Source organism: Numida meleagris, chromosome 1 (assembly GCF_002078875.1).
Source record: "Numida meleagris isolate 19003 breed g44 Domestic line chromosome 1, NumMel1.0, whole genome shotgun sequence".
Classification (NCBI taxonomy): Eukaryota; Metazoa; Chordata; class Aves; order Galliformes; family Numididae; genus Numida; species Numida meleagris.
The window spans coordinates 85,582,312-85,654,400 of record NC_034409.1 but is presented as its reverse complement, the minus strand read 5'-3'; the positions used below and the strand labels follow the sequence as shown (position 1 = coordinate 85,654,400).

The 72,089-nt window shown below is 38.4% G+C and overlaps 1 protein-coding gene and 2 long non-coding RNA genes across 3 annotated transcripts; 2 read left to right on the top strand and 1 right to left on the bottom strand.

The window, feature by feature from the left end:
* LOC110402096 lies at positions 16,434–20,588 on the top strand. The gene is made up of 3 exons (XR_002440895.1): positions 16,434–16,519; positions 20,320–20,409; positions 20,519–20,588. It is a non-coding gene; the product is annotated as an uncharacterized LOC110402096 (long non-coding RNA).
* GUCA1C (guanylate cyclase activator 1C) lies at positions 29,556–64,851 on the top strand. The gene is made up of 4 exons (XM_021400963.1): positions 29,556–29,836; positions 57,408–57,557; positions 60,197–60,284; positions 62,764–64,851. The coding sequence occupies exons 1-4, from the start codon at positions 29,633–29,635 to the stop codon at positions 62,892–62,894; spliced, it is 573 nt and encodes a 190-aa protein (XP_021256638.1). The 5' UTR covers positions 29,556–29,632; the 3' UTR covers positions 62,895–64,851.
* Positions 38,938–41,312, bottom strand: LOC110400781. The gene is made up of 3 exons (XR_002440066.1): positions 41,134–41,312; positions 40,631–40,739; positions 38,938–39,198 (listed from the first exon to the last, which is right to left on the bottom strand). It is a non-coding gene; the product is annotated as an uncharacterized LOC110400781 (long non-coding RNA).

Sequence of the window (72,089 nt, the reverse complement as noted above, 5' to 3'; positions counted from 1 at the left end):
CTGTCTTTTCAAATGAAGCACAGAATCATAGAATGGCTTATGTTGGTAGGGACCTTAAAGCCCATACAGCCCCAACCCCCAGCTGTGGTCAGGGCTGCCCCTCACCAGCTCAAGCTGCCCAGGACCCCATCCAGTCTGGCGCTGAACACCTCCAGGGATGGGGCATCCACAGCTTCTCTGGGCAGCCTGTGCCAGGGCCTCGCTGCCCTCTGAGTAAATAATTTCTTCTAAATATCCCCTAACCTAAATCTCCCCTCTTTTAGTTTAAAACCATTCTCCCTTGTCTTATCACTGTCACACCATGTAAAAAGTTGGTTTCCTTCCTTGCTTATGAGCTCCTTTAAGTTTTGCAAGGCCACAATGATGTCTTCCTGCAGGATTCTCTTCTGTAGGCTGATCAGTACTGTCACTGGAGTCACTTTTTTCAGAATTTTCTCTCGAACTCTGTAGAATCTTTCAGAGATCTTGGATAATTTTTGCCCATAAGTTGCCTAGCAAAAAATAATAAATGAATTCCTCAAATTTTGTGATAGCACAGCGCAGTAAAAGGATGCATAATATGTACTTTTCAAATTGAAGAACAACCCTTTTCTTCTTGAAAAAAAAAAAAAGAAAGAATAGCACATTGTTGAAGTGATACTAACTTTTTGCAGGTCAAGGAAGAATAAGTGTTTTCATATTTTTGAAAATTTGCATTTGTTTTCATGCATAAGCTTACCTATTTATGGAGCTTATGAAAATTTCACGTAGAAAAAAATCAGCTGAAAGTAGCTGAAAGCTCCTATGGAATTACTACATATGGCTTGTCCTATTCCTTTTCTCCCCTCAGCACTTTCTTACTTCTGAGCACAGAATACAAGTCAAGATGGGCTCTTGGGCTGAACTAGTTTGCCAGCTTAGCTGCAGTGATTCAGTCTCATTTATTAAATTGATACAGCTGTTTCTTCCATCAGGAAGGTCCCAACACAATTCTATGAATGACCACCTTTATAAAGGTCATAATTCCTTGTGCAAAGAATATTATGCATTATAATTTGTTCACAAAACATGCTTTATATGTGTTGGAAATGTATATGAAGTAGCTTTTAAAGAAATACAAGGTATGCTGTAATATGGATCATGAAATAGTGTTTTCTATAATAATTTATTAAGCAAACAGCTCATATTAAAATTGTCTGGATTGCTATTCTCATATTTTGAATACTTTTTAATTTTTTTTAAGAAATGTTAATTTGCATTCTGCTCATCATGCGATCTTCTGGAGAGTCTGGTTAACACCAAACCTCAAGATCTTAGAATATTAAAAAATTAAGGATCCATTCAGATTCACACTCCCTGAGTTTCTTAAAACCAGAAAATACAGTTTTTTCAGGTGTGAAGTAATGCTCGTTAGTGCTCTCCTGAATTATCAACAAACTGTAAAAATTAGGTGTATACAGCCTGTATAGTTGCCCTGTGTAGATGTTGGGGGGGCTCTTATGAGGTGACATGAATGTGCCCAGGATTCATCATCTTAGAAATAGAATGGTGAGGTGATCTTTTTCTCTACAGGCTCATAAGGGTAGTCAGAAGTGATTTAGAAAGGGGTTTTGCAGTTTATTTCTGTAGTGTCACTGCATCAGGGGGCATACTGAATCTGAACATTAACTTAAAATGTCAGCTGCTAGCCTTTTAGAACAGTCATCCAGTGAGCCTTTTCCATTTAATGACAAGCACGTATAATTAAGTGCCTAAATTTCATGCATCTTTTTCACAGAGGCCTTGTTTGTTAGGACCACGGGAGGTCCTTTGTTCTGGAGGCAGGAGAGCCCATGGAACAAATGTGAGTATTCTATTATTCACTTTCCTGCCTTCTGACAGACACATACAAGGCCATGATAGAGTAAAAAATAATCCGTGCACAGTCAATTTTTGGCTTTACATCATACAAAATAGAAGTTTGCCCTCCCAAAAAAGTCATGTTTCATCTTATGGAGAGAGTGTACTTGCTTGGAAGCCCATTTACAGTTAGTGAGAAACTAGGAAAGGTCAAACTTTACACTTCTTGAGTTACACTGTAAAGAATCAAGCGCAGGTGATTCTTAAATGAACTAACCAAAGCAGGAGAAGTGCTGGTTGCAGTTGTGTTGGAAGCTTTCTTTTCTTAAGGAAAAATAGAGTGAACGCAAAAGAGTGCAAGAAAACTGCTTTTGATTCATGAGTTCTGCCTTTTCTGTGCCTAGATATCTGTAGGAAAATAAAAAGGGCTGTATTTAAGAAGCAGGCTTTAAAAGGATGTATTTCAGCAGAGACCTCCATCCCGGAAGAAAACTAGATCACATAAACCACAAACAAGCTCTCTTGTCTTTTTGGACCCCATGGAACATTCCAATTTCCCTCCTTAAGTTAGCTCTGTGACTGTGTTTATTTCATACAGAAACACTTGCTCAAGAAAAGGTTTGTTACATAGCAGAGGCTGATGTGAGGGGATACTAAGTGCTGAATCTTAGGATCATTGAATCATTAAGGTTGGAAAAGGCCTCCAAGATCATCACCAACCAGTATTGCCCACATCTTGCTTCCTGTAGACATATCACAGAATAGGTTTCTCAAGGTGGGTATTGTTATCAGTATTTTTAAAAGTGTCCTTGTCCTAGAAAAGTTGGCCAAAATGCTGTTGAGGTGTACATATTATATTATTTTGTGTTTTCCTTTCTGACTGATAATTAATAGCATGAATAACGTGGGAAACTTTATTCCAGATTCTGAAACAGTCGTTAAATAAGGAATCAAAGACTTCTCACAAAGAGATCCGCATTTGTGTGCACACAGAAACACAAGCTTTCCTTTTGCCATTTGTCAGCCAGAGGCACAGAATGGGTAACATGGTGAAAAAATCTATTCTGTTAAATACTACACAGGGAAGGCTCAAACATGAGAAGGAGAGCAGCCTAAGGTGTGGCGATACAGATACAAAAACGCATGTGTATCGTAAAAAGCATTTGACTGTAGAGGAAGGAATCAACACATTTAATGTTAAGCTGATTTGGAAAGGTTATAATGAACAAACGGCAGTAATGTTTAGCATTACAATGGGTGCCAGCTTCCCTGGAACAATCTTCAAGTCTGTCAGCAGTAAGTATGTATGCTTTCCACTGTTGTTACACGCCTATCTTCATGTAACTCTCTGTTTGATTCACATTTACTAGATGCCAAAATGCAAATTTAAGTTTTGTGGTGTCTTGGGGAACCTCTAATATCTTTCCCTCAGGCATACAGAACTTAATGTGTCTATTAAAAGTCACACTCGTAAGACCTTTACCCTGCTTTTTTGCTTTTTTTTTTTAAATTGTAAATATTCTGAACAATTTTCACTGTATCTTGCTTAACAGTGAGATACAGTTCCTCGTGGATACGGATGTTAACTACGGGTTTTAGTATCTTGACTTTGAAAATGGTGCAGCAGTTCAGAGAAAGATGATGGTCTATTTTACTGCCTTTGATGCTGGCCGTTTGAAATACCAGGTTCAGAAGCATGTGTTTGGTACATACATTACAGTTAGCAAGCCCTTTGGAAAGAACATTTATATGATGAACCATGAGTATTTCCGTCGTCTTATAGGTTGTGAATGTTAATGAAGCTCACCCTCCCTGTTGGTAATTTCATTGCAGTGATCAGATCAACTCAGAATTGATGCTTCTTAGATTTGACAATGGCATCTTACACTGTGATACTGCAGGTCATTCCTTTGACAAGAGGACTAATCACATTGCTCCTGTGAAGGTTTGTTTATATCTATGTTTTTTTCATTAGAATAGCTCCTAAGCCATTCTTCAGGCAGTTAGCTCACAGTACTTTGCTACAGGTTTTTATTCTAAACAAAAAAGCAGCTTCTCTTGAATTACATTGTTCTCTCATTCCCTCAAGCATCAAAAAGACAGAACCATTTTTATTTCAGATGGTTGAAAATTCCACCCCCACATATATCTTCAAACATTAAAGAAAATATTGAACTAAATAAATGGTTTTGCTTTGGACAGAGATCAGGCCTCTAGCACTTCTGATTTTATTTCCAAAAGAAAGAGATCAGAATGATAATGTATGTACAATTGGGAAAATAACACTGTGGTGTTATAGCTCACATAATTCAACCTGACCAATGTTTCTGTGTTGTGGTAGAAGAAATAGAATGTCAGAAAGCAGTAAATAAAACTGCATGCTAATAGAAGTCTAAATTGTAAGAAATGGTGTGAGTAATACATGCAGTTAAACTGACTGGGATAAAAACTTATTGGTATGTCAGTCTTCGTGCTCCAGGATGTACATTGATCATTCGAAAAGGTCAGAAAAAAATCATCCCCTCGCAGCCCATTCTTCCTCCTTTCACTTCAGGTTTGTTGAATATGAGCGTATTGATTGTTTGCATCCTGGTTTATTTGCTTTTCCTCGTTGTTGAATCGTGCTGGAGATTAAATGAAATATTGGCTTAACTTGATAAAATAATTCCTGGTCATATTTGCACCAAACAGTAGTGAGTAATTCTGTGGCCACCTGTGACCTGATTAGCATTGTATTTGTTTTCTAAATTCCAGAAAAAGAGCTGTGTCAGATCTCAGTCTTTGGAAAACTAATCTGTCTTTAAGCTAAGTGCTATCATCATGATAAAGGGTTGTCAGCCAATAAACTCATAACTGAAAACCCTTTTTTTCCATGACAGTCAGTAAGCAAAAGATAAAAGCAGCCAGTTTCACCTCGAGTTTTTTTTAAAAAAACTGCAAGCAGGATGTTGCAAAAGCAAACGGTGCCTTAAAGATAGAGACCACTTTCTGAAAGTCAGAAACCAGGATGCTTGAACATTGAGCTTTTTTCCCCAGAAATGCCATCTAACAATGTATCTTGTAATTGCTCTATGAAAGCAGTAATTCATAGGAAAATTTAATGGCATCTTTGCTGTTGAATGGGCAGCATTCTCTGTATTAGGAATTTTTTAAATCACCAAAACTCATATGGGAACAAATCATATCAAAACCCTAAATCTTCTGCTACTTAAACACCACTTTTAAAGCTGGTAGTTTGCAATACTGTACTACCATTGAGGAGTGAAAGCAGTTGTGTATAAACAGCACAACAGGACAAGAGGGAATGTCTTTAAGTAGTGCCAGGGGAAGTTCAGGTTAGGTATTCAGAAAAAGAGTTGTCAGGCACTGGAACAGGATGCCCGAGGAGGTGGTGGAGTCACGGGAGGCGTTCAAGAAATGTGTAGATATGGCACTTAGGGACATGGTTTAGTGGGTAATATTGGTGGTGGCTGGACAGTTGGACTACATGATCTTAGAGGTCTTTTCCAACCTTTATGATTTTATGATTCTAAATATGAACTTAACAAGTTTCTTTAAAATTATGATACAAGACCTTGATGAAGCAGGATAAGTACTATGAATGGTCTTTAGCATGGATGGGCTTTAAATGCCTTGAAGACAGTAATACTCTTAACAGGGTGACTGAGCACTCCAAATCTCTGGCTTAGGATATCATTTGCCTTAATTACTTGTAGATCAGCTGTCTTAAAGTCCTGGCTTGTTCTTGAAAACCTTGTGCTGGTGTTGCAGTGAAAGTCAACCTATAAACCTGCTAGATAACTTCAATTAATACTTCCTTTCAATTAATTATACTAACACAATCAACTGACAATAATATTAAAATCTCTAAATAGCAGCTTTATCATTCCTTCTCTCTCTTTCTTTCCATCACTGGAAGGAAATTTTAAAAAAAAAGGAGAAAAAAGGAAAGAAAAATCCCACTCATATAATATATAGGAGGTGAAGACATCTATTATGTATTTGCTTTTAGAAATGGAAATTTGATAGCCAAAGACTAATTTTCAAGATTATAAAGAAATACAGGAGAAGTCATTTCCTGAAAATAGTGTGAACTGAACACTCTAGAATCAAGATTAAACCGTAAAAGGAAGAAAAAAAAGGCTTCAAATGTATTAGATTATTTAATATGAATTTGTTGCAGTGTATCACTGCAGCAAAGAATGAGCCTTTTACAATACAAAGAGTATATACACATATTAAAAAAATCTTTATACTGTACATAATAAAAGAAAAGAAATCTCCACCGATCTATGACATATCTGGTGGAGAAAAAGGAGTTTCAAATTAAGGAGCAGTTTCTGTAACTGCAGCATGGATAGATAGCAGGCTTGCATTAAGAATTAGCAGTCAATTTGAGAGAAGAATGTTTGTGAAGAATGGATTGAAAGTAAAATAATTTATTTCCATTAAACTAAGTGTCAGTAAAGTTTTGAGTGCTTATAGCTCACAACTGTTTCTCATAAGGGACAGAAGTCTGCCGCCAAGCAAGTCCCTAAAGTGTGTGTCATTAATCAGACCTTGAAACTAATCCATTTTGGGGTCTTCTTACAGGAAGCTGTTTAGGCAGCAGTTCTTATCAAGATGAATCATAACTGTGTTGCTTTTACTTATACTGTGTTCCATGTTTTCCTGCAAATAAATTCCTGGCTGTATGCAAATAATGTCATTTTGGGGAGGCAGAATGTGTGGCAGAACTGTTATGTAAGTTTGTGTCATCTGACCTGAGTTTACAGGTCTCACCAAGTCATACTGGAAATGAAATTGACTTACTGCTGTCCTTTCTCTCTAATAGAGGATCTGTGCTGATGAAGTGTCTGCAAAAGTTGAGTCCATACACAGCACTTCTTGCTGCTAAGCCACTTTCATTTTGTGAGAACATATTCTCGTGTTGCGCTGAAATATTTATTTTACTGACTAGGAATTAACCATAATACAAGTTCTCCCCTTCCATATCATTTGATCCTAATTTGTCTTTGATTACTGCCTAGATATCATTCTGACTGTCCTATAAATGATGGATAGCTATAAGCTCCCTACAAGTAATAGTGCTTTTTTTTTCTTAAGTTACTCTGATACTCATTTTGAAACATTACCTTTTCAAAATTACTGCATAATTATCTCCAGATATGCTACTCCCTATTATGGTTATTTTATTCTGATTCCATGTACATTTCTTTTGTACTTCACTAACAAAGTTTGAGTCCAACTACCTGATCATTTCAGGACTAACCAAATGTTAAAGAACATTATTGAGGGCATAGTCTAAATGCCTCTTGAACACTGGCATGCAAGGTGGAGACAGCAAGCATCTTGCTAGGAAGCCTGAAAGGTGACAGCCTCTTTTAATGCCACGGTCCTCAGTGCCACGTTTTGTTCTCTTGTAGGCACCGTGGCTGCGTCAGACATTCTTTCCTTGAACACTGGAGGAGAGGGCAATGTGGCATCTGAGGAGTCAAGAAGCTTTTCTGGAGCTGTGTCTCAATGCCTGCAAGAGTATAGAATCTTTTTACTGACTTCCTCCGTTCTAAAACAGCAGTGGTGCCATGTCCCAGCTGAAGACAGAATCAGGGACCATGCAGTTACCTCTGACTTAGCTCTGCCACAGTCAGTGACAAGAAGGCAGCACTCCGATAGAGCCAGATGCATTTTCAACCATCATATGCTCCCCTGCAGAAATGCCCATGGGGCTTCTCCAGGCAATGCTGAAGGGAGCAAATCCCTCCTCAGCAGTCTTGGCTGGGTGACAGCCTGGTCTTTGCAGTAATTCAAGGAACACTTTTGCTGGAAAGCATAGGTTTCAAAGATTCGTTTCTCTAAAGCAGCTGGAATCCAAGAAAATGTGTCAAATCTCTACTGAAGGGAGAAACTGCTGTGCCAACACTAAACTGTTCTTATTTTAAACAGCATAGTGATTGGCCACGGTGATGTCATTATTTCTTTTGTCCCTATAGTCACTGGTTTTCCTGGGATGTGCTGCAGCACAGTCTGTGAGCAGGCTGTCATGCCCTTTACTATACGATGGCAGCAGCCAGGGCATCCTGTAGGCTACTGCTGGGGTGCTGTGGGAACATATGAACTGAGCATGAGGTAGTGAGGGAACATCCCAGTGCTGAATCTTGCACTTTCAAACAGAGTGAGCACTTATGCTTCTTCCAGGATCTAGCTGTACCACTCTGTACCTGTACCTTGAGCATGGCATTTAATTGTTGGGCCTGTTTGGGCTTTTCTGTGCCAGAAATATTAACCTCACAGATATGAAGCAAACTCACTGTGGGTTCCCAGCCATCTCAGTAGTCAAATTCCAGTCCTTGAACTCCCTTCAGCCCTTATGGTGTTCAGTCCTGGGGCAGTGCTATTCACTAGCAGAATTAGTGCAAGGTTTGTTCTGTAATGCCCTGCTGTTACTGCAAGCATCCAGCTCCAGAGAGTCAGAGATGCCTGTGGGAGCTAGGTTGTGCACCCCAAGGAGGTCAACGTGAAGGGATGCGATGCTCCCAGCTGCACTCAGCCAGGGGGAGGTGAAAGCTAAGCAATGTGTGCACTGATGAGGAAGAAGAGTGTCTGCCCCATGGTGTGATGTCCTGCTTTGGATGTCTGGATCAAAGTTCTGGATTTTTAGCATTTGACTTTTTGTGGTATATATTGAAAAAAACTCTTATTGCAGAAAGGCTGTTCTGTGAAAACAGAGTTGGGAGGATGCGTCTGGAGAGACAGCAATCCCTTTTGTAGCAGGAAGAGGCTGCCAAGCTGCCACCGCCCAGCTTTTTCTCTAGAACAGCATGTGTTTTTCTTAGCCATAGCTGTAGAAACTCACTGTGCAGATTGATGTGGATACATGGATGCATGCGGAGGCACCAGGCACCTACAGATCTGATGAGGCGTATGTAGTTTAAATGCTAACTAGCTCTTTTTGGCAGAGCTAGGGGAGGGAGAGAGTTTTATAAGCTGCAAGAGACTGGGCAAGTACATATTCTCCTGAAGTCTCACATCCCAAGCACCACGTTCCTTCCCACATGAAGTTTGGAGCCAGTCAGGAGAGGAAAGCAATCGCAGTGCTGTGTGTGCTCCTTCCTCAGTAGCTGCAGTTGTTATGAGGCAGACTTTGAAAAGCTGCCTGCTGGTCTGCAGCAGAAAAAGCCCAAGTCCCTAAACTCTGAAATTCTTCATTAAACTACTTCTGCCAGAGAAAGAGTTGGGTTTGATCTGCTGTTTGACTTGGAGATCAAAGCAAGTTTGGAGAGGAATGGTAGAACTGACATTGCAATTAATCTGACTTTCTTCCAGCTCTCCATGTTTCCAACATGGATGTTGTAATCTAAGTTCTAAATACCTGTATATGCCCAATATTTGAGGTTTGTCTTTCAGTGTTTCTCAACGGATACTTCTGAAAAGTCTGTAGTTAGGCAGTTTGATATAAGGAGTGCCTGAGCCACAATCCTATTCTTCTAGGCATAGTTATATATGTTTAAAGGAAATAAGGGCCTGGTCTAAAGGCTGTTCTGATCAATACTGGTGTGCAGGAAATTAGGGTAAATGTTTTTCAGGTGGTTATCATGGTATAGTTAAGCTCAAGCAATAATACTTTTGCAAATCATTTAAAATATGCTTACAACTTCAATAAGGATGACCTAGTTTGTTGCCTGATTGCTCACTGCATTGAACAGCTCCTGTTTAAGGGCCCAGTCCAGACCCTACTGAAGTGCACAGGGATCCTGTGGTTGGATTTGCCTGGGTTTTGTAGAAACAAGCTTCTTTGGACCCTGCTGTAACATTTATCTATGGAACAGAATTTTTCAGTGGCTGAAGCTATGGGTGAGTTATCACATGGAGGAAGATGTCAGGGTACTCTCTCTTCCTTTCCATATGATGAGCTAGAGTGAGGCCATTTTCAGTGTGTCCAGGAGGATCTGGATCTTGAGGGAGTGGAGTGACCCACATCAGAAAAAGCGATCTCTAAGGTCAGAATAAATGCATACTGCAGCTCAGGTCCAAAGCTTACACTGTGCCTGTGCACAAGAGATAGCTTCTTCTGTCCTATGGCCCGTCTGTGGAAAATCAGTCCCACCTCAGCCAGCTGATATAATACTTACGGATTTCAGCAAAAATTTCAATGCTGTCTTTCACAGTACTCTTCTGGACAAAGTATCTGGCATTCATCTAGACAGAAACATAATGTGATGAGTGAACAACTGTCTGATGGGTTGGGCTTAAAGTGTTACAGTAAATAGTGTTACATCAGGCTGATAGCCAGTCACTGGTGGGATTCCCAAGGGCTCCATTTTAGGGCTGATTCTCTTTTGATATTTGCATAAATGACTTGGCTACAGGACTTGAAGATATACTAAGTAAATTAGCATATGACACTAAACTGGGCAGAGATGCTGACTCTCCCAAGGGCAAAGAGGCCTTGCAGAGAGATGTTGACAAATTTGAAGGCTGGGGATCGCCAACTGCATTAAGTTCAACAACAGCAAGTGCTGCATTCTGCATCAGGGATGAGTCAATCTTGGCTACATGTACAGACTGGGGGATGAGAGGTTGGAGAGCAGATCTGGAGTTCAAGGAGCATTTGCACACTGCTCTCACACACAGGGTTTGGGTTTGGGGTGGTTCTGTGTGGGGCCAGGAGTTGGACTCGATGATCCTTGTGGGGCCCTTCCAACTCGAGATGTTCTATGATTCTGTATGTTTTAAACATACATATTTCTTATTCTTATAACTTGCTCAAGGAAAGACTAGATGATTTAAGCTAACAATCTGCTTCCAGACTATTAGTGAAAAATTAGGTCAGCTGACCACTACTACCTCATGTATATTTAATTGCTTTTTAATTACACTATTCTGTGCTATAAAATGAATGTAAATTTAATTGCTTTGTGTTCCCTTAGCAGCTTCTGTTGCCCCAAAGCTGGAACACTGCAACCTGCTTTTGTTCATCTTAACCCCACCTCCTTAGCTTAACTGTCTGCACACAGTCTTTCTCTCACTTTCATGTTTCAAGACATGTAAACTCTGGCATTTTGACAGAGTAGAATAAAGCAGTAATTTTCATTACTACTATACTCAATCTCTTTGTTTATGAAAACTAGCCTGGGTCCTCTGAAGTTGCTGGGTATCTGGCAATTCTACATACACTGAAGATCAGCTATTTACTCTGTCGGATGGAATAATGTAGGATAGGCTTGATGGATGGTTCAAAGAATAGACATCATTCCTGTTTCAGGACTAGCTGAAATGTCTGATAACTGTGCTTTACACCATCCTCCCTTTTATGTGTTCAGACAGTTAGTTCATTATTTTTAACACTTCTCATCATGTCTGAATGGTGACAATAATTGCTACAGTATTGCTTTCTGTTTGTAGGAATGTGATGCTAAGAACTGGAGTAGGTTACATCTGTCTTGATCAATACTTTCCTTGGAATGCATGGTGTCACTTCCTTTTCTCATCTCTTCAATCACCCATTGAGTTTTGTTGTCATTAGCTCTGTCAACATACTTCAGGGAAAAAGCATAGCTAAGGATCATCTAAACAGTTGTGAGAACTTACTGTGGCCACAAGTCAAACAAGAGTACTTAATGCTTGTTGTTCCTTCTGCTGTTCCATTTTTTCCTCAAATGCCAAGGACACTAACATCAGTCTGGAACTTCAGGGACTCACTGTTTTGTTCTGTATTTTTGTTTGTTTGTTTTGGTGCCTCCTTTAACCTAGAAGCTTGTCTGTCTCCTTCTGTGTGCTAATCTTTCCTGACTTTCCATGCCTTACTTCTGTACTTCTAGACCTGAGATTAACTTTTTGTGGTTGGTCTGATTTGATCATAAGTGGCAATTAGCCTGCTTTTATTGCAAAGTACATTGCAGCAATGTGTATGGACCCATCATAAAAACATCTTTCCAAGGTATCTGTACTGATAAGTGACAGTGCACATGGATGGAAGAAAATCAATCCCAGTCAGTCTGTGACAAAGCCTCTACTATTTTCAGATGGCAATTCCTATCTCCTCGATACTAAAAAGACCTGTGACTGGCTCTGTTACAAATCCCACTTCTGAAATTTATGACAGTTCTCAAAGTATACTATGAGATTAAGCTTGGTATGATAAACCTAATGTCCAAAAGCAAGTGTGGAAATTACCCACTCACTTTTCAGTAGGCAATAAAACAGAGCAGTTGGAGCAGTTATTGACTATATATAAATGACAGGAAATTGTAGGATAGTGTGAACCTATATCTCTAGTCAAACAGTGGATTCAGTTTCTGTCTCCAATCTAGAGCCTGCATCTAGCTGTTTTATCTGCAAGACCGGTCTTGCTCCTGCTTCTTCCTGTTGGACTTTCCATGCAGAAGGGCAGAGGCTGACGTGCTGCTGCTGTGGGCTGTCAGAGGGGAGGTTTGGATCCTTTTGCTCTTTCAGCTGTACCAGACAATCTTAAGAGGATTCTTCTTCTAGGATCAGCTCAAGCACTTCTTTTAAGCACCTACATAGATGCTTACAAAGTTATTTAGTCATTATCATGAAATAAACATATTTAAGATAATTAAGATAACCACCTTGTAATAAGTTTACTTTTTCACCAATTCTGGTAAAATGCCTTATGTGTGCATGCATGTATCTGTTTTCTATATTGTGGTGGGTTAACCCTGATAAGTAACTGCATATCCACTAGCCAGTCACTCACACACCCTCACTCCCCATGAGATGGAGAAGAGAACTGGAAGAGCTAAAGAGAAGAATATGAGGGTGAAGATAAAGACTGTTTCATAATAATGATGAACTAGTGCCTGAAACTCTTTTGGACTGAAGTGGCAAACAACTAGCAAGGAAATATTTATAGCTTAGCTCTGCCCTTCTGGACCCATTAACATCTGTGGAATTATTTCTGATGAAAACAAAAGAAAAGTAGGACCCAAAATGAACTTGATGAACCAACATCATTTAACTCTTCTTAGTTATATCTGTGTTGATATGAGAAGTTCAGTAGTTTAATACATAGAAAACTTTATTGTAAGTGACATTTTATAAATTTCAGACTTGGGTGCTATAAGTTAAGACTGAGGACTTTGGTGTGAGGAAAGTTAAGAGAAGGCTTTTCTTGATAACAGGGAGAAAAGTGCTCTCCTGAGCTTTAATCTGCATTCATGAGATTTCATTGCTTTTTAGTGAGTTTTTTGACAAAACTATTTACATAGCAGGACTCAAACCTTATTTTGCTAGTATTTCACGTGGAACAGCAATGAACCAATCTGAATTTAATCTGCTCATTAGAAGTTTTTTTACCTGAAAGAAAAATCATGCTGAAGAACCTTTTGTTCTGCTTGCACTCTGTAGAGAGCAAAATTACACTCCTGTGTAGTTGCTAATATTTCTTTTTAAAGTTATGACTACTGTTACTGAAGGCAGGCATGTTTAGAAATTATTTATTCATAACAATTTCAAATAATTCAGTGGATGTTCTTGGTCAAGTCTTGCAGACTCATGATTATGATGCAGAAACATGTATTTGCTTGATGGGTATGATGCTGCAGATGAAACAGGAAGCATGTTGCAGGATGAGGGTGGCTGTGGGTCACTCGAGCGACTGTACAAGCAGGGAAGTAGTGCAGAGTATATTGCTATGGAATAATACTGGGTAAACAGTCAGCAAGGCCGGAGGGTCCTTGGAGAGAGAAGTAAACAAGTAAAGCAGGACCCAAGGACAAAAGAATCAGGGAGTTAGCCGTAGGGCGCGGGGGTGGGTTGCTGTGCGGCTATTCCTGTTCAACAAGTTGTAATCGCCAATCAGGGGTCAGGGCTGGGGGCAGCCCCACCAATGGTGGTTTGCCAAGTGTAACACTATTTCTATATATGCTATGAAGTACTGCAATAAATGGAAGCCTGCGTACTCATATTGAGATTGTCATGCTTCCCGCACTGTGTAGCGTTCGGCTCCAAAGCCCCTGGAAAGATCCGCGGCAGAAGCAACTTGCCAGACATGTTGCTACTTGGAATACCTGCAGCCATTGGCACAAAACATAACCTGTTTTGCATAGTGTGGACTGTGCTGTATAAAAGAGAGAGATAGAAATTGGGGATAATTATACCCTCAGGTTTCAGTGATGACATCATTGCTGGAGAATGATGTGTGATATATTTATGCTCTATCTTTGGTGACTTCATAACTACTAAATCTATTCAATTGATCTTATATACAGGCTAGATTGCAAAAAAATGTCCTAACTTCCAGAACTGTTTAGGACTAGAGACTTGTTTCTGTCACCATGCGCACTGGTAAATTGGGACCATCTTCAGTATGACATTTAATTTACAAAATATAAAATTAGAGTATTAGTATTATCTGAGGACTACATGATCAGAAATATCCTGCTGAGAAATAATTTCCCACCCCCTCATCACACAATCATCTATCTCATACACTTCTGTTCATAAGTCGATCAAGATCCATCTTTTAGTGCAGCAAATAATCAGCAGCCTCTCCTTTTACCAAGAGAAATAGAAATACTTGCTTGCTAGCAACCTTTTCCTCAATTTGAGTGTGAACTTAACCGAGGCTTATTTATAGAACTTTGCTTTCTGTACCCATTTCTTTTAAATATTTAAATCATAATTCTACTTGATTTTTGTTGTGGTTTAACCCAGCAGGTGGCTCAACACCACACAGTTGTTTGTCACTCCTCCCCTTCCCAGTGGGATGGGAGAGAGAACTGGAAAAAAAAATAGAATTCATGGGTTGAGATAAAACTATTTACTAAGATAGTGAAAAGGAAAAGGATGATAGTTATGACTATAAACATATATATGTAATATATACAAGTAATTGTATATATATGTAATATACACAAGTAATTTCTGACCAGCTGCCAACCAATGCCCAACCAGTGCCCCCCATGATACTTTTTCATGTATTTCTTTTTTCTGGAAATGGATGGCTTGTTCACATTTCTCTTTATTTCCTGTTATTTTATTCATACATATATGGATAATACAGTAAATCTGACATTCTTGTTGAAAACAGAGTTTCAATTATTTTGAGAAATAAAACTTTAAAGCTAATGATTAATTACTTATTCCCTGAACAGCTATGTTGTTTTTTTTTCAAGACCCTCTGCTGCAAACAGTTCTTCCAATATAATACAGGCAAGGACTTGCTCAAGGTTTCATATCCCTTTAACATGCTAACTTAGCTTCAATTGTACATTTTAGCGTGTAGTTAGACCAGTGTAATTCCTACTTTTTGTTGCTGTAGGGAAATTTACTAAGTACTGTGGCTGTTTAACTCCAACATGCAAAACACAACATGTAGTCTTGCAAGGCATGGAGCCACATCTGCTCTTATAAATTTGTTGTCGTAAGACTCTCTAGGCTGGAGCTGCTGGATGCCTAACCCTAGTCTTGTCAGGTTGGTTGCATGCAGTGTAATGTTCAGCCAACTGTCTTGGCTTTGCTGGATGAATGAGTTTAAAAACTTGTAGATATCTGCCACACAGAGGTAAGATAAATGGAAAAGACACATCAGTAAGATTAATGTATCAAAATATTGCTGAATCAGAGTAAGGTGGTATCTGGACAAATATATTTTCTGCAGTAGTTCAATCATTTATCTTTATATAGTATCTTGGACTGTTGATGAGTGCTGTATTAAATTCTGCACTTTACAGCATATGTTGAAACTGTGGGAATTGTTGCTTTTGTCATGTTCTCCTCATAAGAACACAGTGAAAGGAAGACCACTGAATAAACCTTTGTTTTTAGTAGAATTCTCAGAGTCATTTAATTTTTGTGGAGGAGATAAGAGTCAAAAATATTGGATTTTCAGTACCCAAATACTAGATATCTTATTGTAAAATATCCAAGATTTAAAAACATTAGAAAAAACATCACACAGGCTGGTTCTTAAATGATTTAATCAGTTTCTGTTCTTCCTTATTTCTTTGCAGGGGAACCTATTCATCTGTTACTTGTTTGATTTCGAGCTTATAAAGTTAATTAAGTTCTAGGGTTTCAATCCACCAAGCAATTCTTATTTGCTCCTAAATAAAATTTAGAACACTCATTCATTTGTCTTCCTAGTATAAAATTACCTGTCTCCTGTTGGATGCAGGAATGTTTTCTATTCAGCCCTGTCTGATATTATTGAATTCCAACTGACAAACAGCTAACTAAATCAATATTTTCCTGGCTTACACTATGCGTATCACCCTGTGACCTACACAGCCAACCTGCAAGGGTGACTGTGCTCTCCCAAGCAACCTACATTCTTGATCCCAAATCAGAAGACCGTGAACACCCAAGGTGCTTTCCCTTCAGTTCTTTCAACTTCTTCCAGTCCTTTTGGAGGACATGCAACACCTCTTCCCATGAGGCATTAGTACTGTCATAATTTGGTAGGGCCAAATTATAATTGGTATGCAAAAATAAGGACAGTGTGATCTCCCTGGTTTCAAGTTTTATTTGATGCTTACAGTGGCAGCTTTAAGATGTTAACTGTAAGAAGGCAATGAAAAGTTAAATCCAACTTTCTCTAAGTTTATTTTGTGCTCTGCTTATTTGTAGCACTTATTTGAGCACGGGCCACTTTTAGATGGGATGCAGTGACAGCATTCATGGGATCTTGCCTGTGTATGTGGAGGAGGATGCTGGAAATAACAACCTCTCATTTAAGGTAAGCTTTTCTACGGTGAACATCTGAGCAATCATGTTGTGTTCATCTTGTGTGCTAGTGGGTTTGGATCTTGAATTCCTTGAGACATGCCCTGATTTCAGTCACTAGTTCCAATCTTCCATAGTAATACAAACAAAGCTTAAGCACTGTGCAGAATATTAAGAACATAATGAACATCTGATGAAGTTTTCACCTGTGTAGGACATGCCCTACAGTTTCACTCTTAAGCAGAAATTCTCAGATGTGTGTAGTTAACCTAGAGTGTGCTCTTTAAGACAAGGCTTGAGAAGGAATTACAGCTTCGAGTACTTGGTTCCCTTCTGTTTGTTCTCGTTGTGGAAATGCTGTTTAGATGCATAAGCAGTCATTTTAATAAGGATGGGAATTGAGAGACTCCTTCCTTCACAAGTTCAGTACCCATTTTATGACATTATATAACTAATCCTGGTTTCAGCACTTCAGCAGGATGAAACTGGCAGGTATTTGGCTCCTTTCTTGTCACAGCACCGTAGTGTAATGCTGGATTTAGCAGGGTGAAGCAAGGATTTTCATCTCTTACTACCGCTTCCTTCTCTCTCTGAAGCCATTCATAGCTGCACCCTGTGGGTGTTCAGGACTGTTTTTCAGGGAGTAAAAGAGTGCTCCTTCTTCTGGACTGTGAATTGAATTAAGAGCAAAGCTGCAAGTACCTTGGATGAGGGAGGAAATCTTCGATTTAGCACTGAACTTGGTGGTCAGGAAATTGCATAAATTGAGTACCTAAAGTTTTTGGCAGATGCTGATTTGGAGGAGGAATGGGAGTTTGAAAGCATCCCTGCACCTTTACACTTTGAATTAAAACTAGATGCATTGTGGCCATAGTTCTACGTAAACTCTCCTGGCAAGTGCTTTTCCACCTTTTACTGCATTTTAAATTTGGCTCATCATGCACTGTGTTCCACACAGAGCATAAAACTGAGTCACTTGAAGACTGGCTCCTGAGGCTGTAGTAAAAGGCAAAGTCATGTGCCAAGTTCTGAAGAAAGAAGCAAGACTTGTAGATATTTTTCAGTCCAATTGCCTCCTGAAGCAAAAAAAAAAAAAAAAAAAAGTAATGTACTAAGAAATTGAGAGAATTAGAGGCATATTTCCATTCTCTTGTTACTTTGATTATTAAAAGTGAGAACCATTTGGTCAGACTTAAAGTGGACATAGTCCCATAGTAGGCTCTTCAGGAATGGCTACCATATAAAGCATAGGATTAGACAGGCAAAACTTAACCGGGCTTCTTATTAATAACAATCAAACTGTGAAGTGAAGAAGTGGAGACATGAAGAAGCTATTTGTTAGCAGAAAGGTGATATTTCTATTTCAGTAAATAGAGATGCTGTCAATTTCTGAGAAGAATAATTCCTAAATTAGAAGAAATTTTGAAATCACTTAAAAACCTTTTAATAACTTGAACAGACAAAAAACTGTTACAGTGTGCTTCTTTGTTATTATTTGGTTCAGCAGATACAGTTTGGAAAAGCTTATGAATGTGCTGCAACTGAACTGCCAGGTTTTAGTTCATGCATTAAACAGTTTCTTCAAACGTGTTATAAAAATGACACCACAGCTTTAACATTATCATGTTTCTAAAACTGGGTAACTGTCCAATAAAATTGCCAGCAGTACCAGTAGTTTCTTAAGGTGACTTTTCTGCCGTCATGGAGAAATACATTAAACTCAGCCTTTCAACACTGTTTATGCGGGAGAGCACATCTATCTTGATATCAGAAGTACAGGTATCTGAAATGCCATCAGTGTCAGCCTTTACAGTCAGAATTTTTGCAAATAAAATTAAGTTTGTAAGAAGCTAGCTTCCCTTATTCTGTGAGTTAAGTTGCACAATAACTGAATGTGTAAGCACACAAGCTTGTAATACAGTTGCCAGGTGTTCTAAGCATCTGTCTGTGATCTGGGTGCACTTCATTTATTGAACAGTATTCATAATTTGATTAGCATTTATCCTAGGGTATCCAATAATTTGAGGACAGTTATTAAGCAACGTAAGCTAGGCAGTATGGATATTCTCTCTGAAAGATCCTCTTCTTCCCTTCTTTACTGTTTCTTTCTTCAAATCTTTACTCTGTTGCTCCTCTCACTCTACTTAGCAAACTCCCAACCACCATGCATGCAGCTAGTTAAATGAGTATATACGCTGTACATTGCCTAGGGGAAGCTCTTTCTTCTATACCTCTTCCAAAGACAGAGTGAACAGACTGGGAGGGAACTGAGATGTTAAGTGACTAAATCAGGTATCAGTATGCACTGTTTCTGATCCCAGCACATTTTCACTGCAGCTCTGCTTCAGCTTCTTAATTGAAATACAAGGAAGCATTTTTGTAAAACATGGCCTTTTTCTACCAGGGATGTAAATTGAAAATTTAAAAAAAAAAGGTTTCTGTCTTATCAGAACTGTGTGGAAGACATGCTGATGGCACTGGATAGCACAGACACATAGTGAAGACACACTGAATAGCATTGGAAGAGTTGGCCTCTGGTCCAGTTCTTTAATTTTAAACACAGAAATTATACACGATTGCTGCCAGATGGTTTAGTGTCATCTTATACAGCTGGCTGAAAAACAGAAATAATTCTCATAAAATTGAGACATTTTCTGCTACTTAACATTGTACTAAATTGGAAACTGCCCGCTAAGTAAATTTTCTGCTAGCTCTTGGAATGGAATGGTGTGCACTGAAGTCTTTCAAGACAGTTTGCATGCAGGATTTCAGTCCTCCTCTGTAAGTTTTTTTCTTACAGACCTAAAAGAAGTTAAAGCTTTGCCCCACCACAGGGCATGGCTAGGCCATGCAGACCTCATGGACACCCTGAGAAGGGGAGGGCAAATACCACATGACAAAGAGGGGAGAAATGCGAGAAACCATCCTGTGAACACCAAGGTCAAAGAAGAGGGGGACGGAAAGAGGTGACAGAGCAGAAGTTCCACTGCAGCCTATGGAGGACAGCATGATATAGCAGGTGTTTCCCTGCAGCCCATGGAGAGATGCAGATATGCTCTCCTTTGTCACTGCATGGCTAATGCTCAAGAAGGTGGACATGCCCTAAAAGAGCAGTACCCCATGTAGAACCCACGCTGGTGCAGGTTTCTCTTGAAGGACTGCAGCCCATTGAGAGCAGTCACAATGGGACAGGAAGAAGTATGAGGCAGAATCAGCTGCACAGAGGAGCCATTGGGGGGTCGGCCTCTTCTCCCAGGTAACTAATGACAGGATGAGAGGGAATGGCCTGAAGTTGCACCAGGGGAGGTTCAGGTTGGATATCAGGAACAATTTCTTCTCAGAAAGAGTGGTGAGGCATTGGCACAGGCTGCCACCAGGGAGGTGGTGGAGTCACTGTCTCTGTAGGTGCTCAAGAATTGTGTGGATATAGCACTAAGGGACATGGTTAGTGGGCATGGTGGCAATGGGTTGGTGATTGGACTAGATGATCACAGAGGTCTTTTCCAACCTTAATGATTCTCTGATTCTATGCCTTCAACCTCCCTCCTGTGCTTTGTGGGGAAGGAGGTGGAGGAGTGGGGAATGAATGAAGGACTGAAGTTGAGCCTGGGAAAAAGAGTGATAGGGGAAGACATTTTCCGTTAGATCTGTCTTTGTTTCTCACCATCCTATTCCATTTAATCAGCAATAATTTATATTTTCTCCAAGTGAAGTTTGTTTTGCTCATGACAATAACTGGTAAGTGATCTCCTTGTCTTTGTCTGGACTCATGAGCTGTTTCATCTTATTTTCTCCCCCTCTTGTTGAGGACAGGCAGTGAGAGAGCAGCTGCCAGCCAAGATCACCCCAGCCACCAGTAAATATATGCCTTTGGAGTAGCTCTTGGTAATACTAGTTTGGTAGGTATGTACTCATCTTGATTAGTTTTACCAGTTCAGATTACGTATGCTTTGTGCCCAGTTGCTGTGTTTTTCTGTGGACTAATATTTACCCACTTTCTAAAATTTCACAGGTCTGTGATGAACTCAGAAGACACCACTGTAGGACCATTCAGGGAAGCTGCAGTTCAATCTGCCCATTTGTAAGCTGCTTTTCTCTGGTTTCTAAATATTGCTAATTCGATTTAGAGACGGAACAGCTTCCAAGTAGCCTTAAGGTGAAAGTTAATGATCAGATATCTTCATGCAAAGTTCGAATTGCTTGCCCATCAAGACACGGAGATTTGTTTTGAGGGATCTTTCTATGTTTTCTACTATACTGTCTTGCAGTATTAGGGAAGTTACTACTACTATCTGAGGGCAGGTTTATGAGTTGTCCTGGCATGTTTTTCTCCTGTACTACAGAACAATTATTTTTAAATACTCCAATATCCCCTTTAAGGCATAGGAGGATAACTCAGCTGTGAAAACATAGGTATTCTCCAGCTGATTGTAAAGAATTAGCTTGCTCTTCTAGGTTTCTATATCCTCCTGAATTAACTGGTGTTTGATAATACTGCTTTCTCCTATTTTGTCTTTCTTTTCTCTATTTCCTTTTGTTCAGCTGTTGTTTCTTTTACAAATTTCTCTTGATTCCTTTCATACATGTACAATACTTGTCTACTGAATGTAATCCTTTTTCCTTATTTATATGAATAACCATTATTTATTTATTATTCCTCCTGAGCCATTAAATAACTCAGAATTATGCTATATCCAGGTAAAATAAAAGTATTATACACAATTAAATTATAATCCAAGATGATGTGCTATTGTATAGGTGTAATTATTCTTTGTGGATGCTACCTGGGAAGGAATAGAGGAAGAAGGAATAGAAAATATTCTTTGATTTATATTCTTGAATTTAATAGCATAAGTACATATAATACTCCAGAGAGCCTTCTTAAATTATGTGGAGGAGACAAAAAGGTTATGCCTAATACAGAAAACCTGAGCTCAGCTTTAACTTTTGGTTATTGCCATAAAATATTGTGGCAGTCAAGCCTATCAAAAGCATTAATACAGAAAGAATTTAATTCACCCAGAGGGATTTTTAGTGAATATTCGTGTGTGTTTGAATATATTAATTTCTTTAAGACCGACTGGAAAATTTGGTCTTCAAATTATTAGCACACAGTGTGCAAAACCTGGGAGGCTATCTTTGAGTAAAACTTCAGGAGCTGTACCTTCTGTCTTAGATGAACTAGATCAGCATGGGAGAAGAAAGGTTATTCCATTAAAATTTGGTTTTCCAGGCTCATGCAAGCAGCACTTTCTGTCAAAAACAGTTTGCATGTTTCATTGTGATATGGTTTACAAAGATGAGACTTGGTTTAATAAGTAGATGAACTTAGAAGACATAGAAACTTTTCCCCTTTTGTATTTCGTATTTGTGTGGAAAAGCATTTGGTAACATTTTCATGCTTGCCATTACATCTTGAATATGTGACTCGTAATACAGGAGAATTTTTTACTGTCATCGTGTATCTTTCTGTAAGTTTGTAGCACTTCAGGGGATACTGGTATTCTCTAAAAACATGGAAGTTTGGAATTAGTAAGGGAATTTCTAAAAATGACAGCTCTTGGTTTGAAAATCATTTGAGGTCTTTATTTCCACCCTTATACCATGGCTCAGAGGAACCTACTTGATTTCACACACTGAAAATGTGACCTCCACTTAAGCATTTTTCTTTTCATGAAATTGAACCCATGTTTCCCTTCTTTCTTTTCAAATTTTTATTGCAAGCTTGAATCCAGTTTTTCTGAGATCAGAGTTCCAGGGGTTTTCTCTTAACACTGATATGCTGACCTATTACAAGACGATGAAAATAGTTTAAAAACGGAAAAAAAAGAAATCTGTAACGCATCAGTGATTTTGTCTGGAAACATTAATCTTTACTTTCTAAACTCTACCAGATTTCCCATGTCTTTATTTTAATTGCATGCATTGATTGTGCACTGACATTCCTTTTCTAAAAGCACTGAAGTTGTGCTTTCCCACTCATAGTGTGCAGCTTCTTAGTGAAAAGTAGATTCTCTGAGATGTATTTCCATCAGTTTTTCAGAGTGAAACACAGAGGAGTTCTTTTTGTCAATAGTCAGTGAAAAAAACACTTGAACAAATATTGCACTTACTGATACTTTTTCATATCTTAAAATTTGTTGAAAATTGCAACAGTTGGGAACTAAAAGATTGTGATGATGTGAAACAACTTTGCTGCGCATTTAGTGCTGCATAGCACAGTGGTGATGAAATTCCTCTAGAGAAATATAAAATATAAAACGCCAAAATATTTTCTCATGTCTTTCCTTTAAATTAAATTTCATGCTGTTTTTACTTTTCTGAATTGACTCTCAGGGTGTAATGCCAAATGCTGATCATAAGATAAAATTGTATCAATTTCTTCTTTATTTTCTTTGTCCTATCCTATTAGGAGATCTTACTTTCAACTATCTGGGGTCCTTCAGACAAAAAATCAGGGACAAGAAAACAAAACTTCCCAGTCTTTTCAGTCTGACCTCAATAATGAAAAAGCTGACATTTGACTGGCACAAATTCTGATAAAACTTTTTGCATAGGTTATAAAGTTAGGTCTTGTAATCACCTGAGTCCATTCTGCTGTTGACCATACATGAAACATGGATGTACCTTACTAGATGCCTTTTCCTTGTCGTTTGTTATGGGTTATTAGCCATGATGAGTTGCTAGTTAGCAATTCTATGCATTTTAATGTATATTTAAAGTACTTGTCAGTAGGAATTTAATTTACAATAGAACAGAGTAGTTGAAAGGAATCTACAAAGATCATTGAGCCCAACTGCCTGACCTCTTCAAGGATAACCAAAAGTTAAAGCACCTTAATGAGGTCATCATCTGAACGCCTCTTGAATGCTGACAAACACAGAACATCAATGACCTCTCTAGGAAACCTGTTCTAGGGTTTGACCACCCAGTGCTCATTTGACCCTCCCCTGGTGCAGCTCTTTGTCGTTCCCAGAGCAGTGAGGTCACCTCTCGGCCTCTTCTTCTCCAGACTGAGCAACCTGAGTGCCCTCAGCCCCTCCTCACAGGGCATGCCTTCCAGCCCTGTTACCAGCTTGGTTGCACTCTTCTGGATGAATTCGAGGATCTTGACACCTTTTTATTTTGTGGAGCCCAGAACTGAACATGATATTCAAGGTGAGTCTGTACCAACGCTAAGTGCAGTGGGAGAATCACCTCTTTTGACTGACTGGCTACACTGTGTTTAGTGCACCTTAAAAAGCAGTTTGCCCTCTTGACTGCCAGGGCACACTGGTGGATCTTGTTGATCATGCTGTCACCCCAGGTCCCTTTTTGCTAAGCTGCTCCCGAGCCACTCACCTCCCAGTCTGTGCCTGTGACCAGCATTGCCCCACCCCAGGTGCAGCAATTAGATTTACCCTTATTGAACTTCGCACTATTCATGATTGCTCAGTGCACCAAATCTATCTAGATCCCTCTGCAAGGCCTACCCCCCTGAACATCTGCTACTTTTGTATTGTCAAGGAACTTGTTAAGGTTGCACTGAACTCCTGCATCCAGGTAAGGTATACAGGATTGCCTTCGGCCAGGATATAAAATAAAACAGCACCTTTGAAATAATATTTCATTCAGTTAAAAAAAAGTGAAAATAATTTTGTCCTTTACTTGCCGCATCTACAAAGCAGAGTATGTTAGAAAACCGAAGCAAAGCTGTGAATTGCAAACACAGCTGTTCCAGAAATACTTAGTAGCCTGAGGGAAAAGATGGCAGAATTACTCAACTGCCTTGACAGAGTAAATGACATTTAATTTCAAATATTTCTAGTTATTAAGCAAAAGAAAAAAAAGATGTGGTGTGTCCTGGGCTTTCAGAGTTGGTTGAATATCTGTGTACAAGTAAACATGGACTATCTGTAGCCTGGGGGACCTTGCCCTGGTGCACTGGAGCTGTATTGCTCCGGTTTCCCACTGAGTCTCGCAGTGCCCAGGCGCTCAGAAGGAACACGATGTTTTGCGTGCTGTGAATCCCTGCACACAGAGCACTAATCTCGACATTTAGATAATCCCAGTCTCTGCCCCAGCAAAGAGTGACAGATTAAATGCAAATAGTGCTGTCAAATCAAGTTATGATTTATTTATTAAATGTAAGATTTCGTCTCAAGGTTAGTGGTACTGAGCATATTATGTATGTTCAGTTTTCATTTGTACAATCATTTTTTAAACATTAATTAAAGGCATTAATTAAACAACAGTATTTAGTGTGCTTTTAAAGGAGTAATAACTTTTATTATTTGTTCTGTCTCTTTTTTTTTCCCCATAAAGTTGATGGGAAGGGGTTGAGTTTAGCTGTTTTCTGCATTGTTGTGTTTTGTTTTTCTGAAAGATAAAGTGATGTCTGTGTTGTATAAGAGTTCCAGAAAGACGATGATGTCACCTCAGTTCTTTATGTAAAGGGCTTTAGTATAATTAGAATATTGGTTGAGTAATCTCACAAACAGTTTAGAGACAGTTTACAAAATTAATTTCAAGAAGTATTCATTAATGTTTACAAGAACAACTGATAACTAATAAAATAATTACATATAAGCAAACGAATTATAGATTAATTGCCATCTGGTCATCTCCTTGGTCTATACTGTCACAACTCTTTAGATTTTGTCCTCTTTCTAGCTGGTATCAGTGACACTCAGTTTTGTCTCTGTATGCATAATGACTTTGGTAGCAGTCAAATTCCTACATGTGTTTTGCTTTGGCCATTTAGAGAACAGACAGACATAGGACTTAACACAATAATAAGTCAGAAATTTACAAGCTTATTACTGTATATTCAGAATTGCATAATTTCATATAGGAGCACACTGAGAAGCTTATAGGCAAATTTAAATAGAAAGCATCCTAATAAGGAAGTGTTACACTTGTGTGAAAAAATGATGGGAAGATAAAAATGAAAACTGTAAGGAAAAAATAGCTGACATCAATGCTTTTATGATAAACATACAAATTAGAAATAAGCTGGGATTGCCTGTCTTGCAGCCAGACATCCATCTAAGATAGAACCTTCTTCAGAAACAGGTTCATTTTTTTTCAAAATGATTGGTCGTCATTCCTTCAGTCTGAACACCAGCTGGATAAAGATAAGGCAATTAAATGTTCTTTGGTTCATGTCTGGAATATATAAATAGCTGCACTCACTAGTCAGCTCAGAAGTACTTCTGGCAATAGCCAGGAGGATATTCCTGATGAACAGATTCTCCTCAGTCACCCTGTTTCTTGAAGCCCATAGCTATTCAGTCCTATAACAAAGTCGATAAATAGGTTTTGCGGACTTTTCTTTCATGTAGTTGTCTAACTGCCCTTTAAACCCGTAGCATTTTGTGGCACAGTGAAATTATGTTATACTTTATTCCACAGTATAATTATGCAAACATTTGGTTTTTTTAAGAGTAATCCTTTTCCAAATTTTTTTTTTCAATAATTTTTCAAGTAATTCCAGATAGGCTGCCTTAAGGTCAAAGGAAAATAAGATTTTTCAGATCAGTGACCTGCAGACTTTTTGGTTATAGGTATGTTTGTTGTCACTGTAGCAATGGGATCAGACAAAAATTCTAAATTATGCTGTTTTTCTACATCCTTGAAGTGCAAGTTTCTTGTTCCTGTGAATTGCAGAGACTGTTGTTGCTAATATACATCATTTAGAGAGATTTACTGAGAAATTTCTATGAGGAATATGATTGGGTTAGATTTTTGTCCCTTGAAGCTTCACCATAAAAGATCTCATGATGTCTGTCATGATGTCATGGGTTTCACTGTCTGCAGTTTTAGTTTTTAAATGCTTCATTATATTTTCCTCTGTATTTCATTGCGTCATGCATAGAAAACTCAATATTACCTATACACTTTATCAGAGACACAAGGGCATTTATTTTATAAACAGTATTAGTAATCTTGAATCTTTCCAATACATCATTAAAGTCAAAGTGCATGGTGTGCACTGGCAGAGTGCTGAGAGGTTACAGATGACCTGTTTTGGTTTTTTTTCTCCAGCTGTGTTCAGGGAAAGCTAAGCATATGAGACATATTTGATACAAACACTGCTCAGGCAGTAGCTTTCAGTGCACAACTGTTGATGCTGAGGTCTTTCAAATGAGACCTTTGGAATTAAATTCTGGTTTTCAACCTGATGTGCGTAAGCTCAGCTTTTTCTTTCCAGGCCATATACTTCTTTTATGGCATCCAATTCATTTTTTTCCATCTTTTCTTGTAGGGTTATACATTCTCAAAGTCCTGGCAGTGTCTTTGCTCTGTATTTCTTTTCTTCTTCTGATTGCTTTTCTCTCTATTACATTACATTCCCTGTAGATGTACAATGCAAATTTTTCACTACCTCAGAATTCTGCCTCATTCTACTTCGGGACTTCGCGTTTGTTTGTTCATATGCTTATTTTGTTAAATGTTGAAGTTTAATATTTGATTCTTTTTCTTATTCCTCAAATGCTTTATTTAGCAGAGCTTGATGATTATTTTGAAGAGTTACTTAAAATGTGAATTTCCTGTCATTTTAACTTTTATTCTGTAAGAGCAAACACAACAGGAGACTCTTCCATGCCATATGAAACAAATACATACATTTTCAAGGACTGAGTTGGTTTAGTTCGATACTTACATTTATGCTGTCAGTTTTTAGAGGTGTGTTTGAAAATGAAAATTTATAAGAATGATTGTAGAGTCTTTTATTCAAACCTTATGTTGGGGAAAAAAAAAATCATGTATCACTTCTGGAAGTTGAAACCTTTGGTTTTTTTACTCAGAATGCTCCTGTTATTTTTTGCAGAAATGGAAGTCTGAGTTATATTTGAGTTTTAAAATGCTTCTTCTTTTTGCTGAATAAGAAACTTAGTAGGTATGCTCTTGAAAAATTCTGTGTTGGTATTTTCAGTTTATGGAAATCTTAGATTTGATGAACAGAGATAAAAGATTGAAGGCTGCTACTTCAAGCTACCTTTTCTTTGCCTGCTCATATTACTAACTACAAATATAACATTCTAGATAGTCTGTAAGTCTTTCCTGTTAATGACGTTTAAAAGTGGAATATTTCCAAAGACTAATTCATACATTTAAGATTGATTCATTCATTTACTAAGAAGTATTTTAGGTAAGTAGTTCCTGCTGCTTCTCAGAATTGAAAACCTTGCTCCTCTAAGTAACAGGATGTTAGCAGACAGCTATTGTTACTCTGGGGAGGCCGTTAAAAAGGGTGCAAGGAAAGAGTGGAGATTAGAAAAATCACTATTTAATGATAGCTACAGTGTATGTTGCTATTGAAGTCCTCCAGGCATCCAGGAATGCTTTTTTCCCCTTCTCTCCATCCTGAGAAGCATTGCCCTGACTGGCTGCAGACTCTGGGTTATGCAATATAGTTATAAATTCTTGCTGAAAGCCTGTTCCAGTCACAGCCCAGCTTGTTCCAGCTCTTTACAGTAAAGACTTGTACATATTTGTGAGAAATATTTTGCCATTTTGATCTTACATTAGTGTATCTCAAACCTTTGTTTGCCTAAAGAATTAAACAGCTCAGTATACCAGATGACCAAGTGAATGTGTCTGACGGCATGCAGACTGCCCTAAACTTTCTGTCTTCCTCAAAACATACAGAGGCAGCTTGGCCCAGGTTTGATCATGCCTCCCTCCCTGTGCAGACCCAACCAGTATGCCAACGCTTGTCCTTTGTGTTGCCTGAAAACTGCGTTTGATGGCATGACCAACAGTAGCATTTAGTTTCATAGCAGTTTGGGGATCAAATTTGTAAAAGATTTGCCTCTAGCGGCTGTTGTGTTGACTATTCACAACCACACCAGCATGACTCTTTGCCCAATGAAAATTTAGCTCATACAGCCACACGCTGCTTCATGGGTAGCTGGACTGTGTTCTTCTGTAAGCATTCCATTTCCCTATGCAAATGAAGCAGCCTTGCACTTCCTCTACTGCAGGTCACCCTTTTCCATCTCCAGTCCATCAGTCTGTTTTCTTATACAACCCAGCATTTTGTGAGACCAAGCAATGCAAAATTTAATTAATGTCATCTACAGTTAACTGTATTTATTAGTATTTAATTGTATTGGAAGCTTTTATCTGAAGCAGTGGCAGTGGGAGAGATGTTTTTAGGACAGCAGTGGCTTAGGCAAGATTCAGAGCTTGTAGAACTGCTTTCTGAAGATGATGGTATGATTTTTGTGCTTGGTGTACAAGAACTTTCAGTTTTTTGCGGTTATCCAAGTCAAATTATCTTACCGTTTTCGCCTTTAAGGTAATAACTTATACCTGGACTGAGGTATATACAGAAGTATTAAAAATGAAAAGCCAGTTGCTAGAAGACAGCTGTCCAAAAAGTACCCAAAATATCATCCAAATATTATAATAAGAATAGAAGAAATATTTGGAGAAGCTTTACTTGAGAGTGGTATTTGAAAACCACTGAAGCGTAATTTATATGCTTTCTACTAAGACCTTTTAGCTCTTACAGATGCATCTTCAGGTGTCACAGCAGGACTTGGTCAACACTTTTATCCTCTAATATACTCAGTATATTGTCCTTCGTGCTCTTATCCCAGGAAAGAAAGGATGAGAAGAGAAATTGACTGCAATTCATACAACCTTCAGGTTACTAATATGCTGTAGTTTCTATCAAGACTCCACAAGTTACTGTAAAGAGTACTTTATCTTTGTAAATATAATCCCCACAACAGTGAAAGGACATTTGGGCTGAGTGTTTAGTTAAAACCTTATAAATTAATAAAACAAAGGTTTAGAAACTACTCTCAAAATCCCTCTGTGTTGTTTACTTGATATTATCCACTTCATATAGCTTAAGCTCTACAGTTTCCAACAGCATAATGTGTCCTCATGTCCTCCTGAGGCTGTGCAGACTGACTGTACACAAAGACTGTGATCAGCTAATAAAACCATGGTGCACTGAAACTGAGCACTGGTAATCTTGCTAGGGTGCTATATTTGCTTAGTCTAAATTGGTAGCAATCTGTAAGAAGTTTAAAGCAGCTCTCAGATTCAGAGCTGGTGTTTGAGTGATTGCTGCTGGGAAGCAAGAGTGAACGTTTGGATGAATAAATACTGAAAAAGGTTACTTGGTATGATTGACACTATGGGTGCTTCTGGATCAGCCGATGACATTAATGCCATGGAAATTCATCACTGGTATACAAAATTTATGAAGGAGTGCCCATCTGGGCAACTTTGTTTGCATGAATTTAAACACGTCTTGGATCTGCATGGACTTACTCCAGAAGCGAACAGCTATGTTGAACAAGTATTTCATACATTTGACATGAATAAGGTAAGAATTCATTTTTAACTTCATGATACTCTAATGGCTGTACTACTTGATGCATTCAGCAGCATGTCTCAGAGTGCTGGTAATGCTGGCTATTCAGAGGTAATGGAAATGAATCAAAAGTGATTCAACAGAAAACTACTGGCAAATAAATGGGAATGTCTGGCAAACAATTTTGAATGCTTTGCTCCAAGTACATTTTGGAAATAGCATACATTCATTAGAATGTGCTGAATAATTTCTCACCCTTGAAAGATGGATTTTTATTATTATTTTACATGTATGTTTGTAATTGGAAGTTTATTTACATTACTTGAAAAATATTTTTAGAGCACTAAGTTTTAGACTGGGTCACTCAGTGTTACTGCTTTAAGAATGTGCAACAGAGACACAACGGGATTTCTTCCATCACCAGATAAAATGTTTCTGTATTCTTTTTGAGCACCTTGTATGGGTTAGGCTGGTATCAGTCAATGTCCCTTTTCCAAAGACACATTTGTCTGGTTTTAATCTCTCTTCCCAATTTTAACATCCCAAGAGAACCCAAAGGCCTCCAGCAGTTGTTGGTTGTGTTGTCATAATTTCTTCCAGCTCAAAGTTCATCAGATTCCTTCTAGACATGACAACCATCCAGAAGATGGTGCCTTGTTATTCCTTTTTAAGCCAAAGTATCACTTTATTAAATACTAGAGAAGAAGTGGAGAGTCATCTGTAATCCCTACAGAAGTGTTTGTTCTTGACTTAAATTAGGTTTAGGCTGAATTGTCAATAGTAAAACAACAAAGTCAGCTTCCAGCTGAAAGAAAGGATGGGCCCATTATGGTGTAAAAACTTATTACTACATAAATAAATGAAAGCATTATTGCATAAGAAAATTGAGCCCTGAGCTTTAGTTACTTTTCAGAAAATCAGAATGTGGAAATAAACACTTCTTCAAATCAGGTTTCTGTGAAGGAGATAGCATCCCAATGCAAGACCAACTAGAGGTATCAGGAAACTGGACACTTGGTGTGGAATAACTGAGTGGGAGAGGGTGAGAAGAGGAAAGCACCCTTTAGAATAGTTTTACACCAATAGATATGCCCATGAGAACTTGTCACTACTGTTGACATTGGTCCTTATCTTTGAAAATACCCGTTCTACTCAGTAAATAGTGAAAACAGTACAGGTAGCAAGTAAGTTAGTTCACAAACCTTCAAGGTATGGTTGCTCCTTATCACCTCATCCCATTCAGTTTTCTCTAATATTTGTAGCCCTTATATGGGCTAATATATACTAAATATGATTGAAGGTGTACCAGTTTTCTTCACTTGTTTATAATACTCATAGTATTAAGAATGTAGTTATAGAGGATGATTGTTGTTTTTTACATACTTCAAGTATTAAAATCCAACAAGCTACAGTTGTGGAGAATAATTTTCCACATCTAGGTTATTCCCATAAGAAAAAAATTATTTGGGGAGACCTAATATCCATAATATATTTCAGTATCCAAAGAGGGGTATAAGAAAGAAGGGGATAGACTTCAATCTATAAAGGGGGACAGCTTTTTAAAAATAGGGATGTCTTTTAATTGGTTGGTTGTTTTTTACAGTGGTGGATCTTCCTTTCCCATCCAAATAGCTTAGCACCCAAGCAGCAGCTTGCTCAAGTTAACTGATGAATATTAAGTTCCTTAGACTTGCCAGGTTATACACACATCAGAGTTTTATTGTTACATGATCCCATCTAGCAGTCTCTAATCCCCTGTTCTTGTCAACCCATAACTTTTTAATCCCTTGGCATATTTCAATGAAATTTCAGGGAGCAGAAATTTCAACTAATTTCTTCCTAAAGTTGTTTCAAAATTGGCAGCTGGGTAGCCGGGACACACCCAGAATGATTCCCCCACTCATGCAGAATTCAGCTTTTATTCATTGTTCAAAGCAGCAGCTGGCAGGAAAAATAATCAGGCACTTATTTTCTTTTGCTTGGTGAAAATACGGAGTGGAGCTGGTGTACCAGGATGAGGAGATTTAGCAGGGAGTAGACAGAGTCTACGTAAGTATAGGCTTTTGTTTTGCTGTTCTCAGAAGAGCTTGTTTAATTAATGTTCCATGTTAGACAGAAAAAGATGTTTCAATATTTTATCCGTTTGGAAGTCTTCCCCCCATTTTGATGAAATTAAATAACGATTTGGCCTTTAGAGCTTCATAAAATTTACTATAAAACTGCATATACTAAGCTCATAACTTCATTATTTAATAATGAGCTCCAGCTAAAGATCTGATCTTCATTTCCAGTTCTGCAAGATGTTTTAACAGTTTGCCATTAACTACTGTAATCTGAGGCAGATTTTATTGTATATTTTCCTAATTGAGCTGTTGCAGCAGAAGGCCCAGGAAGAGTTTCTTAGAAGGCAGGGTTGCCAGCGCACATTTGGAATAGCCATACACCTGAGATTGTACCATCTGTATCTTCTTGTGACGGGTATTATTACTAAAAATGTGACATCTACTCCCAGATAAAAGGCTGTCAAGTTTTTCTCCTTAAGCAATCCATTTATGTAATTTAGTAGCTTAAGGAAATGCATTAACTGAACTCCAGTGTTTTACAATAGTATAGCTACAAAAGATTCAGATGCAGCATATAGTATCTAGATGAGCAATACCTTAGTCTTATTTTTCTCTTAGGTAGTCTTGTGAACATCTCAGTAGAAACCCTTTAGCAAAAACAATCCCCCTGTACCCTGGGGTGCATCAGGCCCAGCACTGCCAGCCAGGCAGAAGAAGGGGTTGTCCTGCTCTGTTCTGTGCTGCCTCACCTCCAGCACTGGGTGCAGCTTTGGGTGCCATGATGTGAGAAAGACATAAAACTTTGATAGAGAGTCCAAAGGAGGGCTGCAAAGGTGGGGAAGGATCTGGAGGGCAGGATGTGTGAGGAGGGACTGAGGTCCCCTGGTTAGTTCAGCCCAGAGCAGAGGAGCTGAGGGGAGGCCTCATGGCAGCCTACAGCCCCTCATGAGGGAACAAAGGAGCAGCGCTAAGCTCTGCTCTTTGGTGACAGTGACAGGGCCCGAGGGAACAGCATGGAGCTGCTTGGGGGGGGGCAGCTGGGTGTTAGGAACAGCTTCTGCGCCAGAGGTGGCTGGGCCCTGGAACAGGCTGCCTAGGGCAGTGGGCACGGCCCCAAGCTGCTGGAGTTCAAGGGACATTTAAACACTGCTCTCAGGGTTTGAATTTTGGGTGGTGCTGTGTGGAGCCAGCAGTTGAACTGAGTAATGTCGGTGGGGCCCTTCCAGTTTGGGAGATTCTACAATTCTATGAGGACCAAGACCTTTCAAGCCATGTGCCAGCATTTTATAACCTTCTCCTTTGGAATTCATATTGGATTTGTTTAGTTTGATGTGGTATCTGTTGTAATGAATGTTTCCTGTGAAGTCACTCTACAAGCTTCAGCCAGTTTATATAAAACAGTGACCTTTGGCATGCCAGCCATATGAGAGCAATTCATAGGGGATTTTTATGACTCGCAATGAGCTTTCTCAGGAATGGTATCCTCATACTATTTTTGACCATTCTGACCATATTGACACTTCCCTAACAAGAGTATGAATTATATGCTGTACAATCAAAATGCAGTTGTCTTCTGGATTCTGGTCTTAATGCAAAAATCCAGCTTAAGACTCCATTCCATGCTGAGCCAAAGGATCTTATGACAAAATGACTCAGCTCTTTGCACATTAGGAGAACCAAGTCTCTCTGCCCTCCACTTCAGTGGAAAATCACCCTACCTGATTTGGTCAGCAGGAACTGTTTACTTCTTAACAGAATAAAGAGGTACATTTTGTCAGTTTGTGAAAGAAATTACACATAAATCGAAGTTCTGATGTGTCATAGCATTTAGAAATGCCAAAAGTTACTATTGTTCAGACTACCTTGCCCACTGCAATTATACTTCAAAGCTGCAAACTGCAGGGATGGTTTGTTTATTTGTTTATTCTAAATTCTAGATGTTATTTTTCTTCTGCTAGAGGACCAGATTTTGTCTCCTCCATGATGTCAAAAATAACTTGCCAGATCTTTGACGTTACTTAATGTGGAAACAAATTTGGAATCCAATATCTCTGCAAGATACTGCATATGTGTTTGGCATTTAGGAATTGAAATTCCAAGCAAATAATGGACATCAGTGTACTGCAAACTTTTCTCTGAACATGAAATTGATGGAGGTAGTTTTATCAACTTCCAGTTTCTATGATACATGCTTTAAATACTGTAATTTATGTCACTGCATTATCTGAGATTGTGTGAACAGAACATGAGTCTTAAATGGATTATGCAAATGAAGCAATATGATTACACTTCCTTTTTTTCTGCTGTTTCAGGATTATATATATAAGGGCATATTCCTAGTTCTTTTTACCTCAAGATTATATGAGAAGTGTTTATCTCATTCTTGGGTTAGATAGGAAGTAAGTCAACTTCAAAGCATGTATTTTAATTGGAGAGTCATTAAGAGTCTGCTTTCAATTAAAATGTTCTCCTCCTAAATTTCAATAGCACTGATTTATGTACTTTCATTCTCATGTGTGAATTTCACCAGTTTTCTTATTTAAATAACCTGATGTTTCCTGTGAGAGATTTTCAGAACATTTGTTTTCGATACCAGTATTATCTTCTTGTGTGTTCTGTATGGTCTTTCAGCTGGATGTACATGTACTAGCACACATTAGAGTCCCAATATATATTATTAGTATTTTTTCAAGATTTGTTTTTCTCCTTGTTTTCCAGTGGGCTGAAAGTAAAGCCATCCAAACAAAGCACACAGCGGCACCATTTAGCTGCTTGTGAAGCATTCAAAGTCATCATAGCCAGAGCAATTTTAGTGCGAAGTATTGAAAGTTTTGCAAGAGAACCAAGGCTGCAAACCTGACGCGGGCTTGTACACAATACAAGCAAAAATCTCATGTTCTGTCTTCAAGATAGCTCCTGCAGATGCAAGTTGAGTCCTGGGAACTCACTGAGGTGTCAAGGTAGCTCTAGCCAGAGAGAAGTATATGCTTATTTACAAACCTGTCTGGCTCAGACGGATCACAGAGGATGATCCTATGGAGTTTCTATTTTTACCTAATCTAGATCTGCACAGATCTTTGAGAGGTTTATGGTAGTTTTACAGCTCCTGGATTGTGGTTCAGTTCTAGCTGGCAGCAAGCCAGGGCATGCAGGAGCACTGTGCAAATATTAACAGTGCGGTGTGGATGGAGAGGAAAAGTGGACAGTGTTATCGGTGCCAAAGAATCAGCTGATGATTTTGCAGCAACAGAAAACAGTCAGTGGTTCAAGAGCTTTATGGACCATTGCCCTTCTGCTCAATTTACTCTCCATGAATTTAAGATAATACGTAGTTTCTGTGATACGAAACTTCGGGCAAACAGATCTGTTGAGCAGGTGTTTCACATTTTTTACATGAATCAGGTAAGAAACTTTCTTGGACTATTTTCATCATGAAATGTATATGTTAGCATGCACAGTAGAAGATTTGGGCCTAGTGATATCAAATAAGAAGGGACAGATAATCGGGATTTTTTTTTCTCATTAATTTCCATTTCGCATTGCTTAAATTGAGAAAACTTGATTTGTTGGATTCTGTCTAATGTACTGAGGTTATTTAAGAGAAGAGCTCTTCAAAACTTTACCAAATAACTCCTTGCAGGTAAGATTGGCCAAGTCTTAAAATCCTCAGATTCCTCCCTTTCACTGTTGAAATTTGTGTGAATATTTTTGTCTTCGTTCTCCTTTTAAAAAATTATTTTTCCTGCTGTTTCCAAAGTGAAATCTCTTCAGGTTTACTGAGCTGCATACTTAGATCATTACAATGAATCTAATTTTTTTCTTTATCTTATTACCTGTTATTATCTGTTTTTATTCTCATTTGGAAAGTTTGCAGAACAGTAGTATAGCTCTTATTATTACTTCCCTCATCGCACCCTGGAAAAAATACAAAAACAAAACAAAACAAAAACAAAAAACAAAAAAAAACCAAAAACAACAAAAAAAAAACCAAACCAAGAAGGAACATGCAAGTCTGAGCAAGGGAGGAAGATAAACTTGAATAATTCCATAAATCAGAATTTCCAAGATGGTGTTATTTCTTCTAGAAGAGAAATTGAAAGAATCAAGAAGTGTAGTGAAAAAAAAAAAAGTAGAATAAAAAATAGGATTAGACAAGAAGAAGATAAGTAGATACCAGACTTCCAGGAGGGAAAATAAGAAAACAGTTAAAAATATATATATACATATTTAATATATATAACAAAGGAACAAAAACAAGGCACACATGTAAAGAGAGATAAATAACTGTTCAAAGAGTGGAAAGAAGAAATAATGTCTAATCTCTTCTTGGTATATTAATTCAAACCCTTGTGGAACAGAAATTCAGGTTGCAGAGAAGGAGTATTGAAAAGATAGTTAAAATCTTGGTGACAGACTCATTCTCCGTCAGAAACAGAGCTGACACTAGGACAAAAAAACACATGGTAATAAATGTGGTAGTTTCCTGAGCTGCAGTAAGAGGTGAAAGAAGAGACCAGGAATGGCGCGTTGAAGTGTCACGCCACAGAGCCCACTTTTCCCACCGGCTGAAGAGAGGACTTGGGCAGGAAGTGCTCAGTACCAATTTGCAATTGCTGTTTAGCAATCACAACAAACCACTGCACTGCTAACTGAAGCCACTAGGAGATGCAAGCTGCTCAGTGTCTAGGCTTAAGACACCAAGGACAACATCTCCAATCAGAGCAACAGTACCTAATTACAGAAGACAGCCTCTCCTTTTAATTAAATGTTTACTGATGTCTCTCTCTATTGGCTCTATTTTCCCTCTTCTGAAATGCTTAACTCGGTGGATTTTTTTTTGCTGGTGGGGCAAAAAAATTAAGGATGCTTTAATAGATGAAGTTCTTCCAAATATCTCTGCTGTGTAGGCAGATAAAAAGAAGCAGCAAGGATTTAGAGTTGTTTAAAGAGCTGTATGTAACATTATTAACCAGAAAAAATCGATTTGTCTAAGCCAAAATCCTTTATGAAAACAGCCTATGGCATCAAAATATAATTGGGGTTGGAGTTAATTCAGAGATATAACCCTTAATACAAAGATTTTTGGAACTCTTGAAGGAAGAATTTATTAACTTAAATTGAAAATGATTTTTTTAATAAACTTAAACTAATGGCAGTTACAGGCAATTGAAAATTGAGGGTTTTTTTTTTTTTTTTTTTTTCAAAATTAAGTATTTGCTTGGTTTTCCTCTTCCTCCTCAGGTATATCAGCATATGAATGTTGGGGGATTTGTGGGGTTTTTTGTTTCTTCCATTTGGAATCAGGACACTTCACTGAAATCTCAGATTTTTACTGGCTGAGAGGACTGCTTCCTTTCTTTCAGTTCTACTAAGATCACTTGAAAGTAATCATTTAACAATCATGACACTGCTTTTCTGTCCTCAGTCAGAAGTTGCCAGTCTTACTAGTAGTTCCCTGATGCCCTCTCAACAAGGCACAGCCCAAACTCTTGTCAGTTCAGGATAATCAGTGAATTTGCAGTAGACTCGAAAAGAAACTATTCCTGAACCTGTATGGAGATCTGTGTAAGGAGGATACATCTATAGGCAACTAGAAACTTTGATGAAAATAAACAGCTTCAGAAGGGGCCTCTTACTGTGTTAAGGGAAGACTACATAAAGTGTCAGAGTAGAATCACAGAATATCCCGAGTTGGAAGGGGCCCACAAGGACTGTCAAGTCCAACTGCCGGCCCCACACAGGACCACCCAAAATCCTGTGTGCAAGTCACTGATGAAAACTTTAAAGACAACTGGCCTGAAAAATGGAGCCCTTGGGAGCCCTGCTAGTGACTGGCCGCCAGCCTGATGTAACCTCTTATCTTTAAAATGAAAACGACTGCACTACAAATGGTTATGCACTAAGTATAAGACGTTATTTCATTATGCATGGTCTGCTGATTATTTATAGACAATGGTGTGCTGTAGTGTGTGGCTAACCAGATCAGCAGAATTGTATCTCTAAGTGCTTAATTTAATGGCAAAAAAAGCCTAGGCTAGACTACACACCAGGTAAGCACAATTGCTTATCTCATCAGCAGTACATGTATCGTGCTATTCTTATTAGTCTCCATGTCAGAAATAACAGTAGTTATTGTAATAGTAGTACAAAAAGGAATCATTCATAACAGGCTTCCGTAGATGTACTTTTAAATGGTCACTGTCTTCTGTTTCTGTTTTAAATTTATGCACAATCCCAAGGAATTAACTGCACATAGACATATAATAGAAGGCATAGAATGAACTTTGTTAACTGACAAAGTTGTGCCACTGTTTGATCAATATTTTCAATGAAACAACAATCAAGCATCTACACTTATCCCTACATGCTTTGATGCATATACCATGGTGTGAAGCCATAGGAAACAGTGAAAACCCTTCTTTTCCTGTTCCCGATGCCAGAGTTAGCAGGAATTTAGTGAATCCTCTCCTCCCTGGCTGAGAGACTGTATGTTATGCTAGAAAGTTAAACTTGCCTCACCAGCAGAAAAGCCTTCTTGTTTACGAAGGAGGTGAGCAAGAGATGAGGAGTAGCTATATGCTAGTGCAGATTTGGCAGTGGTGGAGGAGGGTGACAGTGTAGAGAAAGGGAAATGCGCTCCTAACTCAGATGGTTAGACTGTGATATGAGAATTTTTGCAGTGTGGCCTTCTCTGGTGCTTCGTAGGTAGCTCCCCTCTGCAACTGAAACAAGCAGTCACAGATGCCTTGTGATGGTAAACAGCAGCTGCAGATGTCTGTAGGCACTCAGCAGCAGTAGGACATCATCTGATAGCAGTGAAGGACAAGGAGGAAAAGGAATGCAAGAAGAAAAAGAGGGGCAAAGTCCAGGGGCAAAGCCAAATCACACAGGAGAGAGAAATGGCACTTTTCAAAACAAATGGCAGGTAGGAATTGCTGAGGAAGGAAAAGCATTGGGGTTGGTGAGAGCTTGAATAGATTCAAAAATCAAGAAAAAAAAGACAGAAAGTGAATAGGCAAAGGTGACACAACTTTTAGTTAGGAATCGGATTTTTATTCAAGTGCATTTAATGCTTGGTATGTGCTACTTCAAGCATTAGCAGTTGTCATTGTTTGTCTTCCACTTCATATAGGTAGTATTCAGCTGAATATATCACAGTTTAAAGACGTGTGACCTTATTTCACAACACAGGGATTTAGTGTCTGCTCCTTACATTTGAGTCACCACAACTGTCATAATATCCAAGAGAAAAAGAATGTCTTCTTTATTATTTTTCTCCCATTTTTCTTATCAGTGTAGGTTGTGATCACCCTGTTGTGAAGAGAAAAAGAAAAAAGAGGAGCAACCACTATTTTTAACCTATGTCAAAGGAACTACTTTTTCTTTAATTTGTAAAGAAATTCAAATAGCATCATCCCTTCCAAAACTGATGACTTAATAACATTTTCAGAGCAGGATTAATGAATCTATTTTTGTTTTCATAGAATCATAGAATCATAGAATGGCCTGGGTTGAAAAGGACCTCAAGGATCATCGAGTCTCAACCCCCCCCTGCTAAGTGCAGGGTTTTGTTTTATCATGTTTGCCTACACAGACAATTTTCCTTTATCTACAGAGTGCATTTGCTGTGTGCTTCATGTTCTTCCAGTTTTGCAGCAGTCTGTTCTGGAACCAATAATCTTTATTATAGGACTTTTATTCTCAGTGCAAATACATGATCTCCCTGTTACTGGTATGTACTTCTTTCTTAATTCCCAAAATATTGTACAAGCTCCAGAAAGCTTCTTGCCATCTCCAATGTAGATTTTAATAGATACTGAAATTTTATCTTTGGCATTTAGCATCAGTTCATTTTGACACACATTGCTTTTTTGGAATTGCTTCACTGGGCTTCCTATATATATATATATACATGATGGTCTCCATACCCATTGTTTCAGTGCTTTTTAGATGGCTTTGCTATATTAGTTTCCTCAGTTTGGTTCCACAATGTTATGACATTTTTCTTTTTTTTTTTGTTTATAAAAGTAGAAGTGTTCCATTGCCATTGGCTTCAGGAATAGGCAATTTCCGTAGAATTTCTACTATCTCAGCACACACTTTGTCTGTGAGTTTATTAACTGCTGTCAAACTATGCAGCAGGCTATAAATTTAAGCCTTTTTGTGCTCCATAAAACTCACTTCCCTTTTTTTTTTTTGTCAGGTGTAATATTAGCTATTATATACTGCTCCAGTCCCACACTAGAGGTGAAGGATGCTGTGAGGGTGAACTATAAATCAGATTTCTTTTTCTTCAGGCATTTTTGCTGTCTTTTACAAATATTTTAGTTATTGTTATTAAATGAAAACAGGTAATCCTGAAAACAAGTATTAAAGTAAACTTGGAATGATTTTAAAGTAACATTTCCTTACATGCTTTTTATGAGAAAGTGCAAAATCTGACAAAAGTATGACTTCTAAGGCCCCATCTTTAAGTCAGTGCAGAACTCTTTCTCATGTGCCTCAGACACCACGGATACACTTTCCTGAGACCTGCTATTTGAAATAAACTAGCAGAGGAAGTGTTTGGGTTTTGGTGTGAAAGGGTGAGAAATATAGGAGGGAGTGGAGAGGGATCAACTGATGTGGGCAGCTGCCAAGTTCTGTTTGCCTAAGTGGGGTCCAGGTTTTGCAGAAGGTGATGTGATGCAAGAAAGTTGCCACTGAACAAGAGAAGAGGTATGAGAGGAAGGAGAATCCTTACCTAATCTCATCTCGTGAAGTTAGCAGCCTAAGTCAGATCCCTGGTGCTCTGTCTTTCTCAGATGTTTGACACAATGGTTGTCCACTGCTTTAAGTGCAGGTTATGATGACTGAGGAAGAAAAAATGAAATTTTTGTCACTGTGCATAAGCAAGAGGTTTGTCTGCTTATTTCTCTTCACCTCCCTTGTCCTTGCTTCCTTCTTCCTCCACACCACTCCACACTCAGCTTACACTCACCTGCAGGCAGGCAGTGGATGTAAGCTATGATGTAAGCTAGAATGTTCTTCCTTCTTCAGAGAAGAGCTTTTTGTGGCATGGATGAGATACTATTGTGACCCTTCCCTTCTTGCCTCAGCTCAGAGACTCCCTCAGCTCCAATAAATGGTCTAAGGCCTGTATGGGCTCTCCTGCTCTCCCTTAGAACTGTTATTCAGTCTGGGGGTCTTCCCTGCACCCACTGGCCGTACAAACTCAGAAGACCCAAGGTATGCTTCCCTGCTTACCGCACCAGATGTGTCCCCACTCTCCCTCCATCGTTGGCATCATGAAGAAGCTCTAGGGATCGGAGATGGTCTCTGGTGAAAGGACTGCAATACCACTACCCAGTTTGGTGTGTATGCTCTGCCTACAGAACCATCTTTGGCTGAACAATGTTTGTGCTTCCTGCTCAATCTTTGAAAGTTCATGGGCACTTTTGAGGAGTGTGCAGCTTTCTTACCCACATACGTCACAATATAGTATATGATATTGAACTTCACAGTGTTCTTGTGGAGAGAGCTCTAGCAAAACCCACTAAGATCATATGGAGTCTCTTTAAAAACAGGCCCAGTCCCATGAAATATTGATTGTTCTCTGGCCTGTGTGGGTTGGAGGGGGCTGCTGTTTTTCACACGGCACTCAACATCTCACAGGACTATGCTCTTTAACTTCACCATGTGATTGTAAATGAAAAGGATAAGTGGGAGTGCTTTGTTCCTACATCTCTAGCATCCTATAGTTTTACACTAGTATTTATAGCTCTAGTAATTCCCCTGAGCCGCTCATCTCCCTGTATAGAAGGTAATCAGCAGCGAAGTATTACTGATACCCAGCCCCTTCCCTGATCTTACAGAGGAAGAAATAATTCAGTTCCTGAAAGCTGTAAAACAAAAAGCAGGACTACAGCACTGACCAACAACAAGGGAACTTCTATTTAATCAACAGATCTAGCTGATTCTTTTTAAAGAAGTTTGTGTAAAATATTCCTCTTTTGCTCAAGATCTATCACTGTGCTGATGATCAGAAAGTTGTATTTTACTTGGGGACCGTGCTTTGCTGGAGCAAACACGGTGCAATTGCGCACAGGTGCAAGAGATCACTAGCGTATCCATGATAAGAAGTGCTTCAAGGAGGAGTCCAAAAGGCTGTGTTTAGAAAGGCTTAGCCCTCCTACAGTGGAGATGTAACGGTGAGCTGTCCACTAGTGGTCTCAACTTTTTCATCCTTATTTATGGGATAAAGTATAATTATTTCCTAGCCAGTCCAGGATTAGACTTTTATGTGTTGCTAATTGTTCATAGTCAACCACTTTGAGGATCTCCCAGTTTTTCTAGTATGTTTGTAGTTAGTGGGAGTTTGGATTTTCACGAACCATTATTTGAGTCTGGGCATCTATACTTCTACTTTAACCACATTATGAAATCCCATCTTGTTTAGAACCAGGCATTAAAGGTAATCTCACATGGGCTCAAAGAGTCACTAAATAAAAAGAGAAGCTTAGCCGTAAGAGGTTTACTGTGGCCCTTTAAATGCAGTACTTGCCTGAATTCTGGTCATGTGCAAGACTCTGAACCTGGAAGACATAATTGTGAATAGAATAAAAGAGACATCTGCGTAATAATATGGGTGCCAGTGAATCTTTACCAGGTGATGGCCCTATCCCAGAGATGCACCATTATTACAGCAAATTTATGAGAGAGTGCCCATCTGGGCAACTTAGCCTGCACGAATTCAAGAAACTCCTTGGTCTGCAAGGGCTGGATCCACAGGGAGATCTATACATTAAACGAGTGTTTGATATCTTTGATCTGAACCAGGTAAATCTTCTTTTCTTCTTTAATCGTATGCTAGTGCTTGTGAGTTGTAGCCTTCAGGCTTTTCTTTGTGCACTGTTCACCAAACTGCTGTTGCGGACTGGGTTGCTGCTGTGGTACACTAGAGATCAAGAGGTGGGACTGGCCTTTGAGGGCTTTGAGTAGGACTCTTGCTAGTACTTTTCCAGGGACACTTTAAAAATGTCAAGAAGCAATTCTAAAAATGAGATGTAATTTGCAGTTCACTGGTTATTCTTTCTACTTTGCTTATTATTATTTTTTTCTTTATACTTTGCTTATCCAATGCTTGTATGTGAGTATATAAAAATAATCATATGATCAAATACAAAGTTAATGAACTCCTTTTTCACAACAATATTAGACAAAGGGGAAAATATGATCTCCACTTAACCAGTGAAGCTCATCACAAAAAAAACCCAAATCTCCCCAAACTACTGTATTGAGTATATGGCAGGGAGGAAAATGTAATTAAGATAAGGAGATAATACACAGTGTGCAAATTACAAGACTAGACAGACTGAATGAAGAGGTAAAGCAAATTCTCTTGGCTATAATTCCAGTTTACCATCCCAGCTACCGCAATAAGTGCTTGTGATTGCAGTTTGCTCTCCTTAATGTAGCTACCTGTTAGGGAACAGGCAATGTCAAAACTCTGGCCATCTAGTATTTGTGTGTAGCACCTTTAATTAGGTGTAGATGACCTTAGACTATGTGGTTGTGAAGGAAGAAGGTAAAAGATATCTTACAACTGCCAGACTGGCAGACAAGTGTGGTGTGTTTTCTAGGTCTGTCTTGAGGACTGCCTTATGCTGGTGGGTCCTCACTGCAGTGCTGCAGTGTATCTACCAGCACATGCTCTGCAGATTTTTGAGACCTTAAGATTCTGGATCGATGTGAAAGTGTGGAGAGTGAAATAAATGTGGATTTCAGAGAGAGGATTTGCTCACGTTTAGTTACCTGGGCAGTGGCCAGATACAAACAAAATGGCAGTGCCCCGCTAATGGTCACTTCTCTGTATGGTGTTACAGTTTTTTCACTTTGCTCTGCAGACACTCATCGCTCATATATGAAGCAGTAAGGCTGCTAGAGAGTGAAGTAACTTTTCCCATAAGAATTAGTGAGCAAACAGGCACTTAATAAATGTGTTTTAAACATAAAGGGACAGTACATATCGCATGGAGGACAGAGGCAGGAGGAGCCATGCTGGGACTGTTAGCTACAGGACATGCTGTCTTTTTAGCACGGCTTTCTGGATCTCTGTCCTGAAAGATCTCAGCTGCTTCATCTGTGTGACTGAACTTGCCTCTTTTACTGGGAACATTCTTGTTATTTCTTTCTGAACTTTCCCTGTCTTTGTCTTTATCCTCATCTTCCTCAGCTGAAACAAGATCAGTCATGGGGAAAGGATGGAAAAATAGAAAAATGGCCAGGAATTCAGTATCTCAGACAAACTGCTTTGCTACCCATTGTATTTCTAACCTTTGCACTTTTCAGGAATATATCCTTCTGAGACAGCAGAGTATGGCTGTATAGCCAATACAAGAGAAAGTATTTTCTACTGCTTTTTTTTCCCATGTGTCTCTGTTCTGTAATGCTAGGAGTCAGAGATGTAAGAATTATAACCTGAGCCCAAGCCAACTTTTTATAGAGCTTTACAAATTTGTTGTATTTTTATCTTTATGCAGTATAACAATTGCCTTTCTGTGATGGCCTGATTTTCTTTTTTTTCTAATATTGTTAACAGTACTCTGTTTCTTTATTACCAAGACTGATAGCCACTATTTTTAAGGCATAGTTTTAGACATAACAAATATCAATCAAATACTTTTCAAGTACATGCCTATGATGCTTTTTATGTGTGAAGCTGGAAATAAAGCAGCCTCTCAGGGCAGGAGAAAGGAATGCTGTTACTGATGAAGTAAAATAAAAGGATCTCCTCATTCCACATATTCACTTTTTGTCCTATACGTTTATACAGTTTTTTTCATCCACAGGGGATTCTGGTGGAAATGTAAGCTTTCATCCTGAAAAGTGCTTTTAGTTAAGTACAGGCATGTGAAGAGCAGTCAATGGAAAGCTTACTGGGAATATCACACTGGGGTCTCTTGAATGGCAACTACAATTCCACAAATAAGGGATCATTATCTTCCTACAACATTATGTAGAACATTTAGACACTGCACAATATTAAACAGATGATATTTTTTCATCTGCAAACCACCAAAGTTAATGCATGTGAGCAGTTGCATGCACAATACACATGACTTCAGAAATAATTTGGTCATTTGGGCTTTTGCCCACATTCAGTTTCTCTCAGAACTACAGAAACTTCTCAAGTTTGTAGGTCAAAATTTGATTTCCTGTGCTTTTCACTCTTGTCTGGCTGTTGCTTCCTAATAAAGGGGCTGTTATCACAGTGAGCACTGGAGTATATAAAATGTCTTGATATCAATGTTTTCCTTCTTCTTAGTAGTACCTTTTATATAGCAGTGCTGTTTATCTAGATAGCTAGCAAACTTAAACTTTCTCTCAAATTTCGCCTAGCTGACTTTTATAGATACATGATCTGATTTTTCCTTTGTCTAACTTTTTATGGCCAGACAATATCATGGTTTAAAAGTGGAGCTTTTACAATTTAAAACAGTCGTGACTTCTATTGCTGAAGCTATTATGTAAAAACATATAGTCTGTGGACTGGTTTAAAGTTTATCCAAATTTAAAGAAACTCATTTTGATAAAATTAAGGCATTCAATCAAGTCCTATGTTGTCAGAATAAAATATTAATTTCTCACATAGGCTTCTGTTTTCTCACAAGTAGGAATCTCCTCAGAAAGCTGTGTTAAAGTGTTAGGCCTGAGGTTAATCTGCAGTTCCTATTATAGCAGCCTAATTCTTCTTGAGACAAGTTGGGGTCATCCATGCTTAGCGGTATTCCATTGTGAATATGATGGTCAAATGCTCTTAAAAAGTCCATAGGCTTTCTCTTCTGTGTTTCCTGTATGCCCAGTTTAAAACCTGTAGCAAGTAAAGTGTGAAATATTAGTCTCATAGGAAGCCAGTGAGGTTTGTGTGGAAAAAAAAATAATAAAGTTTGCATTTTTGTGTTGCATTTCACCTCCTTGCTAACCTTGGTCCTTCCAGCTTTGGTCTGTTACAAACATCTTTCTCCTTTTTAGGATTTTCATTTAAACAAAAAACTTACCAGTAAGCAAGGAACAAAATATTGTGGTAGTACAGTAATTGTTTTCTTCATGACTCATACATTAACACTTGTAAGCATTATTTATATAATGGCATTGGCAGTATAATAGATGGTGAGTTTATCTTTTGTCACAGCTTAGCAATGAAAGTCTTCAAAAGTAATGTTTTCTTTAAAATGCTAGTGCAACAAAGTTCATTTTTTAAATGACATATTTAATTATGCCATTCAAGGGAAAAATGATCACAGTCTTCATTCTTAAGCTATTTGTAATAAAAATTGAAAAATCTCCAACCAAAAACAAATAGCAAATAAAAGTAAGCTAAACTCCTGCTTATTTTATTCTCTCTGCATCTCAGCTTGGGCATAACTGTCATGCAGCCCTGGTTTATGCAGCCTAGTGATGAATTTTAGAGAGTAAACAGTTACGCTTATTTAAAGTATTTAAGTAGTTGCCAAATATATTGATGTATACTTGGTTTTCTGTGAGAATATATAACAGATTTTAGAGATTTTTATATAATTCAAAATGATGTTATACCAAAGTTAAAGAAGAAATATTCCTAGAAAAGAATTGTCTGCTATATTGATATTTCAGTGGAAGTGTTATTTTCTCTTAAATAGAATAAGGGAGTAAAATCTGTAGTCATCACTGGTACTGCTTAACACTTATTCTGACAAGCCTTCTCACTTTAAACAAAAAACCCAAAGTACTGTCATCCACTTCCAAGAGCTTGCGGATAGGTTTGCAACTACAAAATGTAGTGATTGAATATTGCAAGAATTGATTGCTTGAGTTCTTGTGACCTGTGAAGGACAAAATTTATAAAGCTATTTAATATGTGAAACAATATACAGAAAATGGGATGCAGCTACATTAGTTCTCTTATTGCTTATTTTGGCATAAATTGTCTTGTTGCTTTGCAAAAAAAAACCAGAATCATTGAATATCCTGAGTGGAAAGGGACCCATAAGGATCATTGAGTCCAGCTCCTGGCTCCACACAGGACCACCCAAAATTCAAACCCTCTGTCTGAGAGCACTGTCCAAGCACTTTTTGAATTCTGGCAGTCTTGGTGCCTACATACAGTATGAAAAGAAGTTTAATAAGGTTTTGATTTGTAGCACCAGAGAAAAAGTACGCAAGTTCAAGGACTTTCTGTTAACATTTTTGAAAGCGTTGGATGGTTCTCAACTGAGAATAGTATTTTTCCTAAACTTCTTGTGCAGACATAAGTTGGTAAATGCAGAAAAATGGACACTCCACATTAAAGAGTGGAAAAAATCTTTAGTTAGGCAAGCAACAAATGATATCAATCTAGTTTGTGCTTTTTCATTTAAGATTTAAAGTAGTCCTGTGATAAACTAGACCTCATCTGACATCATTACGCAAATTGGAACCAACAAAAATTTAAAAGGAATCAATTTAAAATTCTAAAGAAGAAAGTGAAAGCAGATTATTTGATGTGGAACACATAATAAGAAATGCAGAAATGTGTTACTTCAGTAGAATTTAGTTATGTGTCAAATTATGCATGTAGCAATGTAAAGTAAATATAAAACCTTCTTTTCCCCTGCAAAGAATAAGCTCTTTTCTCACTCCTCCTACTTTGCACAATGCTGACAAGTGCGGGGAGACAGATCACTATTTCTCATTTTCTCATCCTAGCTCCTTCCCTACTGTACTTCAGTGCCTTTATTGTTTTGATCTTCAGTGATTTTCAGGTAGACTTTTCATCATCTGATTCTGTGGTCTAACTATAAATAGATGTTATCTTCTCTGGCCATGTTGGCATTAATGGGATTAGGCAAGTATCTATTCTCAGATATTGTAGCAGAAGGAAACACACATAATTTGAACATGAAATTCTGTGTGAAAGACGAAGTTGCAGCTCATATTCTAAGAAAAAACATACAAAGAAATATTTAAAATTTTTCATATATGTTTTGGTGATTAATGTAACTAATTGACTTTGGGCTGCCTGCATAATTTTAGGGATCTCTTCAGGTTGAAAAAACTCGAGGCAAGTACATTTTTCCTAGTTTACTCTAACCAAACAGCTTAACCAAGCTGTAAGGCTGCAGCAACAACCTATGCATTACACACTATAGTAAGGGGTCAAGAGCCATATAAGCTGGTATTGTGCTTGGCAAGACACACTACATTTCATGCTTTTTATTTTCTGTACTTCTTGTGATTCTTGTGTTGCCCTTGCACACGTGGATAGTGCTATCGCTTTGCCCAGAGTAATATAATTCTTGCTTTTTCCAATTCTGAACCCTTCTTCATTCTCACAATTGCCTCAGAAGTAACAGAAGTCTACAGCTCTTACTTCTTGAAATATTTTGGCTTTTTGGAGTTGACATGTACATGTAGAAATTGTTTTCACATTAGTTTTGGACATAATGCAACAAAACCAACAAAAACAAAGTCAGACAGTTTGCTTTGCCTTAATCTGGAGTAACATTGCATAAGTTTATCTTAAACGTAAAGTAACTAGTCTGATTACTGTAAATAAGGATGAGATTAAATTATAGTTTCCTGAGTTCAAAGTAGTGCAGTTACATTATTTTTGTCGCTATGCTTAAGTGCCATTTAAAGGTACTATACCCTTATAAAAATATTCACAGAATAAAAATAATGTTCTATAACTATTAAATCTGGTTCCATTAAACACTACTCGTTTATAGACTGTCTTAAAGAATGTCATTGTTCTGCTTCTTAACTACCTCTAGAATTTTTTTTGAAATCCAGTTTTATATTGATTCCAAAAAGGTTGTGGTATTCTTTAACTTTGTAAGAACTTCCAGTCAATCACTGGTGCAATTTCACAATCCTAATTTTATTTTCTAGTGGTTTGTTGCAGGATTTATTGCTGTAATAGTACTAACTTATTCTCTAATAGCGTGACATTACCAGCTAAAAGACTATTTTATCTCTATTAGTAAAATCATCTCTTGCTTAATGTCGTTATCTTTGAATTCTTAAATAAAGATTTGTTGGTATGAGTTCTAATCTAAAAGTTTTAGGTCAGAGTAGTTCCCTAGCAATGGCACTGCACCATCAAGCATGGGAAAAGCTGATTCTTTAAGTGGAGTCTTAAAATGAGGTCTGTGTCCAATTCCTATTAGAGCACCTGAGATTCATGGGTTAAGACAGCCCAGCCTGTAGGTCCTTTACAAGAGGAAATTAAAAGGAAAGGTTTAGAGCTGTCTTCTCTGCAGCTACTCAGTGACTGATTATGCCTAAAACTGAAGCAGTTGTGCTTCTGTAACAATGTACGTAGGGCTTCTTCGAAATTTTCATTTAAGTGTAAACAAATTAGAATGTAATCTACAGCCATTACTGAACATATTACTACCATTACCAGCTAACGCAGAAATATTGTCATGCTATATAAGCAGGCAATGAAGATTAACTCTGTACAGTTAATCATAATTACTTTTAAACACTGTTCGTTAAATTATTATATAGATAAAGTGAACAGTAATTTTCATGGGAAAGAGTTCATTAATCTGTATGTATTTTAAAAGAAATTTTAAGTATTTTTCAAAAGGGTAGCCATCATTGATTTCTATTTATTGCCCTATTATTTATTAATAGAGAAAATGAAAGCTACTCCTAGTTTACATTTTGACCTTTTTCCCCTTTATCACTTAAGCATTGCTTAAGCCCAAAAGTGTGTGCAGTTGTGATTAACATATTTGTTGGTGAGAACAATGTTGGTGAGCTGAGCTTTGCAGAAAAAGTGCAACAGAAATCAGATTATCTGTTTTAACCAACCTGGTTACAAATTCGTTTAGTGACACTAAATTTACAGCTTTCTTGTGACAAATATGATATATAATCTCTCATTTTTAACAGAAATTTTAAAAAAGCCTATGAGGTAAAGAAAGTAGAGTATTAACTTTTTCCTTCCTTGAGGTCCTCATGTGATAATACAGAGTAGTTTAGAGAATAATAGAAAGCATGTTTAACTTTTGGGAGCCTTCTTGTGTACAACCTTTGAGACATTAATTCCTAAAATATGATGCAGGAACATCTGTGATTATCTGCCAAAGAGCACATCCTTGCCCCTAGAAGGCATCTTTGTTCTCAAAGTTTTTTTTTCTATAGGTTTGTCTTGCGAGGGTTTGTAAAACAAGAAAAGTTTGCCTGAACTGTCAGCAAGAAATTTGCTGAAAAATAAAGGCTTTGTGGTTATCAGTGTGTTTTTTAGTTTACTCTATCTTGCCTACTGCTTTGTTATATATCGAGGAAGATGCTCCTAAAAGCATGAGCAAAGGCTCAACATTAGGGGTGGAGAAAGCTGAATCGTGCAAGAGGTGATGGCAAAGGGCTACAACATTTGAGCACAAGCTTTTCTTCTGCACAGCCTCCCTGAACACTGCTCTGTCATTCTGCGAGCCTCAGCCCAGTGCCTTGGTAACCTCCCTGTTTCCCTCCTTGACCAATAACCTTGAAAGAAAATGGTGAGTGATGACAAAGGGTTGGGGAGAAGGAAGGAGAAGGGGAGATTTAAAAAATATATATAATTGTTGGTCATCTTAGCATTTTGGATTTCCACAGGTTTTGCCAGCAAACCTGAAAGCCTGGTATCTTTTAAGACACCAAGCAAAACAGGTCTTCTTCAGCTGAACAAGGCAGAACTTTGCATAACAGTTTGGTCAATATAGCCTGGGCTCTTTATGTAACAGAGGGTATGCACCTATCACAAAACCACATAATGATTTGCCACTCCTAATTTCCTGCTTCTTTCTTCATCCTTACCTAACAGCCTTTGCATGTCAAGAGTTTCCCCTCTGTCACTGTGACAAATGTCAGCTTTGTTTACCTAGCAAACTGGTAATTCTATCCACAGCCTGATGGAGGTCTGGAGTCCTCTCCAAGCCCCAGACTCCAACATCAGACATCAGGGACATGCTGAAACTGGGGAAGATGAAATGGAGCAAAACTAATCCACCTTTAGTCTTCTGAGAATGGAGAAATCAGTACTATGAAATGGAGGGGGTAGACAGAAAGAGAGGAGCACACAGGATTAACTATAAATTTCACACAAGTTATTCTGAGCTGTTGTAATCTGCTCTTTGACCTGTGCCAATATATACATAAATGCTTCTCTCTGCATTATCAGGCTTAAGTAATAGTCTAAGAGATGGAGTGGGAAGGGTGGGTGGCTTAACATTCTAAGCCCTGGGCTTGAAATACCTGAAGAGTCTATATTTGCCCACTTGCTAATCCAGATGAAGTCTGTTGAGCTATTCTCCTGCACAGGTTGAGTTCTGTGCAGTCTAGAGATTTTTCAGGGGCAAAATTGAAAACAAGACACCATTTATTTTGTATGTTATTATTATTATGTGAGTCCTCAGTACTCTTAAATAAGACGATGAGTTCACAATTAGTAGGGTTTTACAGGAACAGAAACCATCCTTTTCCATATGCGTAACTATTGTGTGCCAAAGGAGATGGCTGGCTAACACAGAAGTTATCTCAGTAGGGCTGCATCAATACCAGAAATCCACATTCAAGAGCTACACAGCCAAAATGCCCAGGTTTGGTTGTTCTGGCCCATCCTCGAGTGACTGCACTGTTTTGGATTGGCTGTGTCTTCCTTCACAGCTTCCAAGTCAATTATTTTTAATCTGCATTCAAACAATTTGAAGCTGTGAGAGTTTTTTTAAGGACCTGTGAAGATTAGCAACACTATTCTAGGAATCAAAGCATAATGCCCTTTTCAGGCTTCCAGGGTTTGACTACTAATTCTTGTTGCATAAGGCTGCCATTCCTTTACTGTCCTGCTTTTCCTTTGCAGACCGCCCTGACTGAATAGAAGTCAGCAGCCTCAATTGTACATAAGCCAACATTCTGAAGAAAAAGCATTTCATAAAGGCTAATATTAAATTACTCTGTTTTCAGGAGACCCCATAACTAATGAACAGCCCTGTTTTATACACCATTTTGCCCTTGTCCAGCTGCAGGTAAAGCTCAATGTTTTTGGTACAAAGGAAGATGTCACCTGTCATTTGCTACTTTCTAGCTAGGTTTTCAAAACAGTTATTCTCAAACACGTAGAGATGCTTCAGATAATTCAGTTTTTGGATGGTAAATCCTCAGACATTGCTACCATTCTCTTGTAGTATTCTTTGAGTATGTGGGCTGTATCATAGTGGTTTGTCTGACCTAGACTAAAGCAAACTACAAACTTCTGCTTAAAACCAATTCAGTTGCAAGTTCTTCACCAGAATATTTTTCTCCAAAACAGACTTTCTCAGCTCCAGCTCACATCTCCTCTAAACTCTCCAATGTTGGGAAACTGAGCTCAGACTCTCAAGCCTTTACTTGGTTGTTTTTTTTTCTTCTTTCTCCAATCCTAACATCTCTGAGCTGCTTTTGGTTGATCAGGAGTTGGGCAGAGACAGAAGCTTCTGCTAGCAGAATCAAGGCACTCTGACTGTCATTTTTGCCCTGCATGGAAGGTTGCTCTGAAATCAATCTGATGCCTACATGTCAGAGGTGTTCTAAAATGAAAGGGACAAATTCTGCTGGGTATAATCACAGAAACATGGTGGGATGATTCACATAACTGGCACACCATCATTGAGGGCTATAAGCTTTTAGAAGGGATAGGCGAGGCTGGAGAGGTATTTATGCTAAGGAGTGGATAGACTGTGAGGAGCTCCCTTGGAGAAATCGTCAGGAACAGCTAGACAGTCTGTGGGTTAAAATTAGGGATGGGACCAATAAAGGACATCTGGTGTTTGGGCTCTACTACAGGCCACCTGATCAAGATGAGCTTGTTGATGAGGCCTTCCTGCATCAGTTACAAGAAATTTCATGCTCACAGGCTGTCATCCTGATGGGGGATTTCAACCACCTAGATATCTGGTGGCAAGACAACATGGTGAGCTGTAAGCAATCTGGGAGATTCCTGGAGTTCGCTGATGATAACTTTCTAGTTCAAGTATTGGGCAGCTTGACCAGAGGAGAACTGTTGCTGGACTTACTGCTCACCAATGCAGAGAAGATCATCAAAGATGTTAAGATTCGAGGCAGCCTGGGCTGCAGCAACCATGCCCTGGTTGAGTTCATGATCTGGAGGAATGTGGGCCTGGCAAAGACTGGAGTCAGGACCCTGAATTTCAACAGAGCAAACTTCAGGTTGTTCAAGGAATTGTTGGATAAGATCTCCTGGGAAGCTGTCCTTAGAGACAAAGGAGTGGAACAAAGCTGGCTACTCTTTAAGGATGCCTTTCTGAGAGTGCAAGATCTCTCCATGCCTCAGAAAAAAGCAGGCAGAGGAGGCAGGAAACTGGCATGGATTGGCAAGGACCTGCTGATCAGCCTGAGGGAAAAGAAGGGCAAGTACAGCTAATGGAAGCAAAGGCACATCACCTTGGAAGAATACAGGAATGTTGTCCGGACATGCAGAGATAGGATTAGGAATGCCAAGACACACATCAAACTAAACTTGGTGAGGGATGTTAAAAATCACAAGAAGGGGTTCTATAGGTACCTAGCTTTTGGAGAGGGTCCAGAGGAGGGCCATGGAGATGATCCAAGGGCTGGAGTACCTCTTCTATGAAAACAGTCTGAAGGAACAGGGCCTGTTCAGCCTCGAAAAGAGAAGGCTGCAAGGACACCTCACGGAAGCCTTCCAAAATTTAAAGGTAGTTTATAAACAGGAGGGAAATCAACTTTTTACATGGGTAGATAGCAATAGGTCAAAGAGTAATGGTTTTAAACTAAAGAAGGGGAGATTTGGATTAGATGTCAGGGGGAAGTTTTTTACTGAGAGAGTGGTGAGGTGCTGGAACAGGTTGCCCAGAGAGGTTGTGGATGTCCCATCCCTGGAGGCATTTAAGGCCAGCTTGGATGGGGCCCTGGGCAGTCTGATCTACCAGCTGGCAACCCAGCTGTGTGGCAGGGGGGTCAGAACTTGATGATCCTTGAGTTCCCTTCCAACCCAAGCCATTCTATGATTCATTCTGTGACTCTGTGATAATTAGTGAGATCTCCACCATACTGAAGAAGTTGTTTCATAAATGCTTGCTTGACACAGACTGATGGCTGTAATTAACTCAGCAAATCCAAAGCATTGGTGTCCAAGGCGTATCCTTCAGATGTGAGGCTCATCTTGGAGGCAAGGGCTTTTACAGCGAGTACGGAGCATTGTCCAGATCTTGGAAAGGGTTCGAGAAGGGAGAGAGAACTCATACCTGTACGGGCTGAGGGTGAACGTGCCAGAGTCCTGATGGGGAGTAGCAGGCCCAGATTGCTCTCCAGGACAGGGCAAGCCCAGGATGGCCATTTTGCATGCAGGGCCTGCACTGCTCCATGGGGCCCGGGGGCAGTGGGCTGGGCAGGCAGGGAGGGCAGGTGGTGCCTTCAGACCCCTGAGGATTTGTGTCACATAATCAGAAAATAATCCTTCCAGTTTAGGAGTCTGCTTTTGGGCTTGTTTTGTGAATCAAACCTTGTTACAAGGGACTTCAGAAATACCTGTCAATGAAATCTAAATAACTTACAAGCACAGCATCCAAAGGAACTACTGTGCACAACAGTCACATGGTCTGATCTGACCTTAACCTTCTAGTTCACCTGATCAAGCTGTTAAAGACTAAAAATTCAGTGAGTTAGTTATTTTTATTAAGTCTACTAAGCTAAAGAGTAGGACTGGAGGTCTTAACTCAGGGGCACACAGAACTTTAGTGGACATTTTTGGTGGCTCTCCATCCTGCTCCTCAGAACTGCTTTTGGGAGGTTTTCTCCTATTTTGGAAAGGAGGTATTCCTCCTTTACCACTGTATCCAGAGAGCATATCTTGTGGAAGATATGTGAGCCCAGACAAGATACAGAGCCCAGAGACACACAAGGACATACCTCATGTGTATTGTGAATCGTTACAGAGCAGCAGATGGGTAAATCACCACTGCAGTATTCTTTTAATAACATCATAATACATTTATTGTACTATTTATTGTACTCATAGAGCTACAGGATGATCTTCATAGGTTACTGTTATGATTTTTCCATTATTTAATGCACTAGTCTGAGGCTCCTGTATGCTACTATAAAAAGCACAATATTTCTTTTTATCTGAGAAAACTCTGGATGTCTAACAAGATTTCTACAGCTTTCACATCACGTAAGTGTTTTCTTTTCTACCTACAACGTATGTTTTTTGTGGATAAAAGAAAAATAGCACATTTCTTATCAATGCCTCTGTACAGTGCTTCTGGTTCCATACTGTGTGGATAAACACGTCAGGCTTCTTAGTATTTCTATTCCTGGTGTTTTTGAGGGTAACATGCTGTTTTCATGGTCTTTGTGTCTCCACAACTCCATGCAACTGGGGCTTCTCTAAAAACCACATTGTCTCAGATGTATTTCAGAAGTATTTTGGTTTGTTTATTTGTTTGTGTTGGGTTTTTTTTTTGTGGAGCTACTGATTATGTATCCTGACTGGAAAGTTTTTGGGATGAGTTAATTTCCATGAGTTCTCTTGATTTGTTTTTGTTGTTGTTGTTGTGTTGTTGGTTTTTTTTAACCTTGGTTTTGAGTCCCTTCCTGCTTGGGACAGGCCAAATGACCCACTAGGCAAGAGTTCATAGCCCAACATACTAAGCTTATTGTTACATTTCCCAAACTTCTGACTGACAGAATTGAAAGACATAGGAAGAAGACAAATAAAATAACTGTTCTGCAAAACCCAGAATTAAATGTAAGGGCAAAAAAAAAAGAAAATGAACCTGGGCATGAATATCCAGCAAGCCTGAAATTAATCTGTAGTTTAACTAAATAGTAAGAAATTCTATAAAGGGACATAAATGTGGAATACATCTAACCACATTCTTAGTAGATCTTAGTAGATCTTAGATCTTTTATCTTAGTAGATAAAATCCAGGTTTGGAAATGTAATCAGTAAAGTAAAAGGAGCCCTTAGTAAAATACCCGATGAAGTATTTCTTGAAATAATATTTCCAAAATTGAAATCCAAATTGGTGTTCCAGAAAGAAGCATAAAGTTTGTGGTACATAATGCGTCATTTTCTGGTGAAGCATCTCTTTTTAACATTGGGCCTAATCTTGGTTGAAAACTACATGCAGTTATTGTTAAATTTCATTTCATCTCAAACTGCGGTTGAGAAGTAAATTTGGCTTTGCTGAATTTGCTGTAATTAAAATTAAAGTAAATCCAGCAGTGATGGCAGAACCTGCACAGAGAGTCTGTGAAGCAATGATCAGCCCGCAAAAGTTATGCACATGCAATAGCTATCTACATATACACTGAATCTAGTGTGTTTGAAACTTAGGTACTACAGTGCCAAACCACTTTGCACAGAAATCAAAACAATAACTACATGTATGGCAATGGGTCACAGCACACCTTTACAAGACTTCTTTTCTTTTACTTTAGTACAGTCTGGAGGACAGACTAATGCCTGCTGATTGCAAAACCTCAGAAGGCAAAATGTGTGTTGATATAAGGCAATAAAAATAAGTAACATGTTAAACCTACTGGATATTCATCCAATCTTCTCAGCCACAAGCCATCTAAAGCTGATGACAGTCTTTCCAAGATTTTCCAAGTGGTTGGATTCTGACCAATGTAAAGATCACAGGATTAAATTTACCAGCTGCTAATTCCTTTTATATGCACATGGGAAACAGTTGGAGCAAGTAGTCTCCAAATTCAGCAACTGTTTTCTTCCACCCTCACTACATTTTTCCAGAAACAGAGGAATTGTCACAGTAGCTTAGATCAATTGACCATGGAGTCCTGTCCTTGACAAGTTTCCTTCGGTAACATCAGAAAAGGAAGCAAAACATACGGAATTAAATCAATCTGAAATGCTTCTTCCCTATGCATATCCCTCAGTTCTCACTATTCAGAAATTAGTTTATGACTTGAAGACTTTATATCCCATGCAAAATTTATTAGTCAGAGAGACCTGATGCTTGCATAAATAAACTACAGTATCTATCACTCATGCTGGGTTATTGTTTACCATCTACAATATTTATTACATGATCTCTCAGATTAGTAACACCTGGAGCAGCTCTGTTGCACTGGAAAACATCCACATTTCTGCAGTACCCTGTAAATATAAGCAGTTCCACAGTAGATATCTCAACAGTATGAAGTTGGATATCCAAGACTCCCCTTTTTCTAGTGTGGAAGTCTACCACAAACCTGTTCTTTGTTCTCCTAGAACAATGTCAATAACAATTGCTGTAAACAGATTTGCTTCCCCCATAGCTTTTCAGGGAGAACAAAACTGCCTGTGCTAACATTCCTTCCTATAGTGCTTCCAGTTGAGCTCATCCTTCCTAAATGCCAGGGGAAATTTCTATGCTAAGGTGCTTTATAAATCAGCTTGTATTATAGTGAATTTGATGACTTGTTTCTGTGAAATTGCCAGAATGAGCAAAAAGCCAACATTTTTAAACAGGTTGTTTTTTTTTTTCCTTTCTCTCTCCTAGGATGGATTTATAGACTTCTTGGAGTTCATAGCTGCAATAAATTTGGTTATACGAGGGAAAATTGACCAAAAATTGAAATGGTATTTTAAGCTATATGATGCTGATGGAAACGGATGTATTGATAAAAAAGAACTATTGAGCATATTCGCGGTAAGCAAATTATGACCAGTAGCAATTGTATCTGGTATAGTGCGGTGTCTCTGAAACAGTGTTGTATTTTGCCTAAAATTTTATAGTTGTAAAGCCCAAATTGTTCTGGCTAATGCCACTCTTGTCATTAGCTTCTTGCTTACTGAAGTATATATATCTAAGTAGTGTTTTACTTTAAACCATAGTTCTACAGCAATATGCTGCTTTAACGAAAGTGAAAAACTGTAGAAACAGTAGAAATATTGTTCTGATAAACTGTATTATAAGGCAGGGTAGAGATGAAGTAGCGTAATGAATAAAACATGGTTACAAGGGTTTGTGCCAGTTTATTGTGGAAAAATGGCTTCTCCAACTGAACTTCGTGCAGGAAACAACATAGGTGTCATCAAAACATTCCACTATTTTAATTCTTTTTGAAAAGCTTTTATATTTTTTTACTACAAATGTCATTAGTCTTTTTTTTAATTAAATTGGAAAAAAAAAATTTATCATTAAATCATGAACTGATATTTTGATACAAATATTGTAGAAATTTTTGCAGAAAAATGGGCCAATTTCAAACCCGTGAAAACAAAGCAGGATAATTTTTTCTGTAAAATGATTTCCATATTTTTCAGCTTGCTCTGGTGAACGAATCTTTTGCACCTCACTAGCTGCTTTCATCCAAAAAGTACTATAGGGTTTCTTGCAAATAGAAAGATCAAGGTTTTGCTGCAGGGAACATATCACTTTAAATAACTATTTAGATGTTAATTAACAGGGAACTTACTTTTCCTGGATTCTGTCTTACTGCTTTCAAGAGCTACTGACCCAAATAAAAGGAACCAGAGCCAGATTAGCCATGTGATCAAACAAATGAACTTGATGCATCCCTTTATAAAGATCAGTTTTCTAAAGGCAGAAGGAGAGTCTGCACAGCCCAGATTTCTCCTCTTTTAAGACTAATGTCATCTTTCTATTGTAGATATTCTCAATCATTTTTTTAATTGAAGGCACTGATGCAACTGCCATTGCCTTGCGCTTTATCTGAAGAGAATTAAAATCCTATTAATGTAAAGATTTCTTTTTTTTGCTTAACTTGTTTTAAAACTGTTTCAAACTTCCATGTGTTTGCCTCTCTTTTGGAGTAAAAGAACTTTAACTCACCTTTGTGACTCATTTTACTTAGGCTAGATTAAAATAGGTGGGCTCTAAACAAAAATAAAAATATAGGCTCACAGCCATTAAGAGCTCTGCTTATACTGGGCATGAGTAAACAAAGGCTTATCCAAAAAGATATATCAGATCTGAGACACTAATTTAGACCAAAGAAGTCCAATTAAAACTTCATCAGTCCCTAGAGCTATACAAACTTTGGATCAGCAGATCATTATAAGCCATCAAAATTCCTTGCACCCTGTCACCACCCTTTCAACAGCTTCGTTAATTTATTTTATTATTTAGAGGGATTCTGTGGTAGTCAGTGATTCAAGTACATCAGGAACAACTGCTTTCCTCTTAGTGCTACAACAAAATTAACCATGACAGAGGTACAGCCTTACGAAGGCTGCACTGGAGTCAGACATATAAAATACCAAAAAGTATCTGAAGTATGAATGAGTAATGCAAACAAGATTATGTACCTATTTTTTTGTAAAATTCTTGCCACTTTTTGGAACTCTGTGCAAAATATGGTAGACAGTGATGGTCAGGAATTCCACATAAGTGCTGAATTCATTTAACATACATTTTAATTAAACACATAATGATTTCTAAAGTAATGTCAGGAATACCAAAAGAAATGACTGGTGTATTTGTTCTATACAATACAATTCATCTCAAGATAATTCAATCTAAAAAAAATATCTATAGTATGTCCATTATAGAACATATATGCCTGTGTTTACATATATATTTTTATCTGTTTTCCCAGTCACTTAATAATTATGATATTCATTTTGAGTCCAGCTCTGTAAGTATGTGCTTCTTGCATCTGGGCTGCTGTTTATTAACATATGGGCTCCCATTTTATTGACCAGAATGATCAACATAATCCAAAAATTACTGTCTCAGCAAACGGGACAGAATTTTGCAGAAGTATTCATTTATGCCTTTACTCTTGGATACCTTTGCCATAGAAAAAGTAGAGGGGAGACTTCTTTTTTAAATTTTTTTGGAGGACAACTAAATTCTGCCAACTTTCTGGACTGCCACTCTTCCTTTATTAGTGATTAGTAAGTTAAACATATTTTAATAAAAGATTAACTTAGGCTTTCACATCATGTGCTTTCAGCTGTGAAAAATAATACTATATTTAAATCACACAGATCGTAGGGCACCCCCTGAATGCACAGAACTCTCTAGGGTGAAAAAAAAATGCTGGTGTGATTTGAACAAGTGTATTGAACAACAGAGGTGCCACGTGGTTTCAGAAGACCTTCAGAGATATGTAAATGCAGTCTCTAATCTTCAGGCTGTGTGATGTTAATTAAATTTCCAATCCTCATTACTGAAGATTTACTTGAAATAGCAATTTATTTAGTGTTTTTGAAAGGCTGTTGAACTAAAGAGCTGCATCCGAATTACTGCAGTTGCCAGTGTATTGTTTTCATAACTTGAAGGTAAAAGGCTGAAGGAACTTTCTGCATTTCTGTTTTCAGGCTATCCAGGCTATTAATGGACAGACCAACATGACGGCCGAAGAATTCACTAACATGATATTTCAGAAGATAGATGTGAACAATGATGGTAATAATCCAGGTTTTCTTGGTATTGGCAGTATTTAACCCCCATGAGGGAGCGTGGGATCAGAAAGGGAGTTAACATACAACTGAAGAACTGATGGTTTTAGATGAACTGAAAACCTGAATCTATATTCTCTCAAATTTACAGTGAAATGTAAATCAACTGCCTCTATTAACTTAGCACAGGAACTGTATGTAGTAGTGGCTAAAACGTGAAGGTCTTGCACTTTTCATCCAAAGTGCCAGTCTTCTGGCTGCTCAGCAAAAAACACGTGATCAAAAATCTGCCTAAGCATGTCTCTTAACCTGCCTAAACTGAGTAAGAAAACCAAGATGCATGTTCAAAAAGATTGGACAGCACACTCAGTGTCTCTTCAGAGTCTGAATGTTAACATATGCTAAGACACATGCTATTGTTTCTTCTCAAGAGACTAGATTAAGCCAGCTGGACTTGCAGTTAGAAACTAAAGCTTTAATTCACTGCTTTGGAGTTGTTTTTAATATGTGTCACATGTGAATATCTTCCCTCCTATTTCTAACGATGAAAATCCTCCTTCCACTGGCAACTACTGAAATCATTGACAAATTAGGCACATTAGGAAAGCTTTGCTGAGCAAGATCAGATCCAGGCAGGATTTTAGGCTTTTTTGTTGTTGTTCATTATGTGGGGGGTTTTACTTTGTGTATTAAAGTTACTTTTAAGAAAGCTGTTTACAATATATAATCAGAACATAAATAATGCTTTTGTGGTGCATATGAATAATTGGTAGAGCATTTTTGCCTACCTATGGGAACCATTGTTTGGGTGAAAGCAAATAACAGACTTCAAACAACGTAGTCATATTCTAGAATCGAACCTCAATACTATGATTATTTTTACTTTGGCCCCCGTGTTGATACATGTTCACTGCAAGTAATAGTTGTATCTGAGCTAGACAATTAGCTGAAAAAGTAATTTGTATGTCTTACATTTTAGCAATGAGATGCCAGAACATGAATTATTCAGAATCCTCTTCATAATACCCCTATTTCAAGCTGCTTTCCATAGCAAGTTATTTTTAAATAGCTGCAAAGCAGCAGGATTTAACCAACCTGAGGAGTAAGACAAAAATTTCCAAGTTTATCTTAAACTATGCTATCATCTTGTAGCTGCTTATTAAATATACATATATATAAAGTAAAAATAAAATGTAAATAGACAAATAAGTTGTGATCTCCTTCATCACATTAAAATACAAGAAATAATCTCATGGCTGTGAGGAGCAATTCCGAAAACAAATCCCCTCATGGCCTTCCAATTTATTTGCATTATGTGAAGGAAATCTGAAGCTTGTGACAGTCCCAGTGAGCCTGGACATGCCAGGGTAACTTCTCACTGGTAACTGCATTGTTCTTTGTACAATTGCATTCTGGTGTTGTTACTTTGAAATACCAGATACTCCTCTCACTGCAAGCTGAGTGCCAAGACCTGCGTCAGAAGGGGTCCTTTCGCTTTAATAGTGTGCATATGAACTTGCTTACAGTGCAGAGAGTACCACATAACTGAAGAGGCACTAAGTCATCCAGCTATTTTCTCTTCTCCCGGCCTCTTGTAATTTATTATTTCAGTAAGAAATCATTCATTTTTATGATTTTAATAAAAACTTTAAACCATTCCCAGAGGAAGAAATCACTGTTCCTTTTAAACCAAGCTCTGTTTCCTCTCTCAGAGAAAAACAGCATCACTGGAATAACTTCTAAACAGAGAACTGTGTACACTCCAGTGTACCTTGCCAGCAGACACATGCCTTGGACTGGCCTTTGCCTTTGCTGCTAGGCAAGGGAGCAGGAAGAGAAAAAATGCTAAAATGTTCCTGCTCCTCAAAAAAAAAAAAAAGCAGTTTTGTAGTTGTCTTGAAAATTCCAAAGTATTACTTGATTATGGCATGAACCCCAAAAAATCACACTCTAAAAGAAATATAAAAAACCAAGACCATTTCAGTTGCTTGGAATAATTTCTCTAAGCAAAAAACGTAATAGATTTTTTACTACATCTTATTCTGGCTCTAGATAATCCTAACACAGGGGCCATGCCTCATAATCCTCAGCAAATCATGCCCTAGTCTCTGTTAAAGCCACCTATAAGATAAACTCCAGTTACCTTGGTACGAATAGGTTTGTGCAGCTAAATTCAGCCTGGATGTATTCTTCATTAGTGCCTTTTATCACACACATCCAACACCAAAGATGCTAAGCACTATTGTTGGCTTAGACTTCTGTGATAGCAGTGTTTGATCTGTTTTAGCAGAGAAAAATGAGTCTGAATTCTAGAATCCGGTGCAAAATAGGAATACATTAGAAAATATTCTTCCTATATTTGCATATCAGCAGAGAAGAATGTAGAATCTTCTTGAGGGATGCATCTTGGCTTGAGTGGCTTTGTATTGCATTGAAGGTGATTGCTACATTACTTGGTTCCTAAGGAGTATCTGATTTCCTTTTAGGGGAACTGACTTTAGAAGAGTTTATCACTGGTGTGGAAAGAGACGAGGATCTAATGGAATTGATTACAAAAAGTTTTGACCTTTCCAACGTTATCAAAGTCATACAGAACGGCAGGCGGCACAGCATCTGAAGGACTCAGTGACGGATATTGCATCTGTATCATCGACTCAGGGAAGATAATATTTCCTACATTCAGAGAACTTGATGTTGTCAAAACCAGCCCAGACAGTACTGACCCACCAGCTCCAGGAAAAATTCTCCCTCAGAATTTCCACTCTTGACTCCACATCTGTCCATTTCTTTATTCTGTCTCTCATCAATGAACTTGGCAGCTACAGAACACAACCTTTTGCCCATGTGTAACAGAAAAGATATTTGATGCAGAATAAATAATTTGTTTGGTTTCTATGAACACCTCAGAGTAATCAATAAAACAGTGACAATATTGCAAAATGCAACCTTTCTAGAAGACATGGAGTTAATACATTTATTATTTCAAGTGTAGGTGCATTAACCTACTATTTTAATGTGGTGATAGGTAGGATTGGCTTCTATCTGGGTCCATTAAAAATAAAGCCTGGTTTGCATTAATTTAAATTTGCTCTAATCAGTGCTCAAAATAAGAGCAGATTCTTGGGGAAACACCTCAGTCAGCTCAATACTCCAGAGACGTGTATCCTCTTTGACAAGCCATCTACCACTCTTGATTTTATTATACCTGTAAATTAAAATAATGTGATGCTTTAATGTTTTTGGCAGGGTTCAGCTACTGTTCTTTCAAATTAACCTTTAGAGAAGCACTGGAATGAAATTTTGTTTAGAATTAGAATTTCAAAGAATGGTTAAAACAAATGATTTTGTAATCACTGGAACAAACATCATCTGGTTTCCCAGAGATCTGTGTCCTTTCACTTATATATCCTCCTTTGCAGAACCATTTTCACTAGGCTCTTTGCCATGGCTGCATGAGACAAAAGGTAAGAACTATCATGACTAGTTCATACTGGTGGGAGTGCTGGTTTCTGCCAAACAGACTGTTTAATAGCCGCATTCTTCCTGCCTTTCCTTGACAGGGAGTACAAATTATGGTATGTCTGTCCTGCCCAGATACTTGGGCGAAAGCTTTTAGCAGTTTAGTCTCTTTGAGACTTCTACCTTCTTTCAAACTGGGTTGCAATCATCTCTGAATGTGGTAGCTGTTAGGAGTGTAGAGAAGAGGTTTGTAGATGGCATGATCACAGATGCCTCATTTTCTTAGTAAACCAAGGTAAAAACAACTCAAGCTTTCTTTTTAATAGACGAGTAATTCTGTGTTCTGAAATGTAATCGTATGGGTTGACTAAAAAGTGAAAATTTCTAGTTCTGTCTGGTTCTGTTGGGATAGATTCTTTCTCAAGTTTGCAACAAGATGTATCGATTCACTACAATTATATCATAAGTACTCCTTGGCTGGCAGTGCCATGAAGGCATCACACTAATACTAAATGCTCTCAGAAGCATCAACTTAATACAAAACAATTAGTGCATGGATTGATGTAGCTTGAAATAAACAGTTACTAAGACTTCCATATGAAAAAGTTTTTGATCTAAATTCACTACAAATCCACGTCCCTTTGCACAAGAAATATGCTTCATCATCTGCAATTATCTCAGGTTCTAGTTTGATCGATAAAATGTACTAAAAGTATGCAACAAGCATCACTTGACATTATAAACAGTTCTGACATTATAATTCTGACATTTGAATCTTGTATATCTTTTTCAAAAAAAAAAAAAAGAGAATGATCTATGAGATTTCTGGTGGGTTTGAACTTTAAGATCTTGTATTTATTCATTGTTGACATGTTAATATCTCACTGTCATTATCAGTTTTCTCACACCTAGACTTCAAAAAATCACTTTTCTTAATATCCTTTCTTTGCATTTAGATTCCATGAGGATGGTGTTCTTTGGAACAGGCTCTAAAATATTTTGAATAGAGTTGTCCAATCTAAGCAATTTGAGTGTATGGTTAACAGCTGTGTTTTGGATTCTTGCTTTTAAACTAATGAGGTTACTGACTTTGAAATTGACTACTGTCTGTGTATGCTGGGTCTTTTTTTTCTTTTTTAATAAATTGATTTTTAAAAGAGTATTAGAATCTACCCATTTTTATCTCTTTTGAATATATTTAGATGAAGTGAATTACCAATTCAAGAAGAGTGTTGTTTTGTATTAAACATATTGTTTGTAAGGAAATTCTTATTTTTGTTGTTAAACTAAATTTTAAATGAGCATGTGACATGCTCACTTTCCATACTTCAATATAAAATAATTTAGCAGAAACCAGTATAATCAAGAAAAAGTATATTTTGTTTAGTATGGCACATCATATTTCCAAAAATATTCACATACAGCAACTCCGCATGTATTTGAGGGTCCTTGTAAGATTCCATCTAAATTCTTATAAGTTAATTAACATGAAGTTCAACTAGCTGCTTCAGTATTATTTGATATACAGCTGCTGAAGGTAAATCACAGAATCACAGAATCATAGGGGTTGGAAGGAACCTCTAGAGGTCACCTAGTCCAACACCTCCTGCCAAAGCAGTTTCCCATAGCAGGTCACACAGGAAAGTATCCAGGTTGGTTTTGAATATCTCCAGAGAAGGTGGTTCCACAGCCTCTCTGGGCAGCCTGTGCCAGTGCTCCATCACTCTCTCAGTAAATAATTATTTCCTCATGTATACATGGAACTTCTGAACTTCTGTTCCAGTTTGTGCCCATTGACTCTTGTTCTGTCACTGGGCACTGTTCAAAAGAGCCCAGACCCATCCACTTGACTGTTATCTTTCAGATATTTATAAGCATTGATAAGATACCCCTCAGTCTTCTCCAGGCTGAACAGTCCCAGGTCTCTCAGCCTTTTCTCATCAGGGAAATGCTCCAAGCCCCTCATCATCTTTGTCACCTTCTACTGAACTCTCTCCAGTAGTTCCCTGTCTTTTTTGATCTGGGGAGCCCAGAACTGGACACAGTACTCCAGGTGTGGTCTCACCAGAGCAGAGTAGAGGGGGAGGATCACCTCCCTCGACCTGCTGGCCACACTTTTTAATGCACCCCAGGATACCATTGGCCTTCTTGGCCACAGGGGCACGCTGCTGGCTCAAGGCCAATCCCTTGTCCACCAGGACACCCAGACCCTTCTCTGTAGAGCTCCTCTGAATCATCTTGAAGCTGCAGCTCATCAAGGTGGAGGTGCTTTGAGTAGTGAAAGGATATTGTAAGCTGATCAGACTATTGGTACGCTTATAGCTGGCTTAATAGACAGCAAAAAAGGAAAAAGCAAGCCAAATTTTAGCTCACATTATATCTATCCCATAGCAAATATGTAAGTGGCTCAGGGGCATTGCTGAGCCACTGATCTTAAGGGCTGCTAGAACCCTGAGGAACATTTTTCCCTCAAAGCCCTACATGGAAGAAAGAAAAAAAAATGTTATAGCATATGCTCTCAAAGAAGTATCTTTGTCAATGAGACTGATGCAGATGCCAGCTGTGAGAGTCTGGAGAAGCTGGGCTGCCTCTATCATCATCATCACAGGGGGTAGGTGTTAGTTAGGATAGATGTGCACTAATTGTTTTGTAACCATACTCACCTTTGAAAGAATTACAGGTTTCAAATTCACTCTTTGCAGCTGGGTGAGCTTAGCCAATCAACAGGGTAATTGGTAGTTTCTCTTCTATTATAATCTCTTTTACTGTTAAGAAATCCTGTTGACTTATGCTCTTTTTGTTGCATCCAAACAGTGAAAGGTAATTAGTGTGACAGTCCCCTCTTTCAAACAATTCATAATTGTCCTAACATTATCTCCTTTTCTCTTCTGGTAGATCAATGTGCTAGGAAAGAAAATAGGCCCTTTTTCTTCTGAGAATCTGGGAATTCAAAGCCATGAGAAAATTGCCTTTTCTTGTAGATATGAAATTGCTTAAGCATTTACAGGCATGATAAAACCTTAGGCCATAGTTAAGCGTCCCTGACAAAGTGGGAGGAAACCTTGCTGTGGTGTGAGAAATATGTCATAGCTGCATTTAATTTTTTGACCTTATGTAAGATTAGCCATAACATACAGAGCAGAACAGCTAAATATTCAGCAAAACGCTCAAACCTCAGGTTCCCTTTGTGCAAGGACATACGTCCACTTACTTGAGGACACTGGCTTAAGATCTACAGCACGGAATGATTTCTAAAAGTCTCACAGAGTAACAGAAACTGTTGAAATCAAGGAGGAATTTTTAAATATGATTTTTAAAGCTTCTGCTAAAGCAGTGAAACATGACAAAAATAGAAAACATGTAGCCTTACACTTTATTTTTTGACATGCCTTTATTAGAAATCTGTGGGAGAAAACAGTTCAAGTGCATGGTTTTAAACATGGCAAAATGTAGCTGACTTGAGTTTGGCTGGAAGATGCTCTTTTCTCCAAACCCTGCCCATGCTGTTTCCATCGTTGGCATTTCTACACTAATAATGAGGCTTTGGTGAACACTTGCTTTGTTCTCCAGTGACCTGACAGACAACTTCTTCTGTCTAAAAGATTAGGAAAAGAGCCTCTATTCAGCTGGTACCCACTGCAGGCAAGGTCCCCTTTACTCCTACAGTCTGAATGGACAGTCAGTGGAAGACAAAGCTCTGGCCGAGGACTCTAAAGACAGGTCGATGGTCTTCAGGTGTGATCTCCCGCACTGATTTTTACCTCACAGCAGCCATAGGAGAGAAAGTATCACCATCGAAGGTAACTTAACTGCCAGAGAAAGTTGTTCTACAAGTTTATGAAGTTCTATTGCTTCCAGTTTGAAGTTCCAGTTGCTTTTCATAAGGCATAAGATCCTTGTCTCATTTAAAGTAGTACTAGTCACAGAAACTGTAGGTGGAGTCAGCATTACATCCCACACAGACTAGTGAATTGGCAGGGAGGGCAGAAGGGAGGGAGGCACAGAACATCCAAAAAGACCAGGGTGAAAAACAAGCAGAGGAGGAAAGCTGAAGAGCGAGACAAAGCAGAGGACAGCAGGTCCCATGAAAGGGATGTCAGGTGCCATAACCTCTGTCCCATAAGGGGCATACTCTAGAGCAGGCATGTCCAACCCAAGGCCCATGGACAGCTCGCAGCCTGGGCCAACTAATAATACGGCCCCACAAGATCATAAACTTTTACCATTGTTATGTGATTTTTAGCAGTATTTTTCATGAGTCAATTGCACATAGTTCCAGCGCAAACTACAGAGGCAACAACAGAACGCTGTGGAGAGGAAGACACAGTGCAATACTAACTCCGCCTCTCACGCCTGTCATATATAGTCTCACTGAAACCCACATGTGAGACACATTTCATGCACTTTGCCACTTGGTGAATAAAACACAGTGATTGCCGATAATATTTCAAGTCATCTATGGAATCAAAAGGAAAATTTGTGCCACAACTTGTAGATGAAAAATGGCTCTCAGATTGAGCATTTTTGGTGGATTTGGCCATTCATTTAAATGAGCTAAACATGCATCTTCAAAGTGAAAAACAACTTATCTGTGCTGTGTTTCAACTTACCTGTGCATTGGCTTCACAAAACAAGGTCAAATATCCCATGAGTTTTATGTTTTTGTTTCCCTCTTTTTTTTAATGTTTTAATAAGAAATATATTTTTAACAGTTTTGTTGCTTGCATATATAAACTACTTTATATATTTTATATGCAAGCCAAGACAATTCTTCTTCACTCACTGTTGCCCAGGCAAGCCAAAAGGTTGGACACCCACACTCTAGAGAAAAAGCCAAATGTCAAAGTATGAAAAATGAAAAGGAGAAGAGACAAAGGCTGCGAAACTATGCTCAATGAAACCTTAAACAGAAGGTACATAGTATTTCATCTGAGATCCTTTCTGAGTTTTGGCATACCTTGCTTCTCTAATCGAATTTTTCTGACAATGCACCATTGAAGGAAGAGCCTAAAATAGGTCATATATTCTGCCCCATACATACCAATCTCCTGCTCAAAAGTGCAAACCAAAATTGCCTTCTGAGATTGCCTAGTATTCAGAAAGAATCAGATTGATAATGTCACAAATATGGAACTGAAATAGTGATGATGATGTACAGAAACCGTTTTTTCTACCCAAGCTCTAATTAAGTACTCATTACACTTAATTTCTCAAATACCAGGAGAATTAACCTCTCAAGATGTCCTCTGCTTCTTCAAAGAGGAGGTCCAGAAGCCCAGCAAAACAAATTTACCTTTCTTCACTCCTCTCCAAATCATTTTAAGTAGTTGTCCATGTAATCAGGGTGCCAACAGGTGTGTTTGTTTAACACAATGCAGAATTCTGCATGTTGTGGGAAACTGTTTATTTAGGAAATATTAATTCATCTTCTCAGGTCACTGAATGCCCTCTGAATGGCAGCAATATGTAAACATTACTTTTCACAGCTGAGACTGAGCAACAGATCTAAGGAGAATGTGTTTGGTATTCCATTCTCCTATCCCATGTCATCTAGTTTTCTGGCTTTTGAATATGTGTAGTAATTACAGATCTCTTAAACTTTACCTTTCTTGGAAAATTCTAAGCACACTCAAAATGATAAATGGATGTGAACTTATGGACACTTTGTGGTCCCATGTAAGTTGACGATCCCATTGATTGCAAATCTTAACAGAATTTCTTCACACTAACATCTAAAGAATATATTAAACTCTTGATTTATTCAGAATCTTATTAGCCGTTTATGCAACACAGTATTTCTGTGGGCTACTGCAGTGGACAGGTGTAGGGAAGGAATGAAATAAATACTCTGAGAACAATTTGAAAAAAGGAATGTATGAGTGCCATCAACTTCCTGTTCAAAAAAAAAAAAAAAGAAATATTCATGGAAAGGACTGGCATAGTTTCGAGTGTATCAAAAGAAACTAAACTGCCATTCAGCTTCAGGTATGACTTTTTGTTCTTACCATTTGTCCACCTGTTCCTTCCATGTCCGTCTCCAAGTCATTACAAATTATGTTTGGGAGCTTTTTTTGTGTGCATGGGCAGTGTACCTCTGGCACACGGCTGCAATGGTTTCAGACTATATGGGAAGGGTTTGTGCATTTCCTCCTCTTTGTTTATATTACAAATGTCTGATAATCCACTTCTAATTCTGCAGGATTTCAAAACCCCTCAAATTTAAAGCATATTGACTTTAAAGAGCTGCTAATATTTACTGGAAAAAAATAAACATGTAATTAAATAAGTGGTTTTTGAATTGTTCTTGCATTGCTTCTTTACTATAATATACTATATTTACTATAGTCCCTTTACTATAATACACTATATATAAAGGTGCTTATACCAAAAGAGGGTCTTGACCTAGTTTTTAATTAGGCCAATGCTCCCTCTGTCCTGTTCACCAGCTCAGCCTCTAATGGCAATGCCAGATAGTAATCAGCTTCTGGTAACAATCACAATAATTCAATGATCTTCTGACTAATGAAATGACTTCTGTCAGTAAACATCAAACAGCTCACAAAACACAAATTATAGTTTATGACCAGAGCTACCTACCTACTATTCTAAGAAGAGTTTTTCTTCAGTTTACCAAGGAAGTTTGAGGTTTTCTCTAGGACTTCGATGTGAATGGGGAAAACAAATCCCGTAAAAAAAAACAACAAGGTTTTCAATGATCGGTCATTTTTTTCAAAGTATCCAATCTGATGAGAGTCCCAAGATAAGAGCTGACTTTCCCAAGACAGCCAGTGGAAAGAGGAAGAACTTCTGGAGGTACATCAGAGCATCAGAATTACTGTCAAATGAGGTTCATAGGAATAATTGGACAAAATGAGGGCACGATGCTGCTCCACAAATAAATAAATAAATAAATAAATAAATGGATGCTAAAAAATTATTTACTAACCTGCCAGGGTTAGTAAATGTGCCTGGAGAACACAATTACAAACCTTAACTTGGTATTTCCTGGTGGTTTTTGATTGTTCTAGAAAACAGGTTTGTGCCCATTCAGCTGCTCTGCCTCCTGTCCTCAAAAGTGGCAGACCCGGAGAGGCAGGAGCAGAGGACAGATAGAAATGGCTTTCTGGCATCTGGGGAGTAGCATTGTGCTAGGAAAAACTATCTCCTCATAGATCTGCTACTCCTGCTGCTTATTTTGATTTCTGTTTTGCATTGACATTCGAGGCACCCTAAGAAAATGAACTTTCCTGTTTACTGCAGAGAGATAATAAAGCATCTTTTCATACATATCTAAAACAGACACATCTGAAAGTGCGAGCCACAATGAAAGGAAGCCTTGTGACAGTATTTCCGTGGCAGGGCTCTGCTTATCCAACTGAAAGCAGTGCTTCGCATGTTGGAATAATCTGCAGTAAAAATTGCCACAGATGGTGTTTGTTAGTATTTGTAGAGTTTATGAGATTAGTATTTGGCTATAGATCTATCTCCACATGTTTCTCTGATACTGAAAAGAGCACAAAGTTAGAGGAGCTTGAATGAATAGAAACATTTCTTAAAGGACCCTTTGCTTAAAAGCAACGTCACTATAATCTCTTCAGCAGTATGGTCACCAGATACAGTGATCCATATAAATCCAATCCAATTCCCACCCTAAAAGTAATCCTAATCATTATCTGTGTCTTGCTGAGATGCTCAGCTCCAGTGCAGGTGCGTACTCATGGTAACCCCGGGAAGCATCAGGGAGTCAGAGGAGGAGATGGTCTGGTGGAACCATGCTCTGCCATCCCTGAGACAGATGTGCCAGCCAGCCACAACGCAGAGATGAAGGATCCCCTACCCTCTGCCACCAGAGAGAAGGAGAGAATCTAAAATACACGGGGGAATGGAAGAGGGTTTCTTCTCTGGGCAGCAGGTGAATCCTCTCCCTGCCTACCTCACCTTCCCAGGTACTGTGTGTGAGGGAGGGGCTGGGCTGCACAGATCTTGCAGTTGGCCACGACACTGTTGGGAGCCTCTGGGTTAAGGATTAAGGGAGAAAGAAAGAAAGAAAGAAAGAAAGCAGATGTTGTAGTGTGAGTCAACACTGATTAATTATTCTTTAAGGAACTAAGAAATACCTCTAGATCAGCCACCCTTGTCATTATGGGTGATTTCAACTTGCCAGATGTTAATTGGGAATACCATACAGCTGATAAAAACGGATCCAGGAGATTCCTAAAACACCTTGATGACAACTTCCTGGTACAAGTAGTAAGGGAGCCAACTAGTAAGGATGTCCTCCTAGATTTGTTACCTGTAAATAGAGAGAGTCAGACTGACCCTCTATCTGTTAGGGGTTGGCTGACAGGTTGGA

Bases quoted from the DNA above. Each gene is read 5' to 3' on its own strand.
- GUCA1C (XM_021400963.1), top strand. From the start codon at position 29,633: ATGATTGACACTATGGGTGCTTCTGGATCAGCCGATGACATTAATGCC. The intron at 29,837-57,407 runs GTAAGAATTCAT...TCTCTCTCCTAG, and splicing joins ATACATTTGACATGAATAAG to GATGGATTTATAGACTTCTT. The intron at 60,285-62,763 runs GTAATAATCCAG...ATTTCCTTTTAG, and splicing joins GATAGATGTGAACAATGATG to GGGAACTGACTTTAGAAGAG.